This window comes from Perognathus longimembris, chromosome 13 (assembly GCF_023159225.1).
Source record: "Perognathus longimembris pacificus isolate PPM17 chromosome 13, ASM2315922v1, whole genome shotgun sequence".
Classification (NCBI taxonomy): domain Eukaryota; kingdom Metazoa; phylum Chordata; class Mammalia; order Rodentia; family Heteromyidae; genus Perognathus; species Perognathus longimembris.
This window is the reverse complement of record NC_063173.1, coordinates 43748265-43820353: the sequence shown is the minus strand read 5'-3', so window position 1 is coordinate 43820353 and position 72089 is coordinate 43748265.

The window sequence follows — 72089 nt, the reverse complement described above, 5'->3', positions numbered from 1 at the left end:
GGGAAATGAGGAGGGGAAGGTGGGGAAAATGAGTGAGAAAGTAACAAGTTGGATAAGAAATGTACTCACTGCCTTACATATGAAACTGTAACCCCTATGTACATCACTTTGACAATAAAGAAAGAAAATAAAAAAAATTTCTTCACTCTAAGATTATTATTATAGACATGATGAGCATGAAGAAAGACCAGGAGTCTATAGGCATGTACTTTCATTATCTGCTATCTCGGTAGAAACAAGCAAGCAAACAATTTCAACAGGTGGTGTAACCATGGGGTTCTCGGGTATGCAAACTAGACTTGTGTTTCTATTCAAAATAAATCAAGTTGTGTAGTTGTGTTGAGGTAAGCATACTAGAACTGCTTTCATCACCAAGTTTGACAAAGTTTAAAATAAATAAGAAAGAATATGTAATGGGAAGGATCCCTCAAGCCACATTTTATGCAAGCGTCATTCAGAAGTCATTCCTGTTATTATTGTTCCTAAGTTAGGACTCAATTAATCACAAGTTGTGTCACTTAGGTAATGAAGACATCAAGGAGAAAACAATAACAAAGGAATACTAACCTAGCAAATGAAAACACGGATTATTAGATGAATCACAGATTAGGAATTTAAATATAAATACATCTTCAATGGGGAGATGATATTCAATGTCTGATGAATGCTTTCTGTGAAGATCCTCAGTAGACACTTTCGGAGAAATGACAATTTTAGTTGTTTTTTTTTTTTTTAAATTATTCTTTCTGGATCTGGATTACACGTTCTCCATGAGGATTTATTTTAATTTTTTGTTTACTGGCCTGCTAACATTTACTGAACATTTATTAGATGCTTATATTTAGGTACCATTTTTATACTTGAATTCATATTCAATTTAAATGTTTAAATCAAAGATTTACTCAGAATTTTTCTTATACAATAACTCTAAAATAGAAACTCTGTCAGCATAAAGATCAAATGCTTGTAGGAACCATTTAATTTAATCCCTATGACAACTATACTACAGAACCTGTTAGATGGTGTCTTTGGCTACTACTATTGATATGAATTGACTACTAATGTCTTCAGTCTTTTAAAGCACTGTTGTTTAGTTTCAACAAAAAAGAACAAAATCATCCAAGTACAGATAATCTTCTAGTTGTGGATTGGAAATTTATCATATTTGACACTTTTCCCCCAACCATATCTTCTGTGGTTGGAAGGTACAATGAATATCAGTGCCTGTAGTCTTGGTTCACAGGTGGGGCTATTTGGGAGTCATGAAATCTTTGGGGCCTAACCCTAGAGGAAGGTTCTTAGATCATTAGCAGCATGCCTTGAAGAGTGTGGAGTCTCCAATCTTTTTCTTCTGGTGGAGATGTTACTCCCCTTTCCTCTAGATACTTCTACCATCATAAACCATCAACAAAGGTACGGTCAATACAGTCATCTGGTCTTGTACTTCGACTTTTTCTAAATTATAAGAAATAAACATTCTTTTTTTCATGAGGAGTTGGTGTCAGATATTTTGTTATGATAAAATTATAGATATTAATACAATAACCAATATTGGGATGCAAGCAGTATCAAAATCAATTAGTATATGCCAATGTTGTAAGGAATGATAGTATGATGGGTAGATAGTAAAATATTATACAGCCATTATAAAATCTTCATTGGGTATCCTCTTGAATGGCAATATAATTGTATTAATAAGGATAAGTGGAACAGAAAAGTATGGCCTATTTTGTCGTTAGACTTCATGCTCTGTCAGTTCAGTTTATCAATAAAAACATTTCAATAAAAACATTTCTAAGGGCACATATTTTCCTCACTCATGCTTTACTTTTACCTTTTTGTGTGTGCAAGGGTATAATAGCAGATATAATTGTTTCAATAGACCCTCCAAGGATTCTTTTAGATTCTTCTTTAGTCCATGTTTTGTCAATTAAAACTTTTGAAGTTTCTTTGGTATAGGGCTGGGAATGTGTCTTATAGGTAAAGTGCTTGCCTAGCATGCATGAAACCTGGGGTTCCATTTCTCAGCACCACATACACAGAAAAAGCCAAAAGTGGCACTGAGGCTCAAGTGGTAGAGTGCTAGCTTTGAGCAACAGGAAGCCAGAGACAGTGTTCAGGACCTGAGTACAAGCCTCAGAACTGGCCATTTTTTTCTTTGATATACAGTATTCATATCTAATCCAAGATGACCTCAAAGTCATTATCCTTCTGCTGTAACTTTCTAAGGACATGTGCCACCATATATGTTACTGTTGATAATAGTAGGTGCTGAGGAATGAATTTGACCACAAACAAATTAGATCCTTAGTCTTGTGATATTTATAAGATAGTGATATTGGATAAATTCCTCATTGAATATATAAATTTAATGTTTAGGTCAAATACACCAAGTAGCCTCTAAAGTAATTTTGTTTTTGTTGTTGTTGATATCATTATGTTTTATTTATTTCTGTTGGTCATGGGCCTTGAACTCACAGCCTGGGTGCTGTTCCTAGGCTCTTTTTTTTCTTCTTTAATGTCAAAGTGAAGTACAGAGTGGTTAAGTTACCGGTTCGAGATGCCTCGGGGACTGAACCAACTCCCGGGGTCGAGCCGGAGAGCACTTTTGGGGTCAAGACGTCTCATAGCCAAGTACCAAGTAGACCAAGGCACCACAGTCACCTCTTCTGTTTAAACATTTTACATACAATGTTTTACTTCGACTACAGATAACATTATTGACAAACAGGAAATGGGTTTCTGCTTTTGAGAAATCTACTCTCAAGGCTTTTCTATTCTGATTCATTTCCATGTTTTTCTGTGCTAAATTTCCACCTTCACATACCTACTAGGGATGTATACAACCTTTAAGGCATTTGTTTTATTTCAGTTTATATCAAAAGTATTCAAGTAATATCATTTGTCAGATTTTCCAGAACTCACATGGCAGTTTTGATCTTGGTCCATAAAGCCAGAGCATCCTGAGCTGAGGGTGTCTGCAGACATCTCCATCCCTTTGTGCCTTCACAGAACACACAATAATGTGAGGACACTCAGTGGATCCAGTCACAGGACTGAGTGGCTGCAGTGCAGGGTTTCCACACAGTCTTTTATTTTATTTATTTATTTTTTGCCAGTCCTGGGGCTTGAATTCAGGGCCTGAATACTGTCCCAGGCTTCTTTTTCCTCAAGGCTAGCACTGTACCTCTTGAGCCACAGTGTCACTTTTGGCTTTTTCTATATATGTGGTGCTAAGGAATTGAACCCAGTACTTCATGTATACAGGGCAAGCACTCTACCACTAGGCCATATTCCCAGCCCCCCACCCCACACACAGTCTTTTAGAGAACGTGTAAAGGTGTCCCAAGTGAATGAATAAGAAAGAAAGGCATTTAAATATGCTATCCAAACAAAGGTTCTTAAACATTCTTATCTAGTGTGTTCACACAATATTAAAAATGCTATGTCTACAACCATGTGAAAATTAACCCATTAGTAGAAAGCAACCTGTCCATCCCATTTTCGTGACACAAATACACTAATAATCAGTGCTTGATTTGTGTAGAATTTTTCTACTCTCAGTTATAGTGAAGTAACTAGGAAAGGCTTTGTTTCCAGGTCTTTATGGCTAACTAACTAAGCTCTTTTACTAACAAGCAAAGGCTGCAGTTCAACAGCCACAAAAACAATGATGAAGATTTTTTGCAACCACAAGTGTAAGTCTGTCTTACAAACAAATATTTTGCTCAATCTCTTCTTTGGTAATTAAAAGCATGCCAATATACTACCAATCCCAGGAAAATTGAGATCTTCTACCACCATCAATAACAGTGCTGGACATCTAAAGAAAACAATACTTCAGGACTCAAGAGCAAATGAGACATATTGCGGCCAGCATGCCATTACAGTATTCCACAAATCTCCTAGGCCATTGTAACAGGCAAATATCTCTTCCATTTATACATGTAGATACTCCTATATGAGCAGATGAATCTTTACATCATCACTGTTTCAAATGAAAAAAAAATATAAGGTTATTATATATTAGTTTGTTAGGCTGCTTAAAACAAATTCAAATGAAAGTAATCTTTCTGAACACATTTACTCCCTTGAACAATTAGAAAAATGTATCTTGCCAAGAGGGAGTAGTTAGCTGTCAAATATACATATATGAATATATTAATATATGAATATTATTGATATATTTGTGAATATATATATGAATGAAAAGCCTACAAGTTAATTTAATGCACAATTGTGAATAGTGTCACAATAAACATGAGCCTCATTTCCTTCTAAAGTATATCCAATAGTGGAATTTCTGGATCATATAATGGTTTTATCTCTTGTATTTTTGAGGAACCTCTATACTGTTTAACATAGTGGATATACAAACTAGTTTTGTCCCACTAACAGTGTATGAGAGTTTCTTTTTTCTCTTTAATCACAGTAGCATATATTACTTACCTTTATGAAAATAGTTAACCTGAGATGTCATAAATTCTCATTATGACTTTGGTTGAATTTCTCTGAAAGCAGGGAAATTTTTATAAAATTTCTTGCCATTATTGTATTGTGCTTTTCTTTTTTTTAGTGCCAGTACTGGGGCTTGAACTCAGTGCCAGGTACTGTCCCTTAGCTTTTTCATGCAAGGCTAGCTAGTGCTCTACCATTTGAGTCACAGCTCCATTTCTGGCTTTTTGGTGGGTAATTAGAGATAAGAGTCACATGGACTTTCCTACCCATCATGATTCTGGACCATAATCCTCAAATCTCAGCCTTGCTTTCTGCTTTTGAAAATGTTTATTACTTGGTATTTAAAATGCCTGCTTTTATTTTTCAAGTGCTGAAGTTGAAACATACGATTTGAACATCATAACCCAGCCCTCCACCACTGAGTTACCATTTCTACCCCTTGTTTGTCTTTTAAGAAAAGATTTTATTGAATAGCTCAGGTAGATCTCCAACTCACATGCTTCCACTGTCATATGTATTCTTTTTCATGAGGATTCTATACTTAAAAGATAAACATGTGTGTAAACACATACAGAAACAGAGAGATTGGTAATGTGAAATAAGTAATGTAAAACATCTGCTAGTGGGAGTGAGGATGAGATAGAGTAAAAGAAGGTGAAATGGTCAAAATCCTTTACGCACATGTATGAAAATTGAATAGCAAAGCTTCTTTATAATGGTTGGGAAGCAAATAAAAGGATGAAGGGGATGATAGAAGAAAAAAATCCTGATGCAAATATTTAAAGTTAATAAAATGTTTATCAAAATAAACTCCAAGAAAAGGAAACAAGAGCTTTTTGAATTTTTCTTTTTTTTTTTCAATTTTTTCCCCAGTAGGGATATTTTATACCAAGGTCCTAGCTTGGATATTGCTAGTAATACCACCAGACAGATTTTCTCAACCCAAAGACCTTACGTTGCCTTTTATAGCCATACCTCCTGATTTTCTTCATTCCTTTTCTTCCTTCTTTAACTCCTGGTTACAAAATGACAACTCCGAAACCTCATTTTATGATAGTTCTGCAAATGGCATCTTGGTATTTATTTTTTCTCCTTTAGCGTACTTCTTTGAAGAGTCATTTAGGTTATTGAATGTATCAGTTGTTCCTTTTTATTTTGGAAGAATTGTTCTATGGTATGGATGTAGTATACAGATGAACCATTCAAATATGTGAATGTAACTTTTCTTTTCCATGAAGGAAAATGTCTAGGTTCAATTATTATGATGTATATAGTACATGTATGTTTATTTTGTGCAGGCACTTGGACTTAAAGAGTTTTTCACCCTACCACTTGAGTCACACCTCTATTTCCAGCTTTGTGCTAGTTAATTGGAAGTAAGAATCTTGGAGGTTTTTCCCATTCAAGCCAGCTTTGAGCTGTAATTGTTAGATCTCAGTCTCCTGAGTAGCTAGGATTACAGGTGTGGCTCATTAGCACTTGTCTGCATGCTTATTTTAAGAAACTGCCAAACAGTTCTGCAGGTTTGCTGTGCCATTTTCTGTGTCCCTTGGAAAAGTATGGGTGACATTTAACATCTTCTTCCTTCCTCTTCTTTTTTTTTTTTTTTGAAACACCATTTTGATAGATATGGGGCGACATCTCATTATACTTTCAATTTGCATTTCCCTGGTGACTAATCATGTCAAACACCTTTTCACCTGTTTGTTTACCATTTATATAGCCCCTCAGTGAAGCATCTGTTCCTGTATTTTGGCTCTAATTGGGTTGTTTGTTTTGTAATGCTGAGTTTTCTTAGTTTCTTTGTAGATCCCACTTCTTTGTCCGATATATGCTTTGTAAGCAAATTTTTCCTAGTCTGTGCTTATCATTTCATCTTCTCACAGACTTTCAATGAGCAAAAGTTTTTTAATTTTGTAGGAATTCTAACCATTCGGTTTTCTTTTCTTTCCCTTTTGTGATATCTCCAGGCTAAGGACTGTTTGTCTGTGATAGATCCTAAAGATTAAAAAAAAAAATTCTCTGTCCCCCAACAGCCTCAGTTTACATGTATATAATAAGACTTAAGTTGAGATTTGCCTCTCTAAGGAAAGACTATTTGTTCTTTCACTGAACTGAATTTTGAGCTTGTATGCATCTTAGGCATGATATCTTGTAAGGTTTTTTTAATTTTTGTATGTGTGTCGGGGGGGGGGGGGCGGGTATTCTATTCTATCCTATACTGGTCTATTCCACGGATCTATCTTTCCCTGTCCATAACACATACTTTGAGTGGTATATTTATATCAACAATTTTGGAATGAGAGAAACTGACCCTAGGTTGTTCTTTTTCAGAATTATTTTTGCTATATTATCATTTGTTTTTCTGTATCAATTTGAGAATAACATTGTCTACACCTAAAGAAGCTCTGCTAGGATTTTGCTATGAGTCACAGTACAACTGCATATCAGTTTGTGGGTAACGAACTTCCTTTAGTCTAGAAATTTTTCCATTCTTTGGAGATGACAGATCTTTTATTTTCTGTCAGTGTTTTGTAGTTGTCAGTAAGTAGGTTTGTGTGTTTGGTTAGAGTTATACCTAGGCGAATTAATGTATTTTATTTACTTAGTAGATGGTAGTACTATTTGCTTGACTCAGTTACTAGTTTTACAACTTCAGTTGGAAGGTTTCTTGGGATTTTCTACCTAGGTGATAATTGCCATTTACAAACAAGGGCAGATTTTTTTTCCTTCCTCTGAAGCCTTTTATGACATTTAACTTGTCATATCACAGTGGCTGAATAGAAGTGGTAAGTACAGCAACCTTTGTGCTGTTCACTATGTTAGAAGAGCTTCCAATGTCTTTTAACTTTAACTTAATTTTCTTTCCCAGACCTGTTTAATAAATTTGAAGTCCTTTTTTTCGTTTATTTGTTTGTTAGTCATGAGCTTTAAATCCTTTAGTTTAAGACTAGGACTCTACCACTCTGAGACTCAGTCCACTTCCGGGTTCCAGATGCCTCTGAGGCTCTGCCCGCTTCCGAGTTCCAGACGCCGGTCCAGACGGCTCGAGACTGCTCAGCCCAGGATGAATGGACAGATGGACGGATGGATGGACGGTTGGAGACGGACGGACGACGTGGTCTGGGCACCATCCAGAAAGGAGGGAGGCGCCCGGTCCATCCCCACCTGCTCACCATTGAGACGCAAAATGTCCAGGCCGCAGTGCCCCCATGACACACCTACCTGTCTGGCTTCGCGGAGCCGACTTCTGGCAGCACTGGCCTCGGCCTGGGAGAAGGGGAAGAGGATGGCAGGAAGCTTTTCCACCATCGGGCCTTCCGACTTCAATCCTCGGGCCGCCCACCGGCTCCACAGTGGAGCCACCTCCCGCTCGCTGAGGCATAGCCTCATGTGCTTCCCATTAGGAGGACCAGGGAGCATGCATGTCAGTCTTTGCCCACTCTGGGTGGGCTTACCAATCACAGCGTGAGTCTATGGACTGAAGGGACCCCCTGTTGCCAGCCTCTCGGGTGTCAGCCTTGGACTTTGGTCTGAATTAATCCCAACCAGTCAGTCTCTCCACAGAGACCCAGGAACCTGGACATGGGCTGGGAAGGAGGGAGGAACCCTCCTGTCCATTGCCACCTGCTCGCCATTGAGATGCCAAACTCCTAAGCCACAGCACCCTCACGACCCACCCTCCTGCCATCTACCTGTGGGGGCTACATAAAGCATACTTCCAGCAGGGCTGGCCACTGCCTGGGAGAAGGGGGAGAGGTTGGTGGGAAGCTGTTCCACCAGCCGAGCGGCTGACCTCTATCCTCGGGCTGCCCAAGGGTGCCAACCTCCAGCTCTCCCCATCTAAAGTAATTTTAATAGAGCTATCATTTAACCTTCCTGTAGTTCTAATCTGAGAAAAGATTTTCACTTTTTCTGAATCAAACATTTTGATTTATTTCTTGTCATATTAGTATGATTTTCTATAGAATCAGGAGCACCAGTGTTGGAGGACTAGACATAACAGGTATTCTGATACAAGGAGAGAGGAAATTCTCTTAACTTCACCTATTTGTGATATTCGGTCCCCACCAGGAATGAGAATGTTCACCCACATTTGTGGAGACATTTTAGTAAGTCTACTCTTTCAAATGCTAATCTCTTCCAGAAAATCCATGCAAACATACCCAGAGATATTGTTTTATCAGCACTAGGGACATCCCTTAGCCCTAACAAGTTGATAGATAAATGGTATCCACATCTGCTGATCTTGACTTTAACTTCTGGAGCAGGCATATGTGTGTTTTACATCTCTTATGCATATGCATATAGATATATGGTCACATATACATGTGCATGTATTCCTCGTCCAGATAAAGATACTTACCTATCAAAATAAAAAAAATAAAAAAATAGAGAGCTATTGGTACGTATGAGTCACATTTGATAATCACAAATAGTTCTTAGCAAATGAAATATCACATAAAACCATTTTCTGAGCTAAGCTATTATAATTTCAGGAGCAGTATATTAAAAAGATGGCTAACTCTCATTGAGTATTTTGTCAAATTTTGTCTGGTTGAGGGCTCCTGACATACTAATATGAGCTCAAAGAGTGGGATTTATAGAGTATAAGATCAGCTGGTCTTTATGGTTACTTCAATAGTTCTTTATTTTATTATTATTATTCATGTAATCTTATAATCCGGGACTGTAGAACAGAGAGTAGTTTCAGTAAACAAATCGACTCATCTATTCAGGAAATATTTATTGAGTATAGAGTGCTGCAAATTCTCTCAGGATAAAGAAGTTGCATAGACCCACATGTAATGCCCTGAGAGGATAATTTCAAAGGAGTTAAAACTATTCATTATCCAATATCCACATACATGGTATCAGAAAAGATTACTTTTTCACTTAGATATGAAAACTGCTTCCGGAGATACTTACTCTATTTGTTCTAGTGAACTTGATGAATGTTATTGTTTCGTGGATTTTTTTTCTTGCTGGAGGTTTCCCAATAAGTTTTCATTAATGTCTGAGGAATGACACTCCCTTATTGTCTTTACGAAGTTGCAATAAAATGAAAAGGTTAGACTACATATATTTTTATGTTAATGGATTACAACTGGCACCTAATGAGAAGGCAACAATATAAATCATTCATTACATAAAACAAGAATTAGAATTCCAAGTCCACATTGTGTCTGCAGGAAAATATTTTTATAAAACAAAACAGTTTGTATTTTCATGATACCATTAGCCAGTAGTTTCTTAATACAATCTTTTTTTTGTATTTATTATTTCTTGACACAGGCTCTTACTATTGCTTCCTAGCAACTCTAGAACATGTTATGTAGCCCAGGCTGGTATCAAACTCACAACACTGCCCTTTTTTTTCTGATTCCCAACTTCTGTGGGGAATTATAGGTGTCTACCGCAACATCTAGCTCCCCATTATAACCTTAATATAGATTTTTCTCCTTTCTTAAGAACGTTTTGAAGAAATCATTCCAACAAGTGACATTATTTTCTCCTTGGATAAAAGTATTATATGTCTCATTTATATAGCTTCTTAGTATGAACTACCAACTAAAATGAAAATGAACAAGCTTCCACCAAATAATAAGCCTTCCTTTTGGGTAGATACTGACTGTTGCTTATTCTAGCACCATGGATGCAACCTTAGGGTGCTGGAAGGTAGTCTTATTCTCTTGTTAAATTATATTTGTCGCTGAAGAATGTAAGATGTTGGGCAGATGTTATCAAATATGCTTCAATGAAAGGGAATCATAAAGCTCTTAAGTCATTTATGCTTCTAAATGTCAAGTAACTAAATTGATACTCCCATCTGCTTTAAACCTTACTGGGGAGAAAGGAAAATGAGGAATGGAAATTCTACTTTTCTTTCAAAGTGACTTCAGTGTGTTATCGTGCCAGGGACATCTATTTTTGATGTTTCAAGTTTAGTCCAGAAGGCTAGATACTTTAGTGGCTCTTTTAAATTTTATATTGTTTTTGAAATTCCAAAAAACTGTGTGCATTCTCCATGCTTAGAGTTCAAATCAATGAAGGTGTCATTTATGAAAATGTGATTTTAAAAAATAGGTGAAAAATGGAAACTGTTTTGACATTTTTGCAAGTCAGTCCTGTGTACCAGGCTTGAAGTATAATACTACATTTATTTTTTCCTTATTTGGTTTTTTTGAGTCTCCTTACTTTGAGATTAGCTCCATTCAAATTCAAATTCCCAATCAGTACCTGAAACACATTTTCAGTATAATAAACGTTTATTAGATAAATAAGTGAGAATTATTCTCAGCAGGAATCAGTCTTGCCCTCTTATTAGTTTCCTAAATAGTAATGAAAGTAAGAAAATATCATTCAGGAAATACTACAATTTCTATGCATGTAACTTGTCATTTTCTGAAAACAACTCAACATATATTGGTCTCTTTTGCTGATTACTTTCATAATGGAACTTGGGTATAGAAAAAGAGACAACCTTGCCTTTGGCATGGTTATGGTCAGATAAGAGCCCGTTTCTGTTCACCAGACAATCAGAATATCATAGACATACAAAAAAATGTACCACTGTGTTGATATTCTGAGTTGGTTTGAAATACATACATAAATGTATGCAGATATTTTCTGTACTACAACAGCAGAAGTTAACTGGATGAGCTATTTGTGAGATTTATCATCTACTGGCTTAATTTAGCTCAGTCAGTCTGTCAAAATAATCTAATACTTACAGGTTCAGGGGCATGGCTGACTATGGTCAGATGTTACAAAATTGTTGAGCTTTGTGCTTAGTGTGTCATATAAAAGGCAGCCAGAGAACAATGAGATACAGTGTGCGTGAAATATCATCAAATGGTCCAATGGAGAAAGAAAAATACAAAATCAGTTAAGCCTCATGGAAAAAAATATAGTCAAGAGAGTGAAATAGATAGGAAATTAAAAGACTTATAAAAATTATAGGTACATAGATACATTTGGGTATATTTAAAACAAATTCATAAATTCTATGATACATAAAACAAAAGACTTTTTTTGTGGGTGCTTGAACTCAAGGCCTTGTGCTTTCTCGTAGGCCTTTTGCTCAAGGTTGGTGCTCTACTAGTTGATACATACCTCCTCTTCTGGCTTTTCACTCATTATTAGCAATAAGAACTGTCTGATATTTATCTACCAGTGATAGATTTGAACTATAGTTCTCAGATTGCATCCTCTTGAATAGCTAATATTACAGCTTTGAGCCTGGCTTAGAAATTATTTGTACATTTACATATTTTAAAAAACATTTTATATAAAAATGAAGTTCAAATAACCACTCTCCTCCAATCTCTTCAGAGTAACTTTGATCAATAACAATTAATGGACATACTTTTCCATATATATCTGAAACCAACTCACATATAAACTTGTCATAAAATTTTTGTATTTAGCAAAAATTGTGCTGAAGGATAGAGTGCTACTGCCATTTAATTTGTTCTAAAAAACAACATGTACATTTATAATAATAAACTACAAGGGAGAAAGAAAGAATGCCAAGAGGAAATGATGTTGGATGTGGCAGGTATCATTTAAAGCACAGGTTTAGGCAAGTCACAGCAGAGGATCACAGGAGCCCATTAGCTATACCCTTATGAACACATAAGATAATGCTAAGTGAAATGAACTCCATGTTATGGAAACGATTGTTATATCACAGTTGTAAATATTTTCAACGTGCCATATGTAACAATAGACTTTATTATTGATGATATTCCTGTATCACCTTCCTGTGGTAGCACCTACACTATCTTTGTATCTTATCTGAGTATATTGGAAACCGTGTATACTGGTATGAGAACCAGGAAATTGGAAGGGAATACCAAAATCGAGAGACACAGGGTAAAAAAAGACAAACAACTACAAAAGCAATACTTACAAACTATTTGATGAAAATGAACTGAACAACTGAACCACTCGTGGGGGGGGGGGAAAGAAGAAGAGGGGAGGGAGGAATGAGGGAACGAGGTAACAAACAGTACAAGAAATGAATCCAATGCCTAATGTATGAAATTGTAACCTCTGTGTAATTCAGTTTGATAATAAAAATATATATATTAAAAAATTGTACTGATATATGTATATACTTAAATTGAACTATTCACTCAATCAATCATATATCATGGATCTTCTTTGATGAAATATATATCCTCATTAAGAAATCTGGATTATAAAATAATACAGTACAGACATATTTAAACAAAATTGACTTCTATTGCATATGTGTATTTTTCTATGACAATGTGTAATATAACAAGGAATGTATAAAAGGTTACTTGATGTATTTTGTATCTTCTTACTTGTTTTCACATGAAAGTCTCACAATATTTTTCTTTGAAAAATCATACAGATTCATTTATATATATATATATATATACATATATATATAAATTACAGCCACACAAATTAGTATATCTATCTAAAATCTACTAGAAACAAGTTTCCTGTGTATAATAATATATTACTCACTATAGTCCATATTCTGTTTATTGGATTTCTAGATTTACTGCATCATGGGTATCACTAACTCTATATCCTTGGACCAAAGATCCCCATTTATGGATTTCTTAGTTGAGCACTGCTTTAAGATATTCTGAGATAAGAGGGTAAAAAACCATGAATACATGAGGAACATAGCTCAGTAGTGGTAAAAAGATGCTTGACTTTAAAGAGTTTTGGCTTATGTTACTGTGTGTTTAATACATATATATGTTTTTGTGTTTGAGATACACACACACACACAAACACTTGTTTTATCATCAATCAAATCTATTTCAAGAAATGGAATAACAAAGTCAGAGTTGGAATTCTCTAAAGTGTTATCTAGTTTGGTCTCCTACATCATGTAGGTCCTTTCTCCCTTGACCTTCAGGCCTTTACATAAACTTCTATCTCTGCCTAAGATGATCTTTGGCCCTTTCATCTAAATCATATTACTTGTCCAAATTCAGGTTGTTGTTCCACTTCCAAGAACTTTTCTCTAGATTTGGGTTTCTTTTTTAAAAAAACAGCTCTGAGAGTATCCTGAGATTCATTGGGCTACTTTGCCCTAGTGACTGTAATTCTGACTGCGTTTTTCTACATTGTTTTCTGCAAGCTTATGATATTCATGGAGAAATAAATCTATCTTCCTCATTCACTTCTGAGGTTCTGTGGATAACATGAAGTGTAAAAAATCTACCGGTGTGTATTTTTTTTAAGGAATGATAGGCCTGGCACCCCTGGCTCACACCTGTAATCCTAGCTATTCAGGAGGCTGAGATCTGAGGATCATTGTTTGAAGTCACCTTGGCCAGGGAATGTCCATGTTAATCTCCAGTTAACCACAATGAAACCAGAAGTGTTACAGTAGGTCAAAGATGTAAAGTGCTAGCCTTGTGTGAAAAAGCTCAGGGACATTGACCAGGCCCTCAGTTCAAGCTCTATGACCAATCCTCCCCCCAGCAAAAACAACAACAACAACTCCCCCCCCCAAAAAAAAAACAAAGAAAAGAAGAAAGAAATGATAGATTGTAATAACACACTCTGTCTGCTCTTTCTGCTTTATTTATTTAAATATGAATCTGATACTTTAATAGACTGATATGCCCTGTCATCTTTGAGAAGCACAATTCTATTCAGAACCATATTGCTTAACTTTGAGAATAGAATGTATTATTATATGAGAAAGTATGTATGTTGTGGAAGAGAAAGTTTGCAGATGCCTCCTTTGATTTGGCTTTGAGGAGAGAATACCCAGGGTTCATTGTGTCATTTTGTCTATTTATATTCTATATACCTATATATATGTATATAGTCTCTATATATACTATATATTTATATATTCTGTATATATATATTCTCTGTATATAAATATATATATATATATATATATATATATATATTCTGTCCTTTGGTGTATACACACACACACACACACACACACACACTCATTCTTTCTGGCATTTTGTGACACCTAGCACCTTATGACCACAGTACCTTTCATTAAAGACTTGTCTAAGGAGAATGCCACAATACTTAATGATTTGTAATCTGGATGATAAATTTTCTATGTTAATAGATTCACCAGTTGTTCAGGTGCCCTCAGTGTTCACCTTTCTAGCATGCTAAAGAGAACTTTTCTGGCTAACTTTGAAGGAAGAAACATTGAATTCCTGCAGCCAAAGCTATCTACATCTCTATAACCAGGTTTTAGATTGCAAGATAATTTTGTACCTTTCACTCAAAGGAGTGCCCCTACAGCTCAGGTTAAGAGATATACTCCTTTGATGGATTCTCCAGAGAAGTTGAGATGGTAGGTAAAACATTGTTATATGGGAAGCTGCGCTTCTATTTATAGAATTAAAAAAAAAACTTATGTTCACATAATTGAATCCATGTAATTCACCATAGTGCACAATGATAAGTACTTCTAAAGTAGAAAAATGGCCAAGCAACTTGTGAAACCATATAATTCTACATAAGTGGAAACTGATAGCAGTATCTTGCTTTCATAAAGACTTGCAGATGTGACAATGTTTATGCCTTGGAAAGCCCACAGAACAAGATCCATTTGAAGGGTCAATTAGCAAGTGGAAGAATAAACCATAAGTAAAGTAGAAAATGTATAGAAACTTTGTACATGACAGAATGCTCATTTCTAGAAAAGCCTCCTCATCACTAAAAAGCAAATGAGAATGGGGACAGCCAAAAACCAGCTTCTAAAATCCAACCTTTCTCAATAGGTGTATGAATTTTAATTAACAAATAGAAAGTAATGTAACTTAGACTTTTTCCAGTGGAGTATTTAAACTCCATAGTATTCAAACCAGTGAGGAATTGGGAGAGACTCTTACAAACAAGGGATATAATTGCTTGGATCATCACTGAGAGCATGCCTGCTCACTGGATATTGGATCTTCGAAGACCACTATGGAAATCATGCTTTTGCTGAACTTTTCTCTGAGTGAGTCTCCTTTGAGTGTAGTCAGGTGAGAGTGTTTCTCACAGTGGGAATTCAGGCTGCCCCACAGTCAGAGTAGCCCTTATAAAAAGCTATCATTACTCTATTTCTAGAAACCATGTAGCTTAGTATGAAGTGGAATGGTGCCTAGGCAAAGCTACACAATTCAGAATTTAGCGTTCATTCCTTAGTAGCTAAAGCAATTGAGCAAGTTACTTAACTTTGTAGTATCTGCCACTGATGAAATGAGAGTTATAACACTTACCTCTTTGGCTGTTGAAAGGTTTAAAAGAATTATTCAAGTCAAGTTCTTAGGATAATGTCTGGTAAAAGTTGAATGCCAAGTCATATTTGTGCTCTCATTGGACTGTGTAGGAATAAGCTGGGACTCGCTGCTTTTATGGAGAATTGAAGTGAAATTTTTACTTTGCTATGATTTTCTCAGCTCATAAATCCCACATATGTTTTATTATAATCTAAGGTTCTGTGCTTAGCTTTGGATTGTGAAAGTGTAAAGACAGAATGGCATAGACACGAAGATCAAGAGTTGGGGAGTAAGTCATAGTGAGCTCTTGTAAAGAGTGGAATCAGCCAATATGCCTGGTTTTTCTTTCTTGAGAGACTAAGCCAAGAGATACCATCTAAAGCTTAAAATTGTTTTATGCATCAATTCAAGCACCAATGTAATATCATGGGGAATCAAGGGGCCTATTTTATAGAGAAAGCTATATGAAAAATATAAACATATCTATATATCTGATGATTACTTTTATCATTTCCACTCATGACATAAGTGCACATTCTGTGTTTTGACACCTCATTTTCTCCTCTCCTGTCCTTCTGCCTCCCATTTGCCTTCCTGTCTACTCTCTCCTGCCCTCCCACAAAGAATTACCAAAAAAATAAACAGCAAAAACAAACACCTATCTTTCTGTTGTTTAAATGCAATTTATTTTATATATGTTTTGAATATTTTTATTATCTTTTAGTACATGTACAAAGGAGTTGACATTCATCAAAGCAGTTTATGAGTACAGTCCATTTTTGATCAATGCCACCCCTTTTAACATTCTCACCCCTCTCAATCCCACCCCTTCCCTCATTTATATTAATTTTAGGTTATGTATTGAGTGTGTGCCTCTTAACAAAGCAGTTTATGTATATAATGCATCTTTTTTTCTTTTTTTCTGTTCCTGGGGCTTGAACTCTGGGCCAGGGAGCTGTCCATGAGCTTCTTTTACTCAAGGCTAATGCTCTACCACTTGAGCCACAGCACTACTTCCAGCTTTTTTATGAGTAGTTTATTGAAGATGAGATTCTCATGGATTTTCTTCCTCAGACTGGCTTTCAACTCTGATCTTCAGATTTCAACCTCCCCAGCAGCTAGGAATACAGATGTGAACCACCGGTGCTTGGCACTTTTTTAAAAAAATCTTTTATTATTATTGTGGAGAAGATGTACAGAGTGGTTACATTTACATACGTCAGTTAATGAGTACATTTCTTTTTGATTCATGTCATCTCTTGTTCTCTCCCAGTTTTTCCCTCCTGTCCCCGCCCACAAGTCATATACAGTAGTTCATTTTTTAGTGACATCCACTACTGGTTTTGTTCACCTTTTGTCCCCCATTTTCTGTCCTCCGCTATGTCCCCCCTAAAACTAACTAACAAGACCGAAAGAACAGAGAACAAAAACAGCAGCAGCAACAATATCAAAATCTCTTGTTCCCATTTCTTGGAGTCCATTATTTTATATGCATATAGGTATTAGAGATTTTTTGTTTCATTCTTATAACTATCCTCCTTTGGCCTTGCTGCGTGAATTCTTGAGACCCAGTGGCACAATCAATTAGTGTGTAGTACTTTAATATACAGTGCATCTTGATCAGTGTCATTGTTTAAATTTCTTCACTTTCCTTGACCCACCCCTTCCCTTGTATTCCCTTATATTTTGTTTACAGAAGAAAACCATATCTTTAGTTGTAGTTTGCACATTGAACTTATTGTGGAATGGTATTAACTATAATTGAAGGCATGCAAGTACTATAAACTAAAAGTACATTTGTAATTTTGTTTTTTTTTTTTTTTTTGTTTGTTTGTTTGTTTGGTTGGTTGGTTTTGTTTTGTTTTGGCCAGTCCTGAGCCTTGGACACAGGGCCTGAGCACCATCCCTGGCTTCTTCCCGCTCACAGCTAGCACTCTGCCACCTGAGCCACAGCGCCCCTTCTGGCCATTTTCCATATATGTGGTGTTGGGGAATCAAACTGAGAGCTTCATGTGTAGGAGGCAAGCACTCTTGCCACTAGGCCATATTCCCAGCCCCGTAACTTTGTTAATAGTAATAAACAGTTGCTCAAGAAGGAATAGGTAAGTCTAGGCTTCCAATATTTCTTGATTGAAATGGAAATGATTTGAGATAGGCTTATGTTACAATATACTTGTTATAATGTTATAATGTTACAATATACTTGAAAAATAAGTAGAATTAATAATGGAAATGTTTTAGTCATTTAAAGAAAAAGTTAATGCAGTATTAAGTTGGCGAGCCCCAAAGTAGTAACCATTTATTTCTGTCTAGGTGTATTATTCAGTACCCCAGTTGTGACAACCTCTGACTTTTACAAATGTAGCTGTCTTTGCTTTTGGCAGGAAGATGCCTGGGCAGGCAGGCCAGCCTGAAACTCATTGATTAAAGTGCCTAACATCTATTAATAGAAACACAGCTGGAGACAGATGTTTTAATTCAATTAATCCTCAAGACCTAAGGGTGTCTTGTATTAATTCTCTTGACTGGAGCTTTAGGTTTTCACAAAAGTAAAGAAAAATGCATCTTCTCTATGCTGGATTATTTCCTGATTACTGTTAGTGAATGCCTGTTATGTGTTAGGTAAGTCACAACTATTTTAATAATAGCAGGAAATATTTTAATAACAGGAGTTTTATGCAGTAAGTGTTATAGGCAATATGTTTCTTTTTTTATTTAATTTATTTATTAATTGAACACAAAATTTTGACAAGGTGTTGTCCAAAAAGGGTACAATTACATAGTAGGGCAGTGTACATTTCTTGTGATATCTTACGCCCTGTTTTTCTTTCCCTTCTCTAGGTCAGGTAGACATATATACATTATACAATGTATCAGAACTTATACAGTAGCCACGTGGCCAAGCCCAAGAAAATTCGCCAAGGGCTTTAATTGTAATGTCGATATTAGACAATATGTCGACAGTAGTCTTATATGAATGTACATACATAGCTTTTGAGCTATTGTATTCCCCTGAGAGGTCATTTTTGATCTTTATATGTTGAGTAGTTGTTTGGTTTTAGTTACATACTGTTGGGGCACTGCCCCAATCCTGTGGGAAATACCATTTGACAAGCAGTTTTTGGTTTCACAGACCTGGTCTCTACTATCTCTTCGTCTCCCTTTCTTAACAGTCATATATCAGAGAGATCATGCCCCTTTGTTTTCTGTGTTCTAGGCTTGTCTCGCTCAACATTATTTGTTCGAGTTCTGACCATTTCCCTGCGAATATCAGTATTTCACCATTCCTAATCGCTGTGTAGTATTCCATTGTGTATTGGTACAATATTTTTTGGATCCATTCATCTGTGGAGGGGCATCTGGGTTGTTTCCATATTTTGGCTATTGTGAATTGTGCCGCGATAAACATGGAAATACAAATGTCTTTTTGATATTTTGGGACTTGCTGTTTAGGATAGATCCTAGGAGTGGTATGGCTCGGTCATAGGGTAGGTCTATGCTGAGCTTTTTGAGAAACCTCCATACTGTTCTCCAAAGTGGTTGTACTAATTTGCACTCCCACCAACAATGGAGAAGGGTACCTCTTTCCCCGCACCCCCTCCAGCATTTGTTGTTGCCTGAGTTCAGAGTATAGGCCATTCTAACTGGGGTGAGGTGGTATCTCAGGGTTGTTTTTATTTGCATTTTCTTTACTACCAAGGATATTGAACATTTCCTCATATGTTTCTTTGCCATTTTTATTTCTTCTCTTCTGAAGTCTCTCTTTAGCTCCTTTGCCCATTTCCTAATTGGTTTATTGGGCTTGGAGGGGCTTAGTTTTTTGAGTTCTCTGTAGATGACCGATATTAGGCCTTTGTCTGTTGCTGTGCTGGTAAAGATCCTTTCCCATATGGTTGGCTGTCTTTCTGTTTTTTTTTTTTTTTTTTTTTTTTTTTTTTTTTTGCGCCAGTCCTGGGCCTTGGACTCAGGGCCTGAGCACTGTCCCTGGCTTCTTCCCGCTCAAGGCTAGCACTCTGCCACTTGAGCCACAGCGCCGCTTCTGGCCGTTTTCCGTATATATGTGGTGCTGGGGAATCGAACCTAGGGCCTCGTGTATCCGAGGCAGGCACTCTTGCCACTAGGCCATATCCCCAGCCCTGTCTTTCTGTTTTGGTGGCTATTTCCTTAGCTGTGCAGAAACTTTTTAATTTGTAGTAGTCCCATTTGTCTAGTCTCTCCCCTATTTGTTGTGCCCCTGGGACTCTATTCAGGAAGTTCCTTCCTGTGCCTATAAGTTCTAGTGTCTTTCCTACTCTGTCCTTCAGTAGTTTCAAGGATTCAGGTCTGAGATTGAGGTCTTTGAGCCATTTTGAGTTGATCTTGGTGCATGGTGATAGGCTTGGGTCTACTTTGAGTTTTTTGCATATGGCTGCCCAGTTCTCCCAGCACTAGTAGTTGAAGAGGCTATGTTTATTCCATTGTATGTCTTTAGCTCCTTTGTCGAATATCAGCTGACTGTAAGAGTGCAGTTTTATTTCTGGAGCTTCAATTCGAATCCATTGGTCTTCCAATCTGTTTTTATACCAATACCAGGCTGTTTTTGTTATGATGACCCTGTAGTAGAGCTTGAACTCTGGTAATGTGATACCTCCTGCACTGCTTTTTTTTGCCTAGAATTGCTTTGGCTTTCTAGGTCTTTTGCTGTTCCATATGAATTTATGGATTGCTTTCTCTATTTCAGTGAAGAATGTGACTGGGATTTTGATTGGGATTGCATTGAATTTGTATAACAATTTGGGCAATATGGCCATTTTTACTATATTGATTCTGCCTACCCATGAGCATGGGAGGTCTTTCCATCTCCTTGTGTCTTCTTTGATTTCCCTTATTAGATTTTTATAGTTTTCATTAAATAGGTCCGTCATGTCAATGGTTAAGTTGATCCCTAGGTACTTTATTCTTTTTTTGGCTACTGTAAATGGAATTGTTTCCATAATTTCCTTTTCTGTTTGTATATTGCTGGTGTACATAAAAGATGCTGACTTTTGTGGAATGATTTTGTATCCTGCTACTTTGCCAAAATGGTTTATTAGGTGTAGGAGTTTCGGGACTGAGTTTTTTGGGTCCTTCAGATATAAGATCATGTCCTCTGCAAATAGGGATAACTTAATTTCTTCCTTGCCATTGTGGATCCCTTTGATGTCCTCCTCTTGCCTTATTGCTATGGCTAGGGATTCCAGCACTATGTTGAAAAGAAGTGGGGAGAGTGGGCATCCTTGTCTTGTTCCTGAGTTTAGGGGGAATGATTTAAGTTTATCTCCATTTAATATGATGTTAGCAGTTGGTCTGTTGTATATGGCTTTTATTGTTTTGAGGAATGTTCCATCTATTCCTGTTATCTCCAAAGCTTTTAATAAGTATGGATGTTGTATTTTGTCAAAGGCTTTTTGGGCATCAACTGAGATAACAATGTGATTCTTGATTTTAGTTCTGTTTATGTGGTGAATTACGTGGATTGATTTACGGATGTTGAACCATCCTTGTGACTGTGGGATGAAGCCTACTTGGTCATGATGTATAATTTTCTTGATCAGTTTCTGGATCCTGTTAGCTAATATTTTATTGAGGAGCTTTGCGTCTGTGTTCATTAGTGATATTGGTTTGTAGCTCTCTTTTTTTGTTGGGTCTTTGCCTGGTTTCGGAATGAGTATGATATTAGCTTCATAGAATGTGTTTGGGATTTCTCCCTCTGTTTCTATTTCGTGGAAGAGTTTGAGGAGTATTGGTATTAGCTCCTCACTAAAGGTTTTGTAGAATTCGTTGGTGATTCCATCTGGGCCTGGGCTTTTCTTTGTTGGGAGGTTCTTATTACCTCCTGTATCTCAATGTAAGTTATTGATTTATTTAGTTGATTTATTTCTTCTTGATTCAGTTTGGGCAGTTTATACTTCTCTAAGAATTGATCCATTTCTGTAAAATTAGTTTTTTTTTTACTGAGTAGAGGTTCTGGAAATAGCTCCTTATGATTGTTTGAATATCGTGTGTACTTGTAATTTTTCCGGTGGAGTCCCTGATTTTACATATATGAGTCTCTTCTTTTTCTTGTAAGTCTTGCGAGGGGTCTGTCAATTTTATTTATTTTCTCAAAGAACCAGCTTTTAGTCTTATTTATTTGTTGAATGGTCTTTCTATTTTCAATCAGATTTATCTCTTCTTTAATCTTTGTGATCTCTCTCCTCCTAGTCATTTTAGATTCGGTCATTTCTTGTTTCTCCAGTTGTTTTAGTTTCATCATGAGGTTATTCACCTGCTCTGCTTCCATTCTTTTAATGTGAGTGCTGAGGGCAATGATCTTGCCCGTCAGTACTGCCTTAGCTGTGTCCCGTAGGTTTCTTTGTGATGTATTTTCATTGTCATTGTGGCTTATGAATTCGTTGATTTCATCTTTAATTTGGTCTGCGGCCCAAGTGTTGGATAACAGTGAGGGGTTTAGCGTCCAAGAATGTGGTAACCGTTGTTATTGAGGGTTACCTTTAATCCACTGTGATCAGATATAATACATGGGATGACGTCAATACTTTTGTATTTGCTGAGGTTCTTTGTGTGGTCTATGACATGGTCTATTTTGGAGTATGATCCATGGGCTGCTGAGAAGAAGGTGTATTGGGTCTCTGTAGGGTAGAATATTCTGTATAGATCTGTCAGATCCATTTGGGATATGGTGTTACTTAGGTCCTTGGCTCCCTTGCTGATCCTCTGGGTGTTGGATCTGTCTCTTGGAGAGAGTGGGGTACTATGATTCTGTTTGCGTCTATCTTGTTCTGTAATTCTGTGAGAATTTGCTTGACATATGTTGGGCTTCCATTGTTCAGTGAGTATACATTTATCACCGTGATGTCTTGATTCTGGATTTTTCCTTGTATTAAAATGTAGTGTCTTTCTTTGTCTTTTTGAGTTGATTTTAATGAAAAGTCCAGCTTGTCTGAGATCAGGGAGGCTACACCTGCCGTTTTGGTAGGTGCGTTTGCTTGGAACATCTTGCTCCATCCTTTCATTCTGAGCCTGTTTTTGTCCCTTGCTGTAAGGTGGGTCTCTTGTAGACAGCAGATGCCAACTTTTTGTTTGCGAATCCATTCTGCAAGTCTGCTCCTCTGTATCAGAGAGTTTATACCATTTATATTCAAAGAGATCAAGGATAAGAGTGTTTTTTCTCCTTCCATTTTCTTGTTGGGCTGTTTTTTCCTGTTTTGTTTTTTTTTTTTTTTGTCTTTAGTGAGCTGCTCTTTCTGTTGGGCTCTGACTATTGTACTTTCTTTCTGTTTCTGTCTGTGTGTCCTGCATGATCTCTGTTGGGTGGGATTCTCCTCTTAGAATTTGCTGTAGGGCTGGTTTTTTTATTCACATACTCCTTTAGATCCTCTTTTCTATGGAAAGATCTGGTTTTCCCTTTGAATGTGAACTCCAATTTCGCTGGATATTTAATCCTAGTTTGCATATTGTTGGCCTGTAGAACTTGGATGGTGTTCTTCCACACACTTTGCACTTGGTAAGTTTGTGTGGAGAGGTCTGCTGTTATTCGGATCCTCTTCCCATTGTAGAAAATTTCTTTCTTCGCTTTGGCAGCATTCAGAATTTGCTCTTTATTCTTGAGATCTGAAGTCTTGAATATTATGTGCCTTGGTTTGGCTTTTCTGAGGTTTGGCCTGCCAGGTGTCCTATAGGCTTCAGTTTCCTGGATGGGGTCCCTTGTGAGATTGGGGAAGTTTTCTGCAATAACTTTATTGAAAATATGATGAAGCCCTCTGCTCTGGTATTCGGCTCCTTCTTCTATTCCAATTATATGCAGATTATATCTCTTGTCTTTGTCCATTAGTTCCTGGATTAGTCTGCCCTGAAGCTTCACCATTTCTTGGAGTGTGGTAATTTTCTGGTTGTTGTCGGATGCTTCATCGTGCAAGAGAGAGATTCTGGATTCCATATGGTCAATTCTTTGTGCTGTGGATTCAATTGTGGAGTTATGGATGTCAGAGAGCTATTTATGGTCGTCAGATCAGCTCTGATTGTGGAAATTTCTTCATTTAACTAGTTGTATTTTTAAATCTATTTTTTTCATGCATTTCACTTCTCAGGATGTTAAGGTCTTCTTTAACGGAGGTTTGCATTGTATCCATTTCTTTCTTGGCTTCCTGGATGTCCTTCAAGACTTCCACTCTAAACTCCTGGAATTGTTTTCTGATTTCGTTTCTGACTCTTTCCATCATTTCTGTCAACATGGCCTCATTTGCTTTTTTATTCTCCATCTCCTCTTCAGTGGTGCTGCTTTTTGGAGCTGGCAAGTTGGCTTGCCCTTTGATGAACTGTGTTATATTTCTTTGTAATTTGTGCATCTGGAGATCTGTGAGTGGCTTCCCTGGTTTGGCTTTGTGCTGGTTCCCGCTGGTCCGTCAGTGGAAGCCTTGTGCCCTGGTGTCCTGGCTCTGGGTTTGGGTTTGGCTGTGGAACCTTGCTTCCCAGTGGGTGAGTGTGACCTTCTCAGTTGTTGCTGAGGTGGTCACTCTCCCTGCACTTGGGGGACGGTAGGTTCTGTGTCTTTCTCTGTGGGACAGTGTCCTGCCGCTGTGCTGTGCTGACCCTAGCGTGCCAGGTTGGGGGTTTGCTGGTTGCTAATTCAGCATGGCGTGGAGGCTTATCTCTTCTTTGGTTCTTTTTTCCACTCTGTATCTTGGTCAGAGGAGCTCACCTCTCAGGCAGTTTGCCTCCCTGTGTGGACCACTCCGGGGCCAGTGTTGTTGAGGTACGGCCCACCCACTTGTGGGAAATGCGCCAAACTGAGTGGGCATGGGCCAATGGAAAGCTCTGCCCTCCTGTGTAGGCGCACCTACCAGAGTGGGCGCTGCTGCTGTGGCCCCGCCCGCCTGAACGTGGTACGCCTCTCAGAGCGGGCGCTGTCACCGGGGGCCCTGCCCACCTGTGCGCTGTGCGTCTACTACAACAGGAGCTGCTGCTGTGGCCCCGCCCACCTGAGCAGGGTAGGCCTACCAGAATGAGCCCCGGGTTGTTGGGTTGTGCTTGCGCCCTCCCGCGAGTCTGCTGTGGGGGGCGGTATATGTGGGGCCCAGTGGGATCAACTGTCCAGGAGCGGGATAGCGCCCTCAGACTGCACCTCTGCTGCAAGGGGGGCGCGTGATCAGGCCCAGGTGTCCCAGCTGGGCTGGTATTGCCCAACAGCGCCTGTGATTTTAGTTGTAAAAGTCCGCGAGGTCCAGGCACCTCGGGTGGGGCTTGCCCTGCCAGCCGTCCCCAGGTCCCTGTTGGGAAGGGGGCAGGGCTGGTTCAGCCAGTTCAGGCTCCTGGGTGCCTTGGGGCTGCTCCGCCCTTCCCCTGCTAAACTCCTGTGACTTCCCAGAGCCAGATGGGAGCTTCCTGCCTGATTTAGGAGTTCTTTGTTCCCTCGGGGTGGGGAGGAGGAGGGAGGGAGATTTAGCTTCTTTGTAGGGTTTGGGTCTCTGAAAGCTGGTATCCCGTTGGGGGAGGGGGTAATGGGGAACTCACTGGTCCTGGATTGTGTGTGTGTCCTGTGCCGCCATTGGTCCTTCAGGAGTGGAGTGCTGTGGTGTGGCGAAAAGTTGTGGTGGTGTCCCCGGTTCTTCCCTTCTGCACCCCTGGGTTCCCCAGCTGCTTATGTCCATTCCTGGTGTGGACCCGAACTTCCCGTCGCTGCCATCACCATGTGTCTTGGTCCGTGCTCTCCCTAGTGTCTGTGGAGTCCCACTGTCTGGACTCTGTGCTCCCAGCAGTTGGTCTGCCGATTGCCGGGTCCCCTTTCCCAGCCTGGCCCTGTTCGGGCCAGGGTCGGCTCGTAGGGGGAGGGTGCCCCACAGCTCCATAGAGGTTTTTGGCTCTTCTCCTTTGCTTCTTTTTTTTCCCCTGCATTTCTGCAGTGCTTCTGGCTGCTTGTTTTGCTGGGTTCTTGATGGGGTGTGGGTGCTGGAGTTCCCAGCTTGCTATTCAGTTGGAGTGAGTTGGGGTGCCTCCCTACTGTGGCGGTGCCATCTTCCTCCTCTCTGGGCAATATGTTTCTAATTCTACAGGTAATATCTTCTTCATTGGGCACGTAGAAAGAATTGAAAATATAACCAACAAATTAATGTCTTCAGTATTTTGGGACAGTAAATTTGTAGAGTATATAATAGCAAGGCACAATTTAAGACTACTTGACTATTTCAAGAGAATGTCTCTCGGCAGTGAAAATTCTTAACTCTCACTCAATTATGTCACATATAGAATCAGGGACATGATTGCAGGACACTGATAACATTATCACTCTGAAATACAATAGTAATGGCAAAAGAGAGCAAGTAAGTGCTGCATGTAGTTCTTGCAATTAGGGTAAATTAGTGAATCATGGCAATTTCCTGGAATATTTTTTTTGCAAGGCTATCACATAAATTCAGTAAAACTATTTAAGTCTTTAAAATTAAAAGGACTTAAAGAAACTATTCAGTTCAGTGGCTCAGAACCTAGTACAGTGTGATATCTCCTTTTAAAATCTACCCACTAACCACCTAACAAGATTTGTGCCTATACTGCATGGCCCTATGAATACATAAGATAGGGAAGAATCAGTCTCATAGGAGAGGCCATGAAAGATGTTCCAAATATGTAATTGTGCTGAGATTCAAGAGCAGGAAAGAGGCAGATAGGCAAAGGAATGGTGAAGGTGAAGGCAGAGGAGACCGGCTCTCACAAATAACCCGTCTTTAAAAAGGAAAGTACCAAATGTTGAATGTCAAGAGCTGCCAATATGAAGCTAAAGACAGTTCTGGGTTTGAGCACTCAGGACCTGTGGGCCAGGTTGTGATTGAATGGTTAATACTAAATGAAAAGAGAAGCCTTTGGAATGTTGTGAGTTTGGAGGAATAGAATCCAATTCTCATTTCAATAGTCAAGGTGGCCCAGAGAGGATTAAAAGAAGTCAGATATAATTGGTTGTCCTGCACACATGATAAGTATAAAGAAGCAAAATATATATATATATATATATATATATATATATACATATATACATATATATGTATATATATCACAGTATATATATATACTGTGTGTATATATATACATATATACATATATACATATATATGTATATGTATATGTATGTATATATATATATATATCAGTAAAATAACAACAAAATTAACTGAAATATAATTTATATGAGCTGAAGTGCAATCATTAGAAATATTGTGAATATACAAGCACACCAATATACAGAATATTTTGTCATTCCTAAGTTTTCCTTGTATTATTCAGAGTCAGAACTGGCTTAAGGCATAAGCTTTCCACTAACTGCCAGTAAAGATTAGTCTTAGGTATTTTAGAATTTTGTGCATAGTATTATACTGTATGTAATCATTTGCATTATTCCTGTGATCAGAATAATAATGTTGAGAAGCATTCATGTTCTTGCTTGTATCTATTTTTTTATCCTCAAGAGTAACATGGAATTCACATACTATTAATTTTTAATTAATTCACTTGTTGAAAGGAATGTAGATCTACTATGTCTAGGCCTCTATGATTATACTCTATATAATGGATATAAATTTTACATGTTTAAGGGTATTTTAAGTGGTAATTAGTGGGTTGTGTGTTACTTTATGTACAGATGGTAAGAAATAGCTGCTTTCATATTTTCTATTGTTTTTATTAGCACTGGCTTTTTGTGAGGATTTCAGTTTCCCAACATGCCCTCTGAAATTGGTACTCTCCATCTTTGTAAAAGCTAGATATTCCTGTAGATATGCAATGGATTTATATATTTAATAGCATTTTTAAGTAGTGTTTCTATTATGGCTAAGACTAGTCAGCAGTTTTACCTATGTTAACTGTCTGTCTGTCTATATATTTACGCATTTATGTATTAATGTATCTATATATTTATGCATTTATGTATTAACGTATCTATCTATGTATGTTTATGTATGTATATATGTGTGTATGTATGTATGTATGTATGTATCTATCTATCTATCTATCTATCTATCTATCTATCATCTTCTTTCATTCTGCTTACCACATTTATTAATCCAGTTTCTGCTATTTTTCTACTGGTACATAAGAACTTTTCATTAGTTACATGGATTGCAACTATTTTCTCCTCTATCTAGCAAATTACTTAATTTTCATGAAGTTGTATTTTTAACTTGTATCAGTACTAGACCTCTTTTCTTGCTTTGCTGTTTTGCCTGAGGCTGGCACTCTACTACTAGAGCTATACTTCCTCAACTTTTTTTGTTGTTGATGATGTTAATTTCCTTGATTGGCTTGAAACCATGATCTTCATATCATAACTTCCTCAGTAGCTAGGATTACAACTGTCTGTGAGACAAATTCTTGGCTTCATGTGGTTGAACTTTTTAAACTCAGATTTGTATTATGATAAAGTCTGCCTTACTAATATTTCCATTTAAGGGCATTGCTGCTTATTTCAGATGCCCATATACCTTGCCCTTTATTTTCTTGCAAGAAACTTTAATTTTACCTCTGTGTGTATGTGTGTGTGTGTGTGTGTGTGTGTGTGTGTGTGTGTGTAGAGTGTGTGTGTATGTGATTCCTGGCACCTGAACTCAATGCTTGGGTGCTGTCCCTGAAGGTTTTTTTTTTCTCAATTTATCACTTGAGCCACAGATCCAGTTCTAGTTTTTCTTGTAGATATATGGAGACAAGACTATCAGGGGAAAGAGGAAGATGGTGCAATCACAATAGGGAGGCACCGAACTCGATCCAAATGAATAGTGAGCTGGGAACTCCAACATCCAACACCCCATCATGAGACCAGCAAACCCAACAACCAGAACCAACAGAGAAACACAGGAAATGAAAAAGAACAAAGAAAAAAGAGCCTATAACCTTCACGGAGCCAGAAAATCTCTGGCGTAACCCCCTCCCCCCGCCGACCCTGGCCCGAATAGGGCCAGGCTGGGAAAGGAGAAACGGCGCTGGTAAACAGGACCACAGATTGTCAGCGACCAGAGAAGCAACAACCAAAAAGTCATGCCAGGAGTGCAGAGTCCAGCAAACAGAAGCTCCAAGGGCCCCAGACAGACCGAGACAGATGGCAGCTCTGGACCGGAGGCATGGGACCAAACAGCTGGAAACAGACAACAACAGCAGGGGAACTGGGTGGCACAGACAGGGAGAGCTGGACGGGGATAGCCGGAACCCCACCAGCAAATGATCAATCGCCACACCCCAGCACCCCAGCCCCGAAAAGCCCATAGCAGCATGGGACACACACACAATCCAGGACCAGTAAGTTCCCCATTGCCCCCCCTCCCAATGGGAGATCAGCTCTATCAGAGACTCAAACCCTACCAAGAAGCTAGAGCTCCCTCCCTTCCCCTCCCTACCCCAAGGGAACAAAAGAGCCCCATATCTGGTGGCTCTAGGACCCTACAGCTTCTGGGAGGACACAGGAGCTAGCAGAGGTAGAACTACACTCAACAAAGTGACCAGGAAACACCTTAGACCAGAGTGCCCCAAAGCCCCAGCTGGGGAGCCTGAAGCTGTCTGCACCAGCCCCCCCAGCAGGGACCTGGGAACTGGTAGGCATTGGAACGCCACCTGAGGCGCCCTGGTCCACACGGACTTTTGAACAACAGTCACTGGCTTGCTGGTGTGCAATACCAGCCCAGCAGGGACACCTGGGCCCGAGCACACAACTCCCCTGCCCCCCAGCAGAGGTGCAGAGCTTGTGGGCACCAACCTGCACCCAGACACTTGAACCTGCTGGAGTCCATGCATACCGCCCCCCACAGTAGACTTGCAAGAAGGCACAAGCACCCTCCAACAACTCAGGGCAGCATGCCCCCAGAGGAAACACTAGAGCGCACATGAACGTGCCCCCCAGAGGGCCACCGTGGGTCAGCGTGCTAGCCCCTCAGCAGTAGAAGCTCCTGCCTAACCCTCCCCGCGGGAGCGCACAAGTGGGCAAGGTGCCCCTCAGCTGCAACACCCACTCTGAGAGGTGCACTCTCAACAGATGGGCAGGGCCCCCCAGCAGCAGTGCTCGCTCTGATAGGTGAACACTGCACAGGTGGGCAGGGTCGCCCAGTGGCAGTGCCTGCTCTGATAGGTGCACTCCTCACCGTTGGGTGGGCCACCCCCTCAACAGCAACACCTGCTCCTACAAGAGCACTCCACACAGGTGGGTGAGCCGCCCCTCAGCAGCAATTCTCAATCTGAGAGGTGAGTGCTTTTTTTTTTGGCCAGTCCTGGACCTTGGACTCAGGGCCTGAGCACTGTCCCTGGCTTCTTCCCGCTCAAGGCTAGCACTCTGCCACTTGAGCCACAGCGCCGCTTCTGGCCATTTTCTGTATATGTCGTGCTGGGGAATCGAGCCTAGGGCCTCGTGTATCCGAGGCAGGCACTCTTGCCACTAGGCTATATCCCCAGCCCCGAGAGGTGAGTGCTTTTGACCACAGCAGCTAGTGGGAAAAGAATCAAAGAAGAGAAAAGTCTCCACGCCATGCTGAATCAGCGACCCGCAAACCCCCATCAGGGACACACAAGGGTCAGCACAACACAGTGGCAAAGCACAGTCCTGCAGAGAAAAACACAAAACCTACCCACCCCCAAGTGCAGTGAGGGTGACCGCCTCGGCAATAACTGAGATGGTCACGCTAACCCATTGGGCAGTAAGATTCAACAGCCAAACTCAAACCCAGAGCCAGGACACAAGCAAGTCTCCACTGATGGACCAGTGGGAACCAGCACAAAGCAAAGCCAAGGTCACCACCTACAGATCTCCAGATGCGCAAATCCCAAAGAAATATTACAAATTTCATGAAAGGTCAGGCCAACTTGCTCAATAAAGACAAGAAAAAAGGGAGAGGATAAACAGCCTAACAGGAAAATGGAAGGGGAATAAAAACACACTTATCCATGATCTCTGTGAATATAAATGGTAATAAACTCTCTGATAAAAAGGAGCTGACTAACAGAGTGGATCCATAAACAAAAAATTGCTATCTGTTGTCTTCAAGAGACCCATCTTATAGCAAGGAACAAAAACAGGCTCCAAACGAAAGGATGCAGCAAGATCTTCCAAGCAAACACACCTACCAAAATGGCAGGAGTAGCCATCCTGATATCAGACTAGCTGGACTTCTCATTAAAATCAACTCAAAAAGGCAAAGAAGGGCACTATATTTTAATACAAGGAAAAATTCAAAATCAAGATATCACGGTGATAAATTTATACTCACCGAACAAAAGAGGCCCAACATATGTCAAGCAAATTCTCATGGAACTACAGAACATGATAGACCCAAACACAATTATAGTGGGAGACTTTAATACCCCACTCTCTCCAAGAGACAGATCCAACACCCAGAGGATTAGCAAGGGAGCTGAAGAGCTAAGTAACACCATGTCCCAAATGGATCTGATAGATCTGTAGAGAGTCTTTCACCCTACAGAGACCCAGTACACATTCTTCTCAGCAGCACATGGAACATACTCCAAAATAGATCATGTCATAGCCCACACAAAGAACCCCAGCAAATACAAAGTATTGATGTCATCCCATGTATTATATCTGACCACAGTGGAATGAAGGTAACCCTAAATAACAAAGGATACTACAGAGGCTATACAAATACTTGGAGACTAAACCCCTCACTGTTATCTAACACTTGGGCCACAGACTAAATTAAGGATGAAATTAACGAATTCATAAGCCATAACGACAATGAAAATACACCTTCAAGATGGAGGACTCCATTGCGCACCAGAGAAAACAGGATTCAACCAACAACAGGCAGAAATCACCGAACCTCTGAGCTTAACAATCATCAACTTTTTTGTTTCCCTTAAAGGCGGGGGGAGGGAGCCAGGCACAAAGCAGTTTCCGCCCAAAACTCCACACCGCTCTCGGTCACTGGGCTGCAGCAGGTCGAGCCGCCCCGGGCCACTGCTGCCACTGCTGCCGCCCGTGCACCCAAACAGGGACGTCGGCCCAGGTTGCTTGGACAGCCACCGCTGCCCAAGGCCATGTGGGCCCCAGCACACGCCGCTGGCCGCAAACCAGGCGCCCGCTGTGTTCCGGTGGCCACTGTGCGCTTTTGCCATGAGCCTCCACCACGATCCGCAGTGCTCCCCTGCCGCGGTGGCCGCAGTACCTAGATCGCTTGTTCCGCTCCCCGGCGCTCCCAGCATCACCGGCTGCCGCTGCTGCTCCCACGCTCCCGCCGGCTACAACAGGATTAGCAGCCCAGCTCAAGAGCCGACGCTGCTTCCCAGCTGTGGTCCTGTGGGACAGCAGGACCATGTTTTCGCCATGCACTGCCGAAGTCTCCGTGGGATGCGCGCCCCACTCCCTCCACCGCCTGGCACCAGATCGGCGCAGCGGGGCAACTCTCTCTGGTGCCGCGTCCCGCGAGCCCATCCCATGACTGACTTCTCTCCATTCTTTTGCCCCATCTGGATGGGCAGAACCCTCCTCCAAAAACCCACTTAGTACAATCTGTGGGGATATTGTACCCCGAAATTCCCAGCCGTGCGATCCACCCCACATTGGGGGCCAGATGTCGGGATCTGGACGATCCCTTTCTCCCCAATTTCCTGGGGAGAAATGGTTGAACTCCAAAAACTATGGTCGAGCACTCGGCCTTATTTTCCTGCCTGTGGGAAATGAAGGTGTACCCTCGTGGACTTGCGCTAAGTTGAGGAAAGGTTGCTAAAGCCTCCCCTCCCCCCAGTCCCCTCACATGTTACCAGGAGCGCAGGGGGGCGGGAGGTGGGAAGAAGGCATCAGGGAAATGCCACGATGGTTGAATGCCTCTCAGCCCCCAGAGGGCGGGCCAGAGAAATTTATTACGATGAAAAAGGCGGAAGGGGAAGGACTTGGGGTGACTGACTGATTGGCTGACTGGGCTGCCACTCAAGTGATGTCATGGGACTTCCTTTGTGGGCTGGACAACCCTATCATGGTGGCATGCACATGTTCGCCTCCCGAGGGGCTCCCTCCCACACTGTCCCAGGGCTGGGGGAAGGGCAGCGTCTCGCGCTTGGTGCTCTTCCTCCACCAAGGCCAAAACAGTCCCCAACAAAGGATGCTCACTCTCCCCACTTCTTTTCAACATAGTGCTGGAATCCCTAGCCATAGCAATAAGGCAAGAGGAGGACATCAAAGGGATCCACATCGGCAAAGAAGAAATCAAACAATCTCTATTTGCAGATGACATAATTTTATATCTGAAAGACCCAAAAAACTCAGTCTCCAAACTCCTACACCTAATAAAACATTTTGGCAAAGTAGCAGGATACAAAACCAATCCACAAAAGTCAACAGCTTTTCTGTACACCAGCAATGTACAAGCAGAAAAAGAAATTATGAAAAAATACCATTTACAATAGCTAAAAAAAAGAATAAATTAACTAGGGATCAACCTAACTAAAGACGTGAAGGACCTATTTAATGAGAACTATAAAAATCTAAAAAAGGAAATCAAAGAAGACACAAGGAGATGGAAAGACCTCCCATGTTCATGGTTAGGCAGAATTAATATAGTGAAAATGGCCATATTGCCCAAATTCTTATACAAATTCAATGCAGTCCCCATCAAGATCCCAGATACATTCTTCACTGAAATAGAGAAAGCAACCCATAAATTCATAAGGAATAGCAAAAGTCCTAGAAAAGCCAAAGCAATTCTAGGCAAAAAAAAAAAAAAAAAAAAAAGCAGTACAGGAGGTATCACAATGCCAGACTTCAAGCTCTATTACAGAGCCATCATAGCAAAAACAGCCTGGTATTCATAAAAAACGGACCTGAAGACCAATGGAATAGAATTGAAGACTCAGAAATAAAACCGCATTCTTATAGTCAGCTGATATTCAACAAAGGAGCTAAAGACATACAATAGGAAAAACATATCCTCTTAAACTACTGGTGCTGGGAAAACTGGGCAGCCATATGTAGAAAACTCAAAGTACACCCTAGCCTATCACCATGCACCAAGAGCAACTCACAATGGATCAAGGACCTCGGCATCAGACCTGAATCTTTGAAACTACTGAAGGAAAGTGTAGGAAAGATGCTAGAACTTATAGGCATAAGAAGGAACTTCCTGAATAGAGTCCCAGGGGCACAACAGATAGGGGAGAGACTTGACAAATGGGACTACTGCAAAATAAAAGTTTCTGCACAGCTAAAGATAGCTACCAAGCTAGAAAGACAGCCAACCATATGGGAAAGGATCTTCACCAGCACAGCAATAGACAAAGGCCTAATATCTGTCATCTACAGAGAACTCAAAAAACTAACCCCCTCCAAGCCCAGTAAACCAATTAGGAAATGGGCAAAGGAGCTAAAGAGAGACTTCACAAGAGAAGAGATAGAAATGGCAAAGAAACATATGAGGAAATGTTCAACATCCCTAGCAGTAAAAGAAATGCAAATAAAAACAACCCTGAGATACCATCTCACTCCAGTTAGAATGGCCTATACTCTGAACTCAGGCAACAACAAATGCTGGAGGGGGTGTTGGGAAAAAGGAGCCCTTCTCCATTGTTGGTGGGAGTGCAAATTAGTACAACCACTTTTTTTTTTTTTTTTTTTGGCCAGTCCTAGGCCGTGAACTCAGGGCCTGAGCACTGTCCCTGGCTTCTTTTTTGCTCAAAGCTAGCACTCTGCCACTTGAGCCACAGCGCCTCTTCTGGCTATTTTCTGTATATGTGGTGCTGAGGAATCGAACCCAGGGCCTCATGTATACGAGGCAAGCACTCTTGCCACTAGGCCATATTCCCAGCCCTAGTACAACCACTTTGGAGAACAGTATGGATGTTTCTCAAAAAGCTCAGCATAGACCTACCCTATGACCCAACCATACCACTCCTAGGCATCTATCTTGAACAACAGGTCTCAAGATATCAAAAACACATTTGTACTTCCATGTTTATCGCGGCACAATTCACAATAGCCAAAATATGGAAACAACCCAGATGCCCCTCCACAGATGAATGGATACAAAAAGTCTGGTACCTATATACAATGGAATACTACATAGCGATTCAAAGTGGTTAAATATTGGTATTTGCAGGGAAATGGTCAGAACTTGAACAAATAATGTTGTGTGAGAAAGCCTAGAACACAGAAAACAAAGGGGCATGATCTCCTTGTTATATGACTGGTAAGGTGTGGGAAGGGGGAGACAATAGAGACCAGGTCTGCAAAACAAAGAACTTCTTGTCAAATGGTATTTCCCACAGGTTTGGGTCAGCGACCTTACATTATGTAACTAAAGCCAAACAACTACTCAACATATAAAGGTCAAAAATAGACCTCTCAGTGAATAACAATAGCTAAAAAGCTATGCATGTATGATCATATAAGACAAGGATAAGCAAACTCTATTGTTGACGTTATATTTAATGTCCTAGTTGAATTTCCTTTGGCGTATGGCATGTGGCTATGGTATATGTTTTTGGTACACTGTGTATTGTATATATAACTACCTGATCTAGGGAAGGAAAAGAAAAACAGGGTGCAAGATATCACAGGAAATCTACACACTACTCTATTATGTAACTGTACCACTTTTGCACAACACCTTGTCAAAAAATTTAATTGATAATAAATTTTTAAAAAAAGAATATCAGGGACTTTCTTGTCTTGGCTGTAATTATATCTTTTAAATTTATATTCGTTATTCTTCACTTAATTTTGTGACAATTGTAAAATAAATGATGAAGAATTATTTTCCTATATAAATATTCAATTTTTACAAATGTTTTGTTGGCAAGAAAGTATTCTAATCATTTAATACGATGATGTGTTTGTCAATGGTTATTTGACCAAAAGAATGCAGGTCTATTTATTTCATATAGCTAGTTTTTAAATTGACATATGATATTTATATTTACTGATAGGGGTCAATGCTGTAATTCAATATTTCACTATGACATAAAAAGATCAAATGAGGATCATTACTCTCTTTGTTCCATTATTTACGCATATTTGAAATCTACAAAATATGTCTATTTATTTTGAAATCTACAGTTACCATAGACTACAAATGTTCTATTTCTAAACTTAGTTCTTAATCATCCATCTACACAGCTATCCTATGTCTAAAGCATTTTATCCTAATTATTATACTTCAAGTATATGTTGTCCCAAGCTCTTTTATTTTATCAAAATGTTTATCTGAGGTTCTATTTCATTTGCCTATAAATTATAGAATAACTGGTACCTAAAAATGAACTGAGCAAGCCTGGTGCTGGTGGCTCATGCCTGTAATCCTAGCTACTTAGGAGGCTTATATCTGAGGACCATGGTTCAAAGCTGGCCCAGGGAGAAAAGTCCATGAGAGTCTTATCTACAATGAGCCACCAGAAAACTGGAAGTGGTGCTGTGGTTCAAATGGTAAAGCACTGGGCTTGAGCTGAAGAGCTCAGGGACAATGCCCAGGCCCAGGGTTTAAGCCCCACTACTGACCACCCCCACACCAAAGAAAAAAAAAAAAAAGATGAGCTAAGCAACAGTGATTATATTTGTTTTCAGTTATAGCACAGAGAATTTGGGGAAGGTATGACGTCTTAAATATAACTGAGCCTTAAAATGCATGAACTTCTGAACAAAGGAATCATGAAGTAGTCCAGTCCAATCATCTCAGTTACCTGGGAGATGAAGACTAACCTAGTAGTCACTGCAAGCAAAAAGTTTGTGAGACAATGTCAATGTCAAGTTAAGTGTGGTGGAAAAACCACTGTGCTCCCAACTATGTTGGAGGCTAAGAGTCCTTGCAAGGGTCATGATCTGAGGTCAACTTTGGGAAAAATTCAAGATCTTCATGAAAAATAAAAGAAAAGCAGGCATTATGAAGGGTGTACTCTCACATGGCAGAGTGTCTGTCTAGTGAGTACAAGATCCCCAAATTCAAACTCCAGTACTTCCAGGCAAATACACAAAATGATGAATGTGAATGCATATGCATGATTATTTTATATACTCTGAGATATATTAACTTTAAATTTTTTTGACTCCGGTGTGTTGTCCTCAGTCAGCATTGCATGTTACATAGGTTTTGTTTTTGAGTTTTGACAAAACAACACATACATGTCATGATCATCAGTAGCAACTATGTAATCATTTGTTCATTCCAAATAGCTCCCCTCTATTTTGGATATAAACTGCTTTCTCTACTCATAAAATCTAGAAACACGTGATCTGATTTTTTTTTTTTTTTTTTTTGGCCAGTCCTGGGCCTTGGACTCAGGGCCTGAGCACTGTCCCTGGCTTCTTCCCGCTCAAGGCTAGCACTCTGCCACTTGAGCCACAGCGCCGCTTCTGGCCATTTTCTGTATATGTGGTGCTGGGGAATGGAACCTAGGGCCTCGTGTATCCGAGGCAGGCACTCTTGCCACTAGGCTATATCCCCAGCCCACGTGATCTGATTTTTAAACTTACATGTTTATCCTTTCTGACAGAATGGCGTTAGTTAATTGTATGCACATCCTTGTACAATAGGTGTGCGTTTCAGTATGCATTGGAATTTTGGCTCTACTTGTTCTTTCTTTGATTCTTAACTACTATAGGGTGAGTCAGTTGCTCACCATAGACTTTCTACTTGCCTGATCACAGACCCAAAAAGACAGGCTAAATGGATTATAGACTAGAACCTCTGAAACCTTGAGCCAAAATGTCTTGCTTCTTTTAAGGAGATTATCTCAGATATATGGTTATAAGAATGGGAAAAAGAAAAGGAAAACAGACACAATTGTGACCATCCTTGTCCACATAACCAATAATAGTTTGTTGAAGTATGAGGTGATTTGAAGGTATCATCTCATTTAATCATTCAGTAGGCCTATGGTGCAAGTTCTACAATTATCTCTGTTCACCTAAGGAGAAACTTCTTCTTTAAAAGATGAAAAGCAAATTATTGATAAGAGATGGATCCAGATCCTAATAAATATCTATTGTACTCCAGAATTTAGGCTCTAAACTATTAATCTCCATTGGTTTAGAAATTTAGTAAAAGTGACAATACATTTTTATGTTTAATTTCTATTTTCCAGTTACCCAGCATTTACCTGTGTTTCTTTAGCTATCTCAACATAGATCATCCTTTCCTCAAATAGTCTTAGGACCTCAAAAGGAAGAGAGTAGTTGAAATAATATAAAAGGCACATTTTAAAAAGTATTTCCTTTCATGTATTTATTTTTCAATTATTATCAATAATGTTTGAAGTCATCACCACAACGTGGCTATTTTAACATTTAAGTTTACAAAAACTCTCAGTCCTGATGTATTTCTTTACTGTGGAGTTTTCTATCACAGTTTGAGATGCAAGTTCAAATGAAACAGTTAACTCAAAACTCTCAATAAACTGCAACTACAAAAAAAATGTTAGCATGCACAACTATATTCTGCTGTGTTCTATTTCCTGTCTCACTGGTGTTGTTCTATAACTCTGATACTTTGGCTCTTTTTCTTGTGGAATAAATCTCTAGTATTATGATAACTTGCCAGCATTAATTTTGCCATAAACTACATTTATTTCCCAAGTGATGTTTCTCCTCCTGGAACTCTGACCCATGCAACCCTGGTGAGCTCAATATTATTGGCAGTCGCAGACATCCAATACTCATCTGAATGCTGTGACAGACACTTCTCTTTTTGCTTGACATCACACATTTCACTTTCTGACATCTATGATTTTGTCAGAATTTCTGTGGCTGCCTTAAGACTACATTTTATCCTCACCACCAGTGTGAAGCGTAAAAGAATGTCTCTCTCTCTAATTAATAAGACTTTCTGTTAAATACCTCTTTGGTGATGATACTTGAAGCAAAAATATTAATTCACATAATAACTTCTGCTATGAAATCCATCATATTCTACTATTTTTTCCAAGAGATGTGTTTGTGATAGCCATTGCACATGCCTCTTGGACTTATATTTATTTATTTAGTTCTTTCTTCACCCACTGAATTGTCAGTGAGTGTATTACACAACAATGTGATAATGATTGCATTATGTTATGCCTTTTTAAGAGTTTGCCTAGGTTCCTCATAGGAAAGCTCCAGCATTCCAAAAACTCAAGGACACTGGTTACTGGCGCTGGTAAGAAGCCTAAAGAGAATAAGAAAATGATCCACTTGTAGAATTAGCAAAACAGAACAGAAAAAAATGGAAACAGTTAGAAACTGCTTCATCATGCAAATCAGAGCATAGTTGTCAGTGGTAGGGAAAGTAGAATAATAATATCTATGGTTCTTGACAAAATAAGTATTAAATAAAAGGTGCCAAGTAAAACAAGACTGGCATAAATATGCAAAACCACATGAATTCACTTGTATGTGAAATTTAGAAGAGTCAAACTCAGATACAGAAAGCATAAGCAATTTTTGTAAGAGATCTGACTCCACTGTAACTGATTTGGGTGGCCTGGATATTGTATATGCATGTATTGGACTTATGGAAGGGAAAGGGCATACCAAAATTGAGAGACAATGGATAAAAAGGCATATCAGCTCAGCAGCAATACTTACATAAACTATATGTTGTAAACCAACTATACAATTCATAGGGGGGAAAGAGAAATGGGGAGGGGGAATGAAGGAGAAAGTAACAAGTTGCATAAGAAATGTACTCATTTCCTTCTGTATGAAACTGTAACCCCTCTGTACATCACTTTAACCACAAAGAAATGGAACATAAAAGGAGAGACCTGAGGAAATGTTGGCCAAAGAATACAAATTTTTAGTTAGAGAGGGAGAATAGAATTGAAAGATTTATTAAATGCTCAAGGACTATGTTTAATAATGATATATTATATACATGACAATTGCTAAAACAGTAGATTCTAAATGTTCTCACCACAAAAATTAAAAAAAAATAGCAGATAATGGATATATTAATTAGATTGACTTAGCTATTCCACAAGGCACATATATATCAAAATGTCACATTGGCCCTTATTTATACCTTCATACATAATCACTTCTGTCAACTAAAAATAAAAATTAAATTAAAAAATCATATAAAACTGGTTCATATAGGAGCATCAAGTGCTATACCCTGTCTAGTTTTCAAGGAACCATAGAGCCTTCTTTCCTCTTTTGTATTACTATAAATGAAAACTAGTTATTTGAAAAAATAATGTCTGAACTAGAAAGTATAAAATGTAACTAGAATTGAATATATACACACAAAACATAGTTGATTCATATCCAATAAGATGGAAGCCAGCAACACACACTTAAAGCACTTGAGCTCTATTCTATTGACAATTCCTTCCACGATGTGGCCTGAGCATAGCAGTCATGCTGGAAAATAGGGCCAATTGCCTGGGAGTTGTTGAAAATACCCACTCTAGTACTTATAACACTTTCCATGTTTGCATTTATTTCTTAACCCGCAGCATCTAGCTGCTGATACCAACAATGTGTTGAAACAGTGCTGATAACCGATTTCATTAACTATTTATTTGCACACTTCCAAACTATTATCTCAGTTCAAATTTTGTCTGTTTTCTCTGAAACTTTTTTTTCTCTTTTGTCTCAGCCCTAAAACTTGAACTCAGGGAGTATGAACTCAGGACTTGGGCAATGTCCATGAGCTTTTTTGTTGTTGTTGTTAGCACTCTACCACTTGACACTTGAGCTATAGCTTCATTTCAGTTTCTTTTGGTATTTTATTGGAGATAAGAATCTGAGTTAGGGAAAGGAAGAGAAACATCAAAATGATGAGACTAAGAATACTTTTCTGACATTTTGAGAACTGAACATTTCAGACCATTATTTAATACCATATATAGATATATATGTATGCATATGCATATTAACAAGAACATGTCCTGAACTCGAGGGATAAAAGGTGAAAAAAATGCAGCAGTGTAGCACAGCGGACGCCGATGAAAGTGAACTAGACAACTCATGGGTGGAGACCAGAAGGAGGGACACTGGGAGAGAGTGAGGGAACAGATGACATTGTATGAAAGGAAATATACTCATTACCTGACTCCTGTAATTGTGATCCTTCTGTATATCACCTTTTTAACAACAATAAAGTAAATTAAAAATAAAAAAGAATATGTGTACTTATCACACTCAGACATATCTGTTGTAGACGTCATCAAAATTATTGACGCAACCCAGAAGGAAATGCAGTCAGAAAAAGTGACAAGGAATGATGGAGGTGACTCTTCATGAGTCTACATACAGTAGTTGTAGGATTTCTGGTGGCAGAATATATGACCACATGCTAAAACTTTGTTGGTGCCAGCTATGGCGTCTAAGTTCAGAAGGATTTTCAGTGTATCCCACTAGAACAATTCAGTGTAGTAGTTGTAATTATTCTTTTGATCTACACTAGCCAGTTCACATGCCATATGACATACAAGTTATCTGATTTTGTCACTATGTTTAAGTTGCTGTACTAAGGAGTTGCTATTTGCCAAAGCAGTTTGTAAATACAATTCATCTTGATCAATGTCACTCTTTTCAACATTCTCACCCAACCCTCCCAATCCAGTCTTCCCTTACACATCTTAATTTTAGGTGTTTTTTTTTCTTATTTATTGTCAAAGTGATGTACAGAGAGGTTACAGTTTCATATGTTAGGCATTGGATACATTTCTTCTACTATTTGTTACCTCCTCCCTCATTCCCCCTCCCCCTTTCCCTTTCCCCCATGAGTTGTTCAGTTGATTTACAACAAACAGTTTTCCAAGTATTGCTTTTGTAGTCATTTGTCTTTATATACTGTGTCTCTCGATTTTGGTATTCCCTTTCAGCTTACTAGTTCGAATACCAGTATATACAGTTTCCAATGTACTCAGATAAGATACAGTGATAGTGCATGTACAACCACAAGAATGGGATACAAGAGGATCATCAATAATAGAAGCTACTGTTTCACATGGCATGTTGAAAGTAATTACAACAGTTATATAACACTCATTTCCATAACATGGAGTTCATTTCACTTAGCATTATCTTATGCATTCATATGGGCATATCTATTAGGCTCTTGTAATCCTCTGGTGTGACAGCCTAAACCTGTGCTAATTATTCCCTATGGGGGAGACCATAGAGTCCATGTTTCTTTGGGTCTGGCTCACTTCATTTAGTATAATTTTTTCCAAGTCTTTCCATTTCCTAGTGAATGGGGCAATGTCATTCTTTCTGATAGAGGCATAAAATTCCATTGTGTATATGTAACACATTTTCCTGATCCATTCATGTACTGAGGGGCATCTGGGTTGGTTCCATATATTAGCTCTGACAAATTGTGCTGCGATAAACATTGTTGTGCTGGTGGCTTTAGTGTGTTCTTGTTTGTGGTCTTTTGGGTAGATGCACAAAAGAGAGGCTGTGGGTCATAGGGGAGCTCTATGTTTAGCTTTCTGAGGAATCTCCATACCGCTTCCCAGAGTGGCTGAACCAGTTTACATTCCCACCAACAATGAAGTAAGGTTCCCTTTTGGCCACATCCACTCCAACATTTGTTGTTTTAGTTTTCTTGATAATGGACATTCTTACTGGGATGAGATGGAATTTCAATGTTGAATTTTTGTAATTTAACAGACAGTTTATATGTACAATGCATCTTGACCTGTGCCACCCTTCTACACGTTCACACACTTTGGAACCACCTCTTCCCCTATGTTTCTCAATGAATTCCTTCCTGTATTATCCCCCTTATCTTAATTGATGCTGAGTCAAGAATGAAATAATAGCATAATACATAAAAATAACTCAATCTAACTGTCTATACAAAGAGCAAACTTTCCCCTTGTCTTCTTGTGTATATTGCGTACTTACTAAACATTTCTACCAAATAATTTTTCAAAATTTAAATGATAAATGTGAATTAATTATGCCTTGATCAATATGTCATTAAAGTAAGGATAAAAATATGCTTTGGGTTACAGAAATTCAACCCTAGGTTGAGAAGCAAAACTCTTCCATAAATTTAATTCCATCTATAATTGAAAGCAGAAACTCCCATATCTGTTCTGAGGTCTTGCGCTTTCTCTGTAAGCACTTCAATTTTTATGAAATGAATTAAAATTTGAGCTCAGGAAATAACCACAAAGAATATTTCCAACACCACCATTTTACCAAAAATAAAAATAAAAACCCACAAAACAAAAGCAAGGCCAAAAAAGAAGATAAATGACCAGCCCATGGCTATATTCATTGCTGGTTTATTCTTCTTCTTGGGCTCACTGGTTTCTTCCCAATACCGTTCTGATCACTCCTGAGGCATCAGTAGTTGCCTTTGAGTACTAGGACATCTTTCCTTCTAATGAGTTCAAATTTATCTCTCTCAGTCCACTTTGCTACGCTAGTCCCTAAAAATGTAGAGACATAAAGAATGAGGTTAATCTCTCTCCAAGATCACTGTTTTATTTTGTGTAGCATCTTTGGAAATCTTTCTCCAGGAGTTCCTTAATTTGTTCAAATTAGTCTTTGTGTACTGTCACCTTCTCAGCCACTGTCACTATCTTGGCAGTCATGTCACAGTTTATTTTTCCAGTAATAGCGGGATGTACATATGACATTTATGTTCCACCCTTGTCAGCTTAGGAGTTGTCTACTCAGTTCTCACAATCAGTGAAATGTCTGAATCTGACATGAATCATAAAATCTTGGAGGGAATCTTGGCTAGGTGCATGCAGTCTGGGAGTTCAGTGCCAACACAACTGTCTCTGAAGCAGAATTTGGAATGCAGTCCTGGTAAATATCAGTTTATTGGGCCACACCAGAAACCTTAACAACTTGTGGAACAAAAATGACTTGTATTCAGTGTTCCTCAAAGATTTTGCAAACTGGAATATTGGAAAGAATATTTAACTCTGAGGATTCCATCCATCTATCCATTGATTACATTCATCCATATAGTCATCAATCCATCCATATACACATGAATCCACAAATGTAAATATACATATGCATTTGTGAACTTGGCCTCAATATTGTTTTTGAAAAAATAGATACGTAGCAATGGAAATTGGAAAATAAATAGCCTGTGGGAGTCTTATGGTATTTTTTATACCTGAACCAAGAGTATATCTCCTTTTTGTCCACGCCCCCATTAAACTATGGTGTTTTGAAAGTTAGCAACTCTTATCTCATATAAAACTAATGCCCTATTTCATGGGAAGTCCTCATTCCATTCAAAAGTATTCTTCTCATTCTCAGTTTAATTAGTCCATGATTGGCACTAATAGAACCATAGCCTGCAGCATTCTTTCAAGCCCTGTAAGAGATTCTCTTGTGCTGCTATCAAAAAACACCAACAACCAAGACTTCTCAACGTGACCTCTTTTACCAATGAGCTATTTCTAACTTTATCCATAATTCTGGCACTTGACTCACTATCTGGTTTGAAAAGCATATGAGAACACCAAAGACCATGACTGATTTTTTTCCTCTAATACCTGAATCTGAGGCTTATCAGCCCAGCCAGTAGCAGACTAACAGAAAATGTCTTCTACAACTTAATATCAAGATGACCTAACTTATGGCAGACTAAGTCAGCTGAGAAAGGGTATTTTATATTTTTAACATTCTATAGCACCTTAAATTAGCCACAGTGTGGTGGAATGGTCCATGAATTAGTTACAAGAAAGCAAATATTTCTCACTCATCTATCTCTTCAGTTGTGATTTTTTGCCAGTCATGGGGCTTGAACTCAGGGCCTGGGGCATTGTCCCTGGCTTCTGTTTGCTGAAGGCTAGCACTCTACCATGTGAGCCACAGCACTACTTCTGACTTTTTCTATATAAGTGATGTTGAGGAATTGAACTCCAGGCTTCATGTATGCGAGGCAAGCACTCTACCACTAGGCCATATTCCCACCCCTCAGCTGTGATCTGTCCTGTTCCTTTTTATTTTTTATTTTTTATTTTATTTATTTATTTATTTATTTATTTTATTTTTTATTTTTTTGGCCAGTCCCGGGCCTTGGACTCAGGGCCTGAACACTGTCCCTGGCTTCTTCCCGCTCAAGGCTAGCACTCTGCCACTTGAGCCACAGCGCCGCTTCTGGCCGTTTTCTGTATATGTGGTGCTGGGGAATCGAACCTAGGGCCTCGTGTATCCGAGGCAGGCACTCTTGCCACTAGGCCATATCCCCAGCCCTCCTGTTCCTTTTTAGATAAAGTCAAATGCTACATAAATTTTTAGAATACATTCCAGTAATTATCTCTCATTTCCTCCTCCCTGAGAAAGTTGATCAAATATCTAAAGCTAGATATAGCCTAACTTATTTCATAACTACTACAACATATACTTCTTAGATTAGAAATCAATAAGTGAACAATTAAAGGCAATTGAAGCAAAATAGAATGTCTATGGTGGACATCCATTCTTCAATTGTCACAATCAAATCAGAATTGAGGACATAAAATGCAGTGTAACCTAGTGTGCTTGGGAGGGTGCAAGCTGATTTTCATGTTGCTCTCTGGTTTTCATGACCTCAGCCTCACATTTCAGCACTTTTTATACCTACTGAAAAGATAATGGGGGGTAATACTGCAGAGTTAATTCAATAGTTTTACAGACCCAGGTATTTTACCAACTTCATTAAAACAAGTGATCCGCTATGTTGGTCTAATCTGTAATGCAAGCATTTAGTGGGCACCCATTTTATAAATGAGCATGCTGAGACAGAGAAATTTCTCTTTGGACAGCAAGACCCTGAGCCTAGGCATCTTGGTTTAAATATTTTAATGATTCTTTTTGTTGAGAAATCCTTACTTAGTACAAATAATTCTAAGTACTTTGCCCTTCTTATTCTATTGCTCAAAAAATGACTCTGCCAAAAGATATTGTTATCTCTATTTTATGGGTAATAATAGATATTTTTATTGAAGTAATTGAATATGGGGGAACCACTCTGGTACTTTTCATGGTCCTTTACTGAAAATCTCTGCATCCCATTGCCTTCAAGCAAGGCTTGAGGGAATTCCAGGAAGACGGCAGAGAAACAGCAGAGCCCTAGCTAAGCTCCCTCCAACATTGCAGTTTTCCCACTCCAGAGACACTTTTACTCCTAGAAAGACAGCCCAAGTAAGTTATAACAGTATAGGGATTCTGGCCAGGAAGGAAAAATCGACTTTGCTGGCCTGAAAACACAGATTTGAGCTCTGGGTGGCAACCTGCCACCATGCCAGTGCCAGCGCTGGCAGAGCGCCCTGCACTCCATGCACCTAAAGAACACAGCAGCAAGCAGGGGAAAATCCCCCAGATGGCAATGGACAGATGCAGATTGCAGGCTGAGCACAGATGGGCTGAAATCCCAGAGAAAGCATGAGTACCCCACAAAGACATTCTCACTGCGCCCACAGAGCAGCTCCTTAAAGGTAGCCCTACTCCCACCACCAGAGCAAAGTGCCATCTTTGACACTGGCATAGGGTCAGACAAGACTGGAACTAAAGTGGGCCTGGGGAAATCAAGGACAAAGAAACCATCTTTGAAAAGGGCAAAAGGGACCAATCAGTGAGAGCCATCTCCACCCAGGAGAATGCCCCCTGCCTAGGCAGGAGGCTTGTCCTGGGCTGCGGCTCACACACTCCTGTGAACTCAGCCAGATGTGCCCCGCCCTACCCACCGGAATTTCTAAATAAAAACCCAAAAGCTGCAAGCAGCTACTGGCGGGACAGGTCAACCAGACAGGAGAACAAACAGATAAACGGTCCCATCACAGAAGAAGCTCAATTCCCAGCAGGAAACAGAGCTGAATTCCATAGCCAGCTCCACCCAGGAGGCCGCTCCACCCAGGAGGCTGCACCACCCAGGAGGGAGGAACCTCCCCCAGGCAAGCATCTCTCATCCAGGTAAACCAGTCCAGGGGCACCCAGCCCTGCTGAGTCCACAGCCTATTGAAAGCCAGATGTTAAAGGCAGCGGCCACACAGCAGATGGGAGGAGCCATGGGTCCCGAGACTTTTCACGTTCCCCATCTACAGTGGATGCCCAAGCCTTTCCTGCAAGCTGTGGGAACCACAGAAACCCAGGATTTAATTAACAGGGGAAGAGGGTCAGAGCAGATCCACCCCCGTGAACTGAAAACAAGTCAAACCAGCCAAGTGGCAAAATAGACTGAAGACCATCACAAGGAAACCAGAGACTGTAAAAAGCCCACCCAAACAAGGAAGACTCCATTTTTCTTTTCTTTTCAAAATATTTTTTTAAACTTTTTTTTTTTTCATTTCTGAAACGTCATTGGTTTTTTGGTTCTCCATTTTACCTGTTTGTTTTATCAAGTTCATTATTTTTGGTTGTTCATTTTACTGTTATTTTTTTATTTTTTTAAAGTATCTTTTCTCTGTTTTGTGCATTGGTATTCCAGTATTTTTTCTTTATTGCTCTCTTCACATTCTTTTTCTTTAAAAATTTACTTTCCTATGAATAACACCTCTACTCTTTTCTGTTAACACTCCATTGTCTATCATTTTAATCTTGTTCATTCTACTGATTCTACTCTTCTCCACATTTCCATGTCACTGAAACTAAACCAAATCATCACACACACCCCCTCCATACACTTTATTCTCTTTACTATCTCTAACTTACCCTCCTGTCTTACTTCCAGGAATTCCAGATTCCATTGACCCCTGGTTATTGGACAGAGGGTATCTATGCTCAAATAGAGTGAATCAAAGGGGTTCAAAGACAAAGCCATACAGTCCAAAAAGAACTTAAGAACAAAAATTGCTCATAGGGTTGTAACAGTAAATAAATAACTACTGACTACAGGACTCAGGATTGGTTGTTATATCAAAATTGTATTCTTTAGGAACACCAAATCTAATTTTATATGCAGGTATACAGGTATCTGTATATAACTATGAACTTCTAAGATTTACACAACAGTGGTAAGTGGTAAGTGGCTTGGTAAGTCTGCTTTGGGTCTTAAATGGTGCTGACAAGTGCTTGTAGATTGGTATTCCCAATGCAAATGGGCAGAAGAAACACAAGAAAGATGCCAAACAATGGATTCTCATCTCCCACTCAAAACAAGCAGGAAGCAGAGCAGTCAATCAAAGAGATGGAAGAGAACCCTCAAAATGTTCTACAAAGTATACTGATAAAAATGATAAATGAAGAGTTTGAATCTCTTCAGTCAACTATTCTAGAGCGTGAGGAGGCAAAACAGAAACTAATGGAGAAATTCATGGCCTCCACAAATAGAAAGATAATTGAACTTCAAGAGACAAATGAAAAGATAGTTACCCAGATAAAAGAATTGAGAGACAGCACTCAAAACCAATTCAATGAAGTTAATGGTAAAGAAGTCCATGCAGAACCTAACAGATAAGTGTAGCAAGGACATGGAAATCATCAGGAAACACCAGTCAGAAGGAAAAGAGATTCTAAATCAAGTAGCTAGCCTACAGTCTCAACTAACTGAAGCAGAGGATCAAATCTCAGGAGCTGAAGATTCCCTAGAATCTATGAAGAAAGATCAAAAATCAATACAAACCCAATCCAATCGACAAAACAGATCACTTCAAGAGCTTCAAGACACAATCAGAAAGCCCAATTTAAGGATAATAGATATTGAGGAAATCCTGGAGAAAGAAGTTAATGGAATAGGCAACCTATTTAAGAGAATATTAGCCGAGAACTTCCCAAATATCCAGAAGGAGAGGCATATACAGACACAAGAAGCATTTAGAACCCCAAACCGACCAGATCAGAATAGGACATCCCACCAGCACATTGTGACCAAAACAGAATCAATAGAATCCAGGAAAAAATCCTTACAGATGTTAAAGAGAAGAAAACAATCACATATAAAGGAAAAGCAATCAGAATTACCCCAGACTTCTCAGCAGAGACCATGAAAGCAAGAAGAGCCTGGAATGAGGTATGCCAAACCCTAAATAAAAATAACTACCAATCAAGAATACTGTACCCAGCTAAACTCTCATTAATAGCCAAAGGTAAAATAAAAGTTTTCCACAGTAAGGAAAAGCTGAAACAATATATTTCTACCAAACCAGTTTTACAGAAAATCCTCAAAGATGTACTGTACAGGGAAAATAATTGAAAACCCAATAAAGACAGAGAAATGAACCCTAAGTAGAAAACTAGAATATTAGATCAAGAAATGGTAAGACACAGCTTTTAACAAGGTAGATAAAATGAAAAGAACAAACGATCATCTCTCAATCCTAACTCTCAACATTAATGGACTTAATTCTCCAGTCAAACGACATAGGCTCATAAGTTGGATCAAAAATCAAGATCCATCTTTCTGCTGCCTCCAAGAGACACATCTATCCAGAAAAAAGTAAACATCTTCTAAAAGTAAAAGGCTGGAATAAAATCTATGAAGCAAATGGCCCCCATAAGCATGCTGGTGTTGCAATCCTAGTATCAAATAAAATTGAATTCAAATTAAAAACGGTAAGAAGAGACAAAGAAGGTTACTACATACTAATAAAGGATCTCTCTTACAGGAGGATATAACCATCCTAAATATCTACACACCAAATACAGGAGCACCCAACTTCATCAAACAAACTCTACTGACTCTAAAAACACTCATAGACCCAAACACATTGATAGTTGGGGACTTTAATACTCCACTATCACCTCTGGACAGATCAACACGCCAAAAACTGAATAAAGAAACCACAGAACTAAACAACTGCATAGACCAACTAGACTTAAACGACATCTACAGAATATTCCATCCAGCAACAACTGAACACACATTTTTTTCGGCAGCTCATGGAACATTCTTCAAAATAGATCACATCTTAGCACAAAAAGAAAATCTACAAATTCAGAAGTATCAAAACCATTCCCTGTATTCTCTCAGACCACAAAGGAATAACAACTCAACTCAAAGAGCCACCGCAGAATATCCTACAATACATGGAGACTAAAAAACACACTGCAAAACCACCAGTGGGTCATTGAAGAAATTAGAACAGAAATTCAAATGTTTATGGAATTCAACCAAGATGAGTACACAAAGTACCAGCTCCTTTGGAACACAGCAAAGGCAGTACTCAGAGAGAAATTTATATCTCTGAGTGCATACACCAACAAACTGGAGAAACAGCAACTCAACAACTTAAGGAAGCACCTCAATCTCAAAAGAGAACAACAAGCCAAACCCCAAGTCAATAGACAGAAACAAATAATTAAAATCAAATCAGAATTAAATGAATTAGAGACAAAAAAAATAACATTGAAAGACTCAACAAAACAAAGAGTTGGTTTTTTGAAAAAATTAACAAGATAGACAGACCCCTAGCAAACCTGACCAAAAAATGAAAGCAGCAAACCCAGGTAAACAAGATCAGAGATGAAACAGGTAACATCACCACAGAAATAACCAAAATTCAGAACACAATAAGGGACTATTTTGAAAACCTTTATGCCAACAAATTTGAGAACCTGGAAGAAATGGATGATTTCCTAGAAAAAATTCATATCCCCAAATTCAACCATGAAGATTTAAACCTTCTGATCAGACCCATATCCAGTATTGAAATAGAAACGGCAATAAGTGATCTCCCATCCAAGAAAAGCCCAGGTCCAGATGGATTCACAGAAGAATTCTAAAAGGACTTCAAAACAGAATTCATACCAATATTTCTCAAACACTTCAATGAAATTGAAGGAGAACGTTCACTACCAGACACATTCTAAGAACTCAGTATAACCCTCATCCCAAAATCAGGCAGGGATTCATCACAGAAAGAGGACTATAAACCGATTTCCCTGATGAATATAGATGCAAAAATTCTCAACACAATTCGACTGCAACAGGGCATCAAAAAAATCATACACCACGATCAAACTGGATTCATTCCAGGGATTCAACGCTGGTTCAATATACGCAAATCAATTAATGTAATCCACCACACCAACTGGAGCACGGTCAAGAACCACATACTTATATCTCTCGATGTGGAAAAGGCATTCAATAAAATCCAGCACCCATTTATGCTAAAAGCCCTGGAAAAACTGGGATTCCAGGGAACACTCCTGAATATAATAATGGCAGTCAATGACAAACCAACAGCAAGCATAATTCTAAATGGTGAAAAACTAAAGTCATTCCCTTTAAAATCAGGAGCAAGACAGGGATGTCTGTTCTCTCCCCTTCTCTTCAATATAGTTCTAGAATTCCTAGCCAGAGCAATTAGGCAAGAAGAAAATATAAAGGGAATCCAAATAGGAAAAGATAAAGTTAAACGTTCTCTCTTCACAGATGACATGATCCTATACCTAAAGAACTCCAATGACTCTACTCCCAAGCTACTAGAGGTGATCCAAAACTTTGGCAAAGTTGCAGGATATAAAATAAACCCTCAAAAATCAATGGCATTTCTATATGTCAATGATCCAAACACTGAGGCTGAAATCAGGAAAGCAACTCATTTTGCAATAGCCTCAAAAAACATAAAATACCTAGGAATAACCTTAATCAAAGAAGTGAAAGACCTCTATGATGAGAACTTTAAAAACATGAAAAATGAAATTAAGGCAGAACTAAGGAAATGGAAAAACCTCCCATGCGCCTGGATTGGGAGAATTAATATAATCAGAATGGCAAAGTTGCCAAAGGCTATCTACAAATTCAATGCAATACCCATTAATATCCCAACACCATTTTTTAATGAAATAGAGGAAGAAATCCAGAAATTCATACGGAACAATGAAGGACCCAGAATAGCAAAAAGAATCCTAAGCAGAAAGAACAGTGCTGGAGGAATTACAATACCAACTTCAGCTGTATTATAAAGCTAAAGTAATAAAAACAGCTTGGTATTGGCACTGGACAGGCCTGAAGACCAATGGAACATAATTGAAAACCCAGAAATGAACCCACAAAACTCTGCCTACTTACTCTTTGATAAAGGTGCTAAAAAAATAGGATGGAAGAAAGACAGCCTCTTTATCAAATGGTGCTGGCAAAACTGGTTCAACACATGCAACAAACTAAAGCTACATCCTTATATATCACCCTGCACCAAAATCAATTCCAAATGGATTAAAGACCTCAAAATTAAAACAGATACCCTGAAAACACCAAAGGAAGGAATAGGAGAAACACTTGGGCTCATTGGCACAGGACGGAATTTTCTTAACAAAGACCAAGAAATGTGACAAATCAAAGAAAGGATGGACAAATGGGACTGCATCAAACTGCAGAGCTTCTGCAGGGCAAGGGACATAGCTTGCAAGATAAACAGAAAGCCCACAGATTGGGAAAAGATCTTTACCGGCCATACAACGGACAAAGGCCTCATTTCTAAATTATATGCAGATCTAAAAAAATTACATTCTTCCTATACAAAACCACAAAGAACCAATAGACCCCTCAAAAAGTGGGCTAAAGACTTAAAAAGTGACTTCTCTGTTGAGGAAATGAGAATGGCCAAGAGACATGTGAAAAAGTGCTTTACATCACTCGCCATAAAAGAAACGCAAACCAAAACCACATTGAGATTCCATCTCACCCCATTAAGAATGTCCTATATCAAGAAAACTAACAACAACCAATGTTGGAGAGGATGTGGCCAAAAGTGAACCTTAGAAGCCATATGGAGATTCCTCAGAAGGCTAAACATGGAGCTCCCCTAAGACTCACAAGCCCCTTTTTTGGGCATCTACCCAAAAAACCACAAACAAGAACCCACTAAAGCCACCAGCACAACAATGTTCATTGCAGCACAATTTGTCATAGCTAGAATTTGGAACCAACCCAGATGCCCCTCAGTACACGAATGGATCAGGAAAATATGGTACATATACACAATGGAATTTTATGCCTTTATCAGAAAGAATGACATTGCCCCATTCGTAAGGAAATGGAAGGACTTGGAAAAAATTATACTAAGTGAAGTGATCCAGATCCAAAGAAACATGGACACTATGGTCTCCCTCATAGGGAATAATTAGCACAGGTTTATGCTAGTCACAGCAGAGGATCACAAGTGCCCAATAGCTATTCCCTTATGAATACATAAGATGATGCTAAGTGAAATGAACTTCATGTTATGGAAAAGACTGTTATATCACTGTTGTAATTACTTTCAACATGCGATGTGAAACTGTAGCTTCTATTGTTGATGATCCTCTTGTATCTCCTTTCTGTGGTTGTACCTGCACTATCTCTGTATCTTATCTGAGTACATTGGAAACCGTGTATTAGACCAGGTGTTAGAACTAAGAAACTGAAAGGGAATACCACAATCGAGAGACATAGGGTAAAAAAGACAAACTATTACAAAAGCAATACTTGCAAAACTGTTTAGTGTAAATCTACTGAACAACTCATGGGGGGAAAGGGATTGGGGGAGGGGAGAGGGGGGAATGTGGAAGAGGTAACAAATAGTACAAGAAATGTATCCAAAGCCTAACATATGAAACTGTTACCGCTCTGTATATCAGTTTGACAATTTTTTTTTTAAAAAGCAAGGCTTATGGAAACAATTGTTATATCACAGTTGTAACTACTTTCAACGTCCTATGTGTATCTGTAGCTTCTATTTTTGATGATGTTCTTGTATCACCTTCCTGTGGTTGTACCTACACTATCTCTGTAATCTTATCTGAGTATATTGGAAGCCGTGTTTACTGGTATTGGAAGTAGGAAATTCAAAGGGAATACCAAATTTGAGAGACACAGGGTAAAAAAAGAGAAACAACTACAAAAGCAATACTTGCAAAACTGTTTGGTGTAAGTGAACTGAACACCTGGGGGGGGGGGGAAGGGAAAGGGGGAGTAGGGAGGGGGGTATGAGGGCAGGTAACAAACAGTACAAGAAATGTATCCAATGCCTAACCTATGAAACTGTAACCTCTCTGTACATCAGTTTGATAATAAAAATTTGGAAAAAAAATTTTAAAAGCAAGGCTTAATCCTTTTAAAGTTAATGACACTTTGGCTGTCTTTTTCATGTTCTCTGAAGTTTGGAATTGGAGTAATAATAGTATTTATTTCACATGTCTAAAGTACTTGGAACATACCTTTGCTTTTGTAATTACCATTGTTTTTACCTTTTTTTGTGTCAACATAGTTCATGGTGAAAGTCACATTTGTTTAAATCCCTTCCCTCACTCTGTGGCAACTGTTTTTGGTGGACTTATTTCATCTGCAGCATTGAAACTCGTTACATTCTTGGGAGCAAATGCTGAGAATATTGGCTGCATAATCCACTCACCCTCTACCATACTCCCCAGGTGCTCCAAGCATGGGACTTCTCAAGGTGGCCTTGTTATCTGCTTCTTTTTGTTCCCACACTTCCTTCCTGAGTGTCCAGTTGTCACACTGAAGCTGACAAGCACTGACAGGCTTGTAGACTTCCCCAGGGAATCCCCAGCCAGCTGGGCTCTGCCATTAACAATCACAGTATGAGTGCTGTGCATTGTCTCCTTCCTGCTGGTTACAAGTCAGTCAGGTCCTTGCCTCACAGCCAGTCAATCCCTGGAGTCTGCAAACTGACACAACAGAATGCCTCTCTCTTGCCATAACCCAATCAAGCCAAAGACCCTAAATATCAAATTAGGATTTCTTAGGCTGACAGCAATAGAACTCCTTTTGTTCCCTCTGCTCTTTCTAAGGCATTAACCTGCCTGTCACATTCATCTGCATACTCTTCTTTCACTTAGGTGTCAGGAAGGTTCTTAGGGGATAAGTAAATCAGACTGAGAGTGAAGAGTTTGAATCTTTGGTGTGACAATAGTCAAGAGTGAATTCTCATTTATGCAGTGGAGTAGCAGGTTTTACTGTTAAAAAAATCATGAGATAGCCTATTTAATAAAGTACACATTCATCATTATGGCATGGATATCATGAAATGTTAAATTATTTGTTTAAATAAAGAATCTAGCATCTTCCTCAAGGTAGAATTAGAATTAGTTGTGTGAATTATCATGTGAATTTTTTGTGGAGAATTATTAGTTGTGCTGTGAACATATTCTTCTAGATGCACCTCACATGGAAAATGCTTGAAGTTGTCATGTCCATCCTGACCTTGAGCCCCACTGCTACCATTCACAACATTACAATTTTGGGTTAGGCACATTAGCCCACCCATACACCCCCAACCTAATTTAAAGTATGAAGAGCTCATACCATGTTGGTATGTTAGTTTCAGACTGAAAAAAGGTATGCAGTTTCAATAAACTTAGATAATGTCATAGCTGTATGACTCACTCAAATATCTTCCCCTCAGGGGAGCTTCGCTTGGTCCTACATCATTCATCTTCTGAATCTGCTCTTCTTGGCTTTTCTATTTATATATTTCATATAAACATGTATTATTAAAAGAAAGAATCTTATTGTTTTGCTTATGTGATTAAACTTGTTTTATTCTCCTTTTAGTCACTCTCACCTTTCCCTTCCTCTTCTTCTCTCTTCCTCTTCTCTTTCCTCTATCTCTTCCTCTCTTTGCTTTCCTCTCCTCCTCTTCTCTTTCACCTCCTCTTCACCATCTTCTATTTTCTCCTCTTCTCCCTCCCGCATCCTCCTCTTCTCCTTCCTCTTTCTTTTTTCCCTCTTCCTCTCTCTCCCTTCCTCCAGTCCCTCCTCTTCTCCTTCTTCCATTTCTCTTTCTCTCCTTCTCCTTCTCCTCTTCTTTCTCTTCTTTCTCCTCTGCTTGCTTTTCTTCCTCTTCTTCCCATTCAGAGCAACATCTGGCACTAATTGGCAATAAACACAAATTTTGAAGAGTTAAAATATTATATATTTATTATGGTCACTATATAACAAATTGTCATCAAATTGGTGTCTCAGAACAACACAAATTTGGTCTCAGAGTTTTTCAAAGCTAAAGCAAAAATCAATAACACTAAGCCAAACTCAAGGCAAAGGCAATGCTGTATCTCCTCTGAGCCTCTAGAGGTTATGGCTCCATCATTCTCATTTCTATCTGAATGATCACATTGCCTTCCTTATGGGTGGTGCCCGATCTCCTTCTTAGGGTATAATTGCATACTCCAGGATAAACACCCCATTACTGAATCTTTAGCATAATAATTTATGAATTATTTTTCTATCCAAAAAGTAACGTTGTCAGGTTACTGTTACTAGTATCTAGACATGTTTTGGGGGAGAATATATTCAGCTAACAAGACCATTATTAATTTCTAACAGCTCTTATTTCTAGTTTTTCCTTTATACAGTGCTATCAATACTGTCATCTTTCTTGTGCCCTACTTTGTTTCTTCTTCCTTGTTTTACTCCTTACCTCTTTCACTTCCTTTCTTACTTGCTCCAGTCTTAGAGAAACTTCTAGAATTTAAATAAACAGCCTAATACGCCATTTAATCTCAGTACTTTTCCAATATGCTGTATAACATAATGTACAATATGTTCAAGGTCAATGCTAAATACTGAGAGCAATACTGAGTCTTCTTTAGACTACTAAATATTGGGAGAAATATGTATATTCTTTCTGATTTCTTTTTCTTTTAGGGCTATAATTATCATTAGTTTCCAGATTTAACAGGCCTCCTTTTAACAATGCTCCATGAATCCATAAGTAATTATCAAAGACAATCTGTGTTTTGGTGAAGAGGGCCAAAATAATTATAACAGTAATCTAAGATGCCAATTGCTAGGCAATTATTCAGCTATCACCTAATATTTAACCTGCTTTACCTATGTGATCAACTGGCTAAGTTTTCAATTAGGTTACTTAATGTCCTTGAAACCTAAAGAAAAATACAAAAAAAATCAACCCTAGAGTCTTTATTAATATTTAATTGATTAATCATATTAAATTTGACTCATAGGACTTCTGAGTAATTTGGATGATAGGTATTTCAAGTGATTTCAGTTAATTTCGCACATTTTTAACCTTGAGTAACCAACACAGAAGAGGAATAAGCACCATTATAAGTAGAACTGTGACAGACTCAGAGCCATCTTTTATAGTGAGAATCCTGAAGCAGTTTCCTCTATAGAAAGCCCAGATCATCTACAAAGAAGATTGAATATTGACCAAAAATCTGTGTGCCCTTGGCCAAGATTTCTACAAAGCTGTACCAATTGATAGTATGTGACTGAAAGTTTCTGAAAGCCAGATTGACCTAATGAACAAGAATAACTTGAATATGATTTTTCCATTTAAAAAATGAAAATACTAGTAAACATTTTTGTACTTCTTTCCCCTGTTCATCTTTGTTTGTGGGGATACAGCCTGCAGAGAATAAACAATTTCATTGCCGAAATACGGGGAGGGAGATCAGAATCTGCTCTTTGATTAATCCAGTGTACTCATTTCATAATATGGGATAGATTTCCTTTGGAACAGGAGTCAGTGAGCATGCATAGCATTAAGTTGTACCTTAGACTGCTTTCACTGAACACAGAAGAAATAAAGGCTTGAGATTTGCAGAGAGAGAATTATGGAAAAGACAGAGCAGCCATCTCTTTGTGTTGATCATTACCTTGGATCAAAGGGGTAAGAGAAAATGCACTGTTTGGATAACAAGAAATTTTTAAGCAATTGGTGAATTTCTAAGGAACATGGAGGAGTAATTTCAGTCAATTTTGTTCTTAATATGAATATATTTTTCATTTACTTTCTCTTACTCATTTTTTCTATGTATTTTTTCTGGCTTAATAGTACCCAGTATTATAAACAATGGAATAAATAATATAAGTAACAGATTTTATAAAAAGTAGAGCTAACCATCTCAGGACTCTAGATCCAAGAAGCTAAACCAGAAGATGGATATGTTAATATTACATAATCTCTCTGAGTCTTTTTTCCAAGTACAAATTCTGCAGCAGTGAAGATTGGCTTTGAATTCTCGTTCTGCTACTTACCTATTGTGCGGCCATATATGAATTGTTCAGACTTATAGTTTTCCCATTTATAAAACATATCTCATCAGTTACGATGAGGAGTAAATCAATTAATGATGCATTGAAAGCTATATACATAAATACAATTAGGAAATACTAAATACAATTAGGGAATTTCTCAGAATTAAGTTTCCCATGTATTTATAATTATTACTTTTATTACTGCTCAAATAATGCTAAACTCAATGAATGGTGGCATGTCTGAAATATTTATCCAGATATCTATTATAGAGTAAGTACCCTTTATCCATAACATGGAGTTTATTTATTGGCTAAAAGGATTGTTTGTCCTTACACTTAGTTGGCATCTTTCTCTGGCTTTATCTTGTTAGTTAATGAATTAAATTCCCAGAATACCAAGCAGTCTAAAGAAGGTGGGGGGTAGGGGGATGCAATCAAGAATCCAGTGTTGATTCCACAAAATCAAGAAGAATGAGGGAAGGGGTGAGTGAGTAGGGGAGGGAGTGGGAGAGAGAATTAAAAGGGATGGCATCAATCAAGATATAGTGTATTCATGAACTACTTTGTTAAATGGCTATTCTTTGCACAATAACTTAAAGATAATAATAAAAAGAAGTATGTGTGCAGTTGTTGATATTTAAGTTGTTTTTCTCCTTTTGTGAGACTCTTTTCTGAACTTCTTGTACTATATTTAAGTAGTTGTACAAATAAGTTGCCATTTAATGAAGTTTATGAATAAAATTTATCTTGATTTATCTATTTCTTCTAATAAGTTTTCTAGAGAACATAAATTTAAAGCACTCATCTAGAAGCACCTTAGATTTCTGAGGCTAGAAGGCCAGATATTCTCTTTAGCATGTGTCTACATTTTTTTCTTGCCAGTCCTGGGCCTTGAATTCAGGGCCTGAGCACTGTCCCTGGCTTCGTTTTGCTCAAGGATAGCACTCTGACACTTGAGCCACAATGCCACTTCTGGCTATTTTCTATGTATGTGGTGCTGGGGATTTGAATCCAGGGCTTCATGCATACAAGGCAAGCACTCTTACCACTAGGCCATATGCCCAGCCCATGTATTTACATTTTAACATAAGATTGAAGAGAATGAAGACTTAAACAAGGATTCCTATTTTCTCCTCCTAACAGCTATAACTCAATGTCTACACAAAAGTTCCTGCTGTCCCACTGCAAGAATTACTTGTAGACTGTAAAAACAGCCTGAAAGGAAAGCAAAATTTGAGCAATTCTATGTGTTTGCTATAATCCATCAAGTGTGATGACTTTTCTGGCCCTTGGGACTATTCTGAACATAAACACAAAAGGCAGTAGATACCTAGAAGAAACTCCTCGGAGAATGAAAAGAAGAAAATTAAGATGCTTCAGTTGGTCATGGAAAAATGTAAGTTCAGAAAGCAGAAAAATAAATATACAAATTAGAAAAGCATATTCAAACTGTGACTGCGCAATAATGCATTCCCTTATTCCATGTTGGTCTTGGAGGACTTACTGTTATTATATTTTAAGTCAAATTGGAACAAAGAACATGGAAAAATTTTCCAGGAAGGAAATCACACTGAATTACATAAATGCTATTAGGTTATAAAGATGCCATTTATGAGGAAATGGAAATACTTGAAAAAAATCATACTAAGTAAAGTGAACCAGACCCAAAGAAACATAAAATCTATGGTGTCACTCACTGGAAACAGTTAGTACTTTTGTAGGATAGTCCTAGCAGAGGAGCACAAGAGCTCAATAGCAATGTACTTGTGATCACATAAGATGATCCTAAGCGGAATGAATTATAAGATTTGTAAATAAATAGTTTCTCTTTGTTGTTGTTATTTCCAATGTACTCTATGAAATTATGCCTTTTTTTCTTTCTTACTCATGGTTTTACCCTGATGTCATTGTAACTGACTTTGGTACTCTAGTTAGTGTATGTAAGTTTATCGGAACAAGGGAAGGGGAACACCAAAATGGAGAAACAAAGTGTAAAAGTGAACCAATGCAACAGGAATACTTACAAGACAATATGCTGTAAACCAAATGTATAACTTGGGGGAGGATGGGGAGGAAAGGGGAGGGGGGAAGGTAGGAGAAAATCAAAGGAGGAGGTAAAAAGTTTGATAGATATGTACTCCCTGCCTTACATATGTAACTATGTAACCCATCTTTACATTACTTTGACAATAAAATTTATTTGGGAAATGCTTTGGGAAATGATTTCTATACAACTCCATTACAAGTTAACATTGATTGCTGACAAACAAAGAACAGTTACAGGTGGGCTGTATTAAGAAAATAAAACATAACAAGAGAACCATACCCAGTCAATAAGTTAGGCAAAGGCTTTTAAAACTAAGCTGTTGAAGATGAGTCTTAATAAAAGAAAACTAAAGAGAAATAAAGATGATTTTTTGCATTTAGGTATAACATAAACATTAGGTTTGGTGTATATCTTGCATATATATATATATATATATATATATATATGACATTAGGCAATCGAATTGCACTTAATAGTGAAATTAATTTTCTCAGCATCAACCAAAAACAAAACAAAAGCAAAACAAAACAAAAACCGAATGAGGACCTTATTAATGGGGCAATTGTAAACCACTGTAACACAAGATCTCTACAGTTTTGTCCATCAATAACATTTTAAAATATCATAATTAGTGCATATAATACAGTAGTAAAGATGTGCATTTATGTATCTCTTTGTAGGAAATTTCACTAACAATTTTTCATCAAACATGTATTGAAATCCTTTTTATACACACAAAATTTCTGGTAAATTTTAAGGAATAGTCAACTCTTCACTTAAAATGAAGATTGTTGCTGAATGATTTAGCATATCACTCCAGACTGAGGCTGTATACATTTGAACTGAGTCTCCTATTTGTGCTCAAAAATCTATGAGCATAATTTTTCTCAGCTACATAAAAGGAAAGATGAGAAAACAAATAGGAAGAGAAAACATATAGTCTTCAATCTAGTGTATATAGTTAGTGCTTGTTATTCAATCCACACACCCACTCTGAGCTAATTAAATCGCTTCTCCACATATAAGAGAAGTTCAAGTTTAGTTACTCTTGGAGGTTCATGGAGGTTAGGGTCTTTTGAGTCCAAGAATATTGCTGTTTTCATAGAAGATAGCTATGCCAATTACAGAGATAGGAGTGTGTCTGGTAAGATCAGGGGAAAAAAGCATTCACAGTAGAGTTCTTGCTGTAAACTCATTGGCATGCAATTGTCTTGAGCCAGAAAGAGTGAAGAATGATTTTTTGTTGTTTTGTGACATTAGAAAATCCAACCAAATATACAGTTAAATATATTTTGTAAATATCTCTTTTTGGACTCTTTTAATTTTTTTGTCAAGGTGATATAAAGAGGGTTACAATTACATACATAAGGTAGTGAGTACATTCCTTTCAAACTTGTTACCCCCTCCCTCATTTTTCTCCCATCCTCCTTCCTCCCCAGTCCCCCCACCAAGTTGTACAGTTGCATTACAGCATATTGTCTTGTAAGTATTGCTGTTTCATTGGTTCACCTTTTACACTTTGTCTCACCATTCAGGCAAACATATATACAGTAGCCAGGGTACCAAAATTAAATACAGTGACAACAGGGGCTAGACCATAGAGGAGATAAACAAAAGGAAAAAATAATTTCACATAGTGCATTTAAAATAAGAACAATGATAAACCACTTGTTCCTATATACTGGAATTATTTTGGTTAGTATCTTCTTATGTGATCATACATACATAGCTATTGAATTATTATGATCATCTGCTAGTAGTATCCTAGATATAAACTTATTATTACCAATAAGGGAAACCATAGAGTCTATGATTCTTTGGATAGTGCTCACTTCACTTAATATGATTTTTCAAAGTCTTTCCATTTCTTTACAAATGGGGGAATGTCACTCTTTCTGATAGAAGCATAGAATTGCATTGTGTATATATACGATCATTTCATGATCCATTTATCTACAGAGAGGCATCTGGGTTAGTTCTATATTTTAGCTATAAAAAATAAAAACAGCTTGGTTTTGGCACAAGAACAGGCCTGGGGACCAATGGAATAGAACTGATGATCCAGAAATGAACCTGCAGACCTATGGTCACCTAATCTTTGATCAGGGAGCTAAAAACAATAGGGTGGGAGAAAGACAGCCTCTTCAACAAATGGTGCTGGCAAAATTGGTTAAGCACTGGTAGCAAACTAAAGCTAGATCCTTATATATCACTCTGCTCCAGAATCAATTCCATGTGCATCAAAGACCTTGAGGTAAAAGCAGATACCCTGAAAACATTGCAGGAAGAATAGGAGGAACACTAGGGATCCTTGGCACAGGTCTAAACTTTCTTAATAAAGACCCAGAAACATAACAAATCAAAGAATGTTTGAACAAATGGGATTGCTTCAAACTGTAGAGCTTCTGCACAGCAAAGGACATAGCTTGAGAAATGAATAGAAAGCCCTCACATTGGGAGAAGATCTTACTGGCCATACAACAAACAAGGGCCTCATATCTAAAATATAATTGGAACTAAAAAAGTTAAGCTCCTCAAAAAGTAATCCTTAAAGAAACAACTGCCCCATTAATAAGTAGCCTAAAGACTTAAAGGAAGACTTCTCTGAAGAGAAAATGAGAATGGCAAAGAGGCACATGAAGAAGTGCTCAACATCCCTGCCCACAAAAGAAATACAAATCAAAACAACATTGTAATTCTACCTCATCTCAGTAAAAATGGCCATTATCAAGAAAACTAATAGCAACAGATGCTGGCAGGAATGTAGCCAAATGGTAACCCTACTACACTATTATTGGGAGTATAAACTTGTTCAATCACTCTGGGAAGCAGTATGCGGACTCATCAAAAGGCTAATCATAGGGCTCCCCTATGACCTAGCAACCCCACTTTTGGGCATTTACCCAAAAGATCACAAACAAGACCATAATAAAGATAGTAGCACAACCATGTTTATTGCATCACTATGTTAAATATCTTACAGCAGAAGTTTGCAGTGGTGTAACTCTTTCAGTCCACTAACTCATAGACTAATGAAATGAGTACCAGGAAGTAGAAAAGTGTTGTCCAGCGATGGGAAGGCTAAAAGAATTGGGATGAGGAAACAAATGGAGAAAAAACTGGCAAATTCAGTTATAAAGTTCAATGTACATATGGTAACTTGAGGGAATAGGTGGGCTTGGGAGAGATTGGGAAGAACAAAGGAAAGAGTGACATTGATCAAGATGTTTTCATTTCAATGTTGAATGGAAACCACTTTGTACAACTACTTATAGATAATAAAAATATTAAAAATCTAAGTAAGCAACAACATCATGACACAATAATATTCCCTAACCTATTTTGAGGAAGTAATTCAATATGATAAGTTAGACAAAGTAGAAATGGTTTGGGCTATGATGCACTGCTTCAAAGAAATCAGATTCAAGGTTATCTCCCTCATAACCTCTTTTACCCTCATTTACCTTAGATACCTTTCCTTCAGTGGTTGCAAAATGGGTAATGTGGGAGCTAATTTGGGAAATCACAAATGGCAACCTTACATGCAAACATCACATGTCAGGTGTGACTGATTAAATACCGCTCCCTGAAGTGGTGATGAGGGTGGAGTCAGTCTCTTAGTAGCTCAGGCTACCACATGAGAAATACTTCCCAGTACTTTACTTTGCTCTTTGAAATTACTCCCCCTCCTGAGCCCCTATACAAACACATTTTCATCTTTTCTGGGTTCACTTGAACCCTCAAAGCAGTTATGGCTGATAGCTTCTTCCTTTGATAGAACTGCTATGCTACTGCAGCCACCAGAACAATATCTCTGTCAAGACTCATTGAGATAGGCACTCCCGGAGGACTTGTAAGCTCGACACCCCTGGGGTCTCTGAAAGCTGACTGCAATGGAAGAAGTCTCTGGGGAAAAAAAGAAAAAGAAAAACAGCAGGGAGAGGAAGGGAAGAAAATAGTGTGTTACATAATATGCACCAACTCAACTTTTTGAAATCCCACTCACAGGTTTCCAGCACAAGATTGAAGTGACAAGGAGAAGGCTTCTCTGACATATATCTTGGAGGTGCCTTGATGGTGGCTGACAGCTCAGTTGTACAAAGGTCTAATTGAACCCGATGGCCTCATCAATGAAAGGCAAATGCTTCAAGCCAAAACTAAAGGAAGTGGTTGTGGGGCTTGCTGTCTTCATTCCCACAAGAGTGGCCAACAAATTGCCACTTTACAGGGGTTTCTCCTGCCAGTGAGTTTTCTATAAGTAATTCCTGACCCCTGAAGCCTCTGGCATCTACTATCTAAGATTCCCAGCACAAGGCAGATTATGTTAAATAAGGCAACAGGGCCAAGAGCAACCCTGTAGCTGTTTTAAGGGACTACTCACATTAATCCAAACTGGAGAGGCATTCTCCATTCTTAAACCAAAGCCATCCTGAAGAGGGAGTATTAAACGTTGGAGGACTATAGGAAAATTGAGTAATCCTTTCTTTCTAACAAAAGCTCACCAATGTTTATTAAACAATCACCAGAACTGTTGGGTGCTTTATATAAATTATTTCCTCAGAATCAAAAAGGAGAATCTGATCATTTTATCCACTTTCAAGATGAAGAAAGCAGACATAAAGTAGATGCCTGAAGATATTTATTTGAGTGAGTAGAGGAACGGGAATTCGTAAGGTAACTGAATTGCATAATTTTGCACTTTGTGGCATATAAAATGACATCTATGATGTAATTGCTATGGACTGGGGATTTTGACAAATATCTTGGGGGAGGGGTTTCCATCCATCATGCCAATATTAATAACTATTGTTAATGGGGAAGACAAAGGTGAGATCAAGACAATGACAGTAGCACAATATTTTGAGATAGCAACATGTCCTTGTTTGTTTTTCTTCCTGAATCTTTCTTATAATTCTCTCCTAGCAAAATAGCTTTCCCTCAAAGGAAACTGCAGTTCTGAAAACAGAAATCTTTGTAATTTGATTATAAATGCCATGGTCCAGATTGCCTAGAGCATTTAGGATACAATGTTAATATTCTCCTTAAATAAAGTGCAAAAAGGATGTGTTTTAGTATAGTCTGATGATTGGACATCACTGAGAAGTAGAGAGGAAAAGATACCTTGGTACATGTAGGTGGGGGAAAGAAGCAGCCTGAGGGTGTGGTTGCAATGTGTTCCTCAAAAGTTCATGCATGGGAAAAAGTGATCTCAAAAGTTATGTGGTGGAATTTGAAAAATGGACTTTTGGGAAGCAGGCGAAGTTTGATGAGGTTATGAGGTTGGAGCTCCTGCACTGAAATGAGTGCTTGGAAATAAAAAGAGAGACCTGATTTTATACCCTTCTGCATTTTTACCAGAAGACGACATCTGTGTAAAAGCATCCAGCTGCTCTTTCATTCTGAGCTTAGGAATGAGTAAAGAAAGAGTCACACTGTCCACAGAACCTGAAATGCTCTTGTCATTTTTGTTGAGTGGAACCAGCTTCCAACAGTCTCCTGCAGTGGAGTTAAGCTGACTCATTTGAACAGTTTAGTAATTTATAATCATAACTGGGAAGCTTTCATAAAAGAGCAATGAAGGCAGATTCCAGTGGCTCATGCTTATAATCCTAGCTGAGATCTGATGATCAAAGCCAGCCAGGACAGGAAGATCTTTGAGACCCTAACCTCCAATTAACCACCAGAAAACCAGAAGTGATGCTGTGGTTCAATGCGGTATAGCGCCAGCCTTGAGCCAAAAGAGCTTAGGGGCAGTCCTCAGGCCCTGAGTTCAAGCTCTATGACTGACAAAACAAACAAACAAAATGAACTGCTTAGATTTCATAGTGTTTATTACCACTTTTTTTTTTTGGTGGTATTTAGATATGAACTTGGAGTCTTGAGTTTGCTGGACACAGTGTTCTACCAGTTGGGCTATACCTATGCCCATTTTGTACTTTTTATTTTTAAATAAGATTCTAGTTTTAAGCCCAGCTGACCTGGACCATGATTATCCTATTTAGACTTTCCACACAGTTAGATGGCAAGGGTACAGTTACACACCCAGCTTTTATTGCTTGAGATTCGGTTTCACTTTATTGTCTTTTTGCCTGGATTGGCCTTAAACTATGAACCTCTCAGTGTCAACCTCCTAAGTGGCTAGGATTACAGCCATGGAACACAGAACAGCTGGCTTTCTCTTCCCCCTTTCATACATTGGTCACTGTTTCTGGGTAAGCCACTAAGTGTTGCTAGGTTTCACTCTTCCCATCTATAAAATAGAAGAGAAGACAATCCCTGTTCATCTCTAACTACTGACAATTATGTGATCCAACTTTTACAAGTTCAAAATTGTCATGCATGTATTATAGATACACATTTAAGAAAAATGTAAGAATTGAAGGTAACCAGAATCTTAAAGAATTACACAGCTGTTTTCCAATGCATTTACGATTAAAGCTTCTTTTCATGGTGATCTTGATGTTGAAATTTTCTCAAGGAAAAGATGTTGAGTTCAGTCTTCTATTTTAGGCCCAAATCTACATGTACATGCATTTATAATAAGTACATTTTACAGAACCAGACTTACAAGTCTGAAATCAATGAGGCACAGCTGCTTTACTGAGTTAATTCCAATAATTTCTACTCGCTGTAGAAGGACCCTTTGTTTAATGATAGAACTATAGGACTGGAAGAGTAACAGAATTCATTAGATCTAAACTATTTTTTTTTCACAAATGTGAACATTCTTTTATTTAATCGTCTGTCTCCTTGGATGTAGTTGAACTTGTGACTACCTGATTGGTTTTGCTGGCTCTATTAGGACAAAGTGAATACTTTCACAGATCATGAAGTGAGTGTTTTCATTACTGTGTACTATGCTGAACACTGTGGCAGACATTTTCCTGTCTGTCTATGTATATCTCACCATTTCTTTGTGAAGTTGTTATTGGTTTTACCTTTTACACATGAAGGGATTGAAGCTCAGGTTTCATCTAAGATGAATTAGCACACCAAACTTAGTTCCAGGGTTTGAAATCATCCTTGACTATTTGACTTCCAAATCCCATGTTCCATCTACCATATTATTCCATTGTGCATTGGTAGGCAAAAAGTTGAGACCTATGGAAGCTGCTAGTGAAGTTTAGTTCTCTCTCTCATTCTAGCTCTCCATAGACTTGAATATATTTCTCCTGGAGAGAACTTTACAATTTGATCAAATCTTTAAAGGAGTAGATGACCTCTATAATATTCAAGACTGTAACTGTGCAATCATGCAGATGTAATTACTGGTAGCAAACATCTTATTTATAATCTGTCATATTGTAAAAATAATTAGGAATAAAAAGGTGATTTTTTACCATATGCATCAATTAGTTGCGACCAGATGGTGCTTACCTACCACTAAATAGCATAAAACTCTGAAGGTTCATTTCACACTTAGTGCCCATGACCTTGTGAACTAAGCACTAGCTGTGGATAGTCCACATTCAGTGTGCCGGGATGATGGACTCTCCAATGTAGGAAAGACTGTGGCCAGAGAGGATGGAGAAACACATGTTCCAATGTGTACCTAGAATTTCTGTTCATATACAGTTTGCTTGCCAGAGTTTGCAACATAACTGCACACTTAACCAGCAGATAAGGAATTTAACTTCCTGAATGCCTAGAAGAGTAAAAAGGCATACTACATGGGCGTCTTTATAATCAAGTAAAATGGAATATATGGATTGCAAAGGAAAACTGAGGACAAAAGGAGAAGGGACTATGTGTGATATGATTTTCTATATTTAATAACATCGTTGAGAATATTTGGTGATAGGAGTTTTCTTCCCAATAAGACATGAGAAAGGAGCATGCAATCATTTTAAACATTAGACACTTTGTAGGCATGGAAACCTTTGGCCATGAAAAGCCAACATGTACCTATTTTTATCTTTGTGGGACATGCTTTTCTGTCACAACTAAGCAGCCTTGCTGGAATGCAGTGAAAGTGACCATAGGCAATGAACAAACACAGAGATCTGATACAAATTAGGCTCAAACGCTGCTTTGGGGGCTCGTCTTCTACATGAAACTGGGCCAGTAGCTAAAAAATGTAGCCCCAGCTATTTAGTAGGCTGAGGCAGTATGATTGTTTGAGAGTAGGAGTATGAGGCTAGCCTGGGGAAAATAGTGGGACCCACTTCTTAAAAGAAAACAAAGCTCTATACTCAACAAAATTACATACTCAACAAAATCTGTACAGCCAACTTCACTGGTTGCTTATCAACAGCAAGACTTTTTGTGAGTTAAGAGGGGAAACTAATTCCTCCACTCAAGGTGGATATTTGGTAGATATCATCAAAGTTCTGCTGGCCCATATGCAATTACATTCTAAAGCACCATGCGGCGCTTACCAAACAAATACTAAGGCAGATCATAACTCTACATATGAAAAAATGTGCTTAAATTCAAGTCCTTCTGATAGCCTGGCTTGATCTAGAGAAATATCTGAAAAAAAGTTATCATTTATTATTGTTAACTTTTATACCTTTTAAATTTGGACTGAAATAATGAAACCACTAGTATCTGGAAAGAATGTCAAATTCTAGATGGGAGCTTGTGGCTTACCCCTGTAATCTTAACTATGCAGTTTGAAACCAGCCTGGGCACGAAAGTCCCTGAGACTCTGATCTGCAATTAACCACCAGAAAACTGGAAGTGGTGTTGTGACTCTAAGGGGTAAAGTACTAGCCCTGAGTGAAAAATTTAGGGATCGTGCTTAGGCCCCAAGTTCAAGCCCTAAGACCGCCCCCCCCCAAAAAAAAAAAAAGAGAAAAGAATTTCAAATTCTAAGTACAGATATTCCTGGCATTACAATAAAGATTTTTTTTAAAGTTCAAATCCCCTGGGAAGATCTAACTTGAAAGAAATGAAAGATAATCACCACAACCCTCACTTTTCCTTTATCAGCTGTTGCAAATGAAAAAAGGGGTGTTGAAGATAAGTGAAGTGATGCAAATACTTAATCAGAAGAAGTGTTTAAATTAGAAATTAGGTCTTCCTTCTTTCAGATTAGACTCTGTCAGCTCTGTATATAACTGTCCTTATAATTGTTTCTTATAAAGAATGAGAGAACAAAATGTCAGTGAATCTGGACTTCTAAAAAATATACCTTTTATTATAATTGATTTCAACTTTATCTTATTCCCATCATTGTCATGTGACCTTGGCCAAATTGTTATTATACTTTTAGAAGTCCAATTTCCCTCATCTGGAAAATTAAGGTATTAATACAACCTATTGAGACAGAGCTGTTCTTAATCCAGATTGTAAGCATATCAAAACATCATCGTGTGCCACATAAATTCATTCAGTTACCATTTGTCAAATAAAATGTGAAGTAAAACATGACACAGAACTTTTCCTTAGGCATATACAAACCTTTGCCCAATTGCTAGCATGAACCTACTCAACAAAAAGGATAACCATTGTTATTCACATTAGCATTAGCTTCATCATATTCATTTCTATAAAATAGCAGGCAGATCCTCACCAGACTGATTATTATCAAATGAAACAATCTGGATTCTAAGTATCAGTGAGGGCATGGAAATATCAGGACACATGTGTGTGGTAGATGTTGTTAGCATTTCCCTAGCTTCAGGTCCTCAGCTCCTCCCACTAGACCCCAGACCCACCCATACCTAATGAGCCACTCCTACTCACTAACTACTTCCCCTTTACCCCCAGAGAGAAGCTGCCACCTGGATAAGGTGCAGACGCCATGTAGTTCCCTCTCCCGTGGGAACTATGGCCCCACTAATAAACCTCCTTATGAACCTTCTTTTCCTGCCTGTGATTATCTCCGCCTGGTCCTCTGGGATGGCCGATATCTATGCTTTCATTGGTGCCGAACCCGGGATAGTTTCCCCGGTGGATTTGCTCCCCCATTTCTGGGGGGTCCAAGCTGCCTTTGGGACCTATTCTGCTGTCCTAAGCCCACCCAGACAACCACCGAGGTAACTTCTCCTGACTGAGCACTCTATTTCCATCCACCACAACAATCTACAAATTCGCCCTCACACCCAGTGTAAGTGATCATCTAAACAAGGGCTTGGATCTGATTTTCCGATTTACCATAGGGGCACAGGGCTGTGGCTTCAGGGCCACACCAAAAATCTTGGCTCCAAGTTCCGAGCCCCACTCAATAACCATAGCATAGGGCCACAGGGCCATGGCCACAGGGCCACACTCTGCGCTCGGCCCGAGACACAGTGATTGGGGTGATGATTCCATTGTTGATTGTCTCTCACATTTCAGCTGACCAGAGTAATACTGAGGACGCTTGGTATTTAACTCCTCAGCTCCGCTAATCACTTACCATGGGAGGGGCACAATCATCCACCACAACAGATTTGAAACTCCAACCAGCGTGAGTGACCATTAGCCGGGAGCTTGGATTTTTCTCTAGTTCAGCTCCGCTGGTCACTCCTCAAGTGGGGAACAGTCTAAAGCTGCTCACAATCTTACAAATTTGGACTTACATAACTTCTATGAGTGCTCAGGCGGATGGAGTTCTCTCTCTCTCTCTCTCTCTCTCTCTCTCTCTCTCTCTCTCTTTCTGTCTGTCTCTAAACTCTGCCTGCCTGCCTATGATGGGGTGGTACTAGCTTCCACAGGTACCAATATTTGTTTAACATCTGCTTTGATTGATGTTTGTTAAGCTTGGAGATTCGGTTAAGTTCTGCTTGTTGTTGGCTAAATCCTGTTTTCTCTAGCATTGACCACGTGGACAATAGAATTAATTTTAGCAAGCGCCATCTTGGTTCCATCAAAGTTCCAAATGTCTTGGAGGTGGAGTCCCACCCATCCCCCAGGTAATGGACATGCCAAATTCCTCAAATTCCTGGAGGCAGGGCAGGGACTTGGGAGACTCAAGCTCCTGGTAACCCTACCCCCCCACCCTAAATTCTGTAACTGTGGCTTTGAAATTCAAATGTGCCTTGCAATTCAAATGCTAAACTGGTTTCTCAAAATGTGGCTTCTTCATAATCTGTAAAAATCTTTGTTTCCTAGGTAAAGTTTTTTTGTTTTCTAACAACCACGTGGTTCTAAAATATGGGCAAAATAATATAATTTTGTCACTGGAATTCCAGAAAACTTACATGGCCAATTAAAAAAAAAATTCCAAGCGTGCCTCAAAGCTTGTGCACAAGTGTCTGTCTGTCTGTCTGATGGTAAAACATGTAAAATCTGGCATCATGGTTTCAAAATTACTTGCTTTTTGACTACTATTTTAACTTACTTTAATTCTTGTATTAAACTGTTCTTTCAGCCTGTGGGTGGAGTCACAGTGAACAGCCTGGAGGCAGTCCTGACTCTTATCACCAGACTCCAAGCCAAAAGAAAAAAAAAAACAGGTTTTAAACCCAAACTGATACAAGCAAACGGGCGCAAGAAAATGTGTCTAAGATGTAAAACCAGTGTGTTATTCTTTATGTCCATCTGTGCTAAAAGTCAAGTGTACATCTGCTCCTGACAATTCTTTGGTATAGACTAAGATTTTGATTCTCCATTTTTCTCTCCTGTGCTCTCATAAACTCTTTAAGGTCAAGGGACCAGAGTGCTAACCTCGATTTTCCTGACCCAGGATTAATATTTTGCTTTATAGGATGCAGGTCGTCATGTGTGCTAGCTGCATGGACTGTGGCAGTCTGTGGCTACAGGAAGCTGCCTCCACAGACTGCTCCCAAACTGCCTGGTTTCACTACTCGTGATTCCTTATTCTCTCTCTCTCTCTTGCAAAACTTCTCAGGGCATCTAAGAGTCACTGGTGATCTCCCTGTGAAGATTTTGACAGGCCCAGAGTGCTCCTGTCTGGCTCTGGACCCCCCCCCCCCGCCCCCCAGTTTAGAGTTTGGTTTATAGCAGGCCTATGATGACAGAGTTGCAACCGAGATTTACTCCAAGGTTAAAAACATCAGAGTTGTGTTTGGTGGCTACAGGGTTGCATTGGGGTAGCATTGGTGTCTTCCCCCTCCATGTCTCAGAAACTGTTGTGGCTGCTGCAGACAGCAGACTTGGTTGGCCTTTGGTCTGTGAGGATTTTGTGACTAGGAAGATGGTTAAAGGCCCAAGCCTTCTAAAATCTTTTAAAGTTGTCACCCTGCTTAAACTAGTAGGGTACCAGCCTACAAAAAGCCATAGTACTCAGAGTAAGCAACCAGGGAATACTGAGAGATTTCAAATGTCTTTAACCAGTCTGTGTAGAAATTTGCAGGCAACCCAGCAATGACAATCTATCCAGGAGACTCTGAGATATGTCACTACAGCCTTTCCCAGATCCAACCCATCTCTCCTGCCTGCCTCCATCACACATGACTAACAAAGCCTGCTGATTTGGGATGGAAGACACAGCCACTTTGGATCCACTGAAGCTGATACTTTTACACTGTCCTGACCCTTTGCCCTCTTGATTGTTATTCATTTGTGTTTTCTACCACCTGCTGGTAAGGTTAAATGATATGATTTGATTTGATGACATATGGATCTCATTCAGTCTGC